Source organism: Nuphar pumila, chromosome 13, assembly GCF_984573655.1.
Source record: "Nuphar pumila chromosome 13, dmNupPumi1.hap1.1, whole genome shotgun sequence".
Classification (NCBI taxonomy): Eukaryota; Viridiplantae; Streptophyta; class Magnoliopsida; order Nymphaeales; family Nymphaeaceae; genus Nuphar; species Nuphar pumila.
The window spans coordinates 52,529,701-52,601,789 of record NC_143261.1 but is presented as its reverse complement, the minus strand read 5'-3'; the positions used below and the strand labels follow the sequence as shown (position 1 = coordinate 52,601,789).

General features: G+C 37.7%; 3 protein-coding genes across 6 annotated transcripts; 2 read left to right on the top strand and 1 right to left on the bottom strand.

Moving 5' to 3' along the window:
* Nucleotides 1-551: 551 nt before the first annotated feature.
* LOC149818382 (CBL-interacting serine/threonine-protein kinase 9-like) lies at nt 552-7,736 on the top strand. Of its 4 annotated transcripts, none has more exons than XM_089984388.1 (14): nt 552-1,077; nt 1,394-1,456; nt 1,548-1,619; nt 2,352-2,459; nt 2,816-2,896; nt 3,347-3,400; nt 3,670-3,795; nt 4,429-4,518; nt 4,874-4,996; nt 5,074-5,193; nt 6,072-6,185; nt 6,581-6,637; nt 7,247-7,321; nt 7,497-7,736. In XM_089984388.1, the coding sequence occupies exons 1-14, from the start codon at nt 901-903 to the stop codon at nt 7,569-7,571; spliced, it is 1,335 nt and encodes a 444-aa protein (XP_089840514.1). In that variant the 5' UTR covers nt 552-900; the 3' UTR covers nt 7,572-7,736. The 4 variants fall into 4 exon arrangements, with proteins under 4 accessions (XP_089840514.1, XP_089840513.1, XP_089840515.1 ...); XM_089984387.1 differs by having other exon boundaries at nt 7,247-7,348; XM_089984390.1 differs by having other exon boundaries at nt 998-1,077; nt 1,532-1,619; nt 7,247-7,348.
* A 16,665-nt stretch (nt 7,737-24,401) lies between these two features.
* Nucleotides 24,402-39,295, top strand: LOC149818381 (oligopeptide transporter 5-like). The gene is made up of 7 exons (XM_089985635.1): nt 24,402-24,721; nt 26,773-27,212; nt 31,495-31,592; nt 32,242-32,814; nt 34,075-34,333; nt 36,991-37,173; nt 38,534-39,295. The coding sequence occupies exons 1-7, from the start codon at nt 24,640-24,642 to the stop codon at nt 39,152-39,154; spliced, it is 2,256 nt and encodes a 751-aa protein (XP_089841761.1). The 5' UTR covers nt 24,402-24,639; the 3' UTR covers nt 39,155-39,295.
* A 3,580-nt stretch (nt 39,296-42,875) lies between these two features.
* LOC149818380 (uridine kinase-like protein 4) lies at nt 42,876-55,049 on the bottom strand. Its single transcript, XM_089984386.1, has 15 exons — nt 54,918-55,049; nt 53,529-53,698; nt 52,556-52,647; nt 51,374-51,443; nt 50,814-50,926; nt 50,065-50,161; nt 49,518-49,597; nt 48,424-48,618; nt 48,185-48,268; nt 48,037-48,097; nt 46,073-46,133; nt 45,291-45,384; nt 45,137-45,209; nt 43,420-43,502; nt 42,876-43,256 (listed from the first exon to the last, which is right to left on the bottom strand). Exons 2-15 carry the CDS (start codon nt 53,680-53,682, stop codon nt 43,080-43,082), a joined length of 1,434 nt encoding a protein of 477 aa, XP_089840512.1. The 5' UTR covers nt 53,683-53,698; nt 54,918-55,049; the 3' UTR covers nt 42,876-43,079.
* Nucleotides 55,050-72,089: the final 17,040 nt, after the last annotated feature.

Sequence of the window (72,089 nt, the reverse complement as noted above, 5' to 3'; positions counted from 1 at the left end):
TCAGTATCTTACCAAAAAACTAAATTTTTTAATATGTATTTCAATATTTTACCCAAAAACTATAATTTTTAAAATATCACAATTTCCGAAGAACTGTGAGAATGATCAAAACCATGGTCAGTATCATTGCGAATTGGCCTGAATGAGCGATACCCGATTCATATCGTATCGGCCAGGAACCAATACAAAACCAAATTGAGTCAGCTTATTTTAAAAAAATGGTTTAAAAATTTTACAAATAGTTTTTAATATTTTTCATGACACTTGTCATCTGCTGCTTAAAAATTGGCCGATTCGATTCGATTTAGTCCAGATTCCCTAAATCGATTCAGGGCATCCACCGATTCTGACAACATTGCTCGGATCGACCCGAAACCGATCCATTGACAGCCTAGCTCTGCGCCTCTGCCTCTGGCCCTCTTGGGAGAATTATCAACAGAGAGGTGGTACAAAACAAAGATAAGGGTAATATTGCCATTTTTGGTTCAACCCCCTCACCTCACCTTCTCTCTAGCCACCGCTACCTCTGCCCAATCACATCCCACAATACCGCTTCCCATATGCTGATATGCTTATTTGACAGACATAGCAGAGATGAAAGAGATCCCAACTTTGAACAGCAATTCGAAAATCAAAGCATGATCTGAGGGGAAGATACTCAAAAAGTATCTGTTCCCACTCGCCACCACCATCCATCCCCTGGCAAAACCGCCATCTGGTGGTGGTTTTGCAGTCATTGCTGGTTTTGGTGATGGTGGTTTTCACCGCCATTGTTGCTTGCTTCTGCATGTCTCTCTGGAAGAAATGGAGGGTCTTCTACGCTTTTGATTCAAGAGATTGAATTTGAGAAGAAATACAGGATTTGGTGTGCGAGAAATTCTTGGGGTTCTTTCTCAGACAATGAGTAAGAAGAAGGAGGTGAGTGGAAACATGGTTGAGAAATATGAGTTGGGAAGAGTTCTTGGAGAAGGCTCCTTTGGAAAGGTGTTCTTGGCAAGGAATTTGGAGACAGGGGAGACGAGGGCAATCAAGACACTTAACAAAGACAAGATTTTTCAAAACAGAATGGTTGATCAGGTGAAACAGAGAGAGAAAGTATTTGTTGGTGTTCTTTGTTTTGATCTCTCTCTCTCTCTCTCTCTCTCTCTATATATATATATATATATATATATACACACACATATATGATTTTCTGATTCAGTTGGTTGTTTGCTTGTGATGACAAGTTGGTTCTCAAATATGTGTATTATGATATTTTATAGTTATGTTAGTGCCTACTTTCCTTGTTCTGGTACATGGGCTTTGGAAGCCTTGTTGGTAGAATTTTTGGTTTTTAAACTTGTTTTTTGCAATGTATGTAGATATATTTGTTTTCTTTGTTCTTATGTTTTAGATTAAGAGGGAGATTTCTACTATGAAATTGGTTAAACACCCAAATGTTGTTCAGCTGTTTGAGGTATGTTCTTTTTTTTTTCTCTGATTAGTTTTATGTGTTTTAGTGATTATGTATTATCTTATGGACATTTTTAAGATGCTTTTGCTGCCAGGTGATGGCCAGTAAGAACAAGATTTACTTTGTCTTGGAGTATGTCACAGGAGGAGAGTTGTTCAACAAAATCGTAAGTTTCTAAGTGAGACACTGCAAGAAAAACAAGGAATGAATTTTCAAGAGTTTTCCACTCAAAACTAGAAGAAGCTGTTATAAACTGGTTCATTTATTTATTTTTTATTGTCCTTTTGGAAGATCAACTTGCAAGAGTAAATATTAGGTTGGTTTTAATAATCCTAAATTTTCAGGCTATGAAAAAGTTTGACAATACGCTACTCTTGCATAGATGACCTAATTACATTTTTCTTTCTTTTTTTTCAATTGAAATCGAAGTACCTTTTTATCCCAATAGGTCACCTAGATAAAGCATTTAAAGCATAGTCGCAAATCTCGTTATCGGGATTTTCTCAGTAAAGGAAAATCTAGCAATAAATTAAAAAATTGTTTTTCTTGGAAAATATCCAAAAATATCTGAATATTTAAATCTTAAAAATATACAATAAAATATAAGAAAAAACAATACTGATATAAAAATATAGAGAGAAGATAATTATTGGGTTAACAACGCAACAATATCATGTAATAATAAGATATTTTGAAAATATTGCATTTTTCTCAGGACTATCAGTTTTTTAAAATCACGAGATTTTAAAAAAAGAGTCGATATTTGTGACTATGATCTAAAGTTGCCAGGTCCCTTCCACTGAGGAATAATATTTCTTATATTTCCAACTTCTAGTTGTGGTACAGAAGAAAGTTGAATTTGGTTTTGGACACGATGGATAACATTAAATGGGTGCAGGCACAGCAAGGAAAACTGAAAGAAGAGGAGGCGAGGAAATACTTTCAGCAGCTTATAAACGCCGTAGATTATTGTCACAGCAGGGGTGTTTTTCATAGAGATTTGAAGGTAATTTCTTCTGAATGGGGAACACAAACAACTATCTATTGAAGATCGCTAAATTATTTTTCTCATAATGGATCAACTAGTTTTTGCCAATATTATCAAAATTGGACTTAATCTGCCAATTCAGATCAAATTGGCCCTTAGCTGATTCACCTATCATTTCAATTCTTTATATTTTTTAAGATTTTTAAGAGTTACACAATTTGTTTAATATTTTTATTGTTTGACACTTATCATCTGATGGTGAAAAGTTGTAGATTTGATTAGATTCTTAGTTTTTTTTAAGAAACCAATTCACCTAGTGAACCGATTTTAACAACATTAAGTTTTGTTAATGGTTTCCTTCTTCTCCTATGCAGTTAGAGAATCTTCTATTGGATGAAGATGGCAACCTCAAAGTATCTGATTTTGGTCTAAGTGCCTTGTCGCAGCAGACAAGGGTAAGATTTAACTACACACCGTGGTATTTTTTCAATCTAGTTTTATATTTTCTGGGTGAGCTTTCTCCTTTTGATCTAATGAAAAATCCAAAAGAGAATTTTCTTTTATGTGGTGCTTACTTTGACTTGCATCATTCTTCCAGAGAACCTAGGTCAGATTGGACATGATAACATTGAATGTACATTGGTTATTGAAAATTTTTTAGAACATGAATTATTTGGCCTAACTTATCCCAATTCTTTTGCCTATTTGTCCATAACATCAAAATATTCATGTCTTAACCTTCAAACTCCCAATTGAAAAATAAATTGCAGTTTCTTTGACACTAGTTGAGAGACATTTTGTTCCACTTGAAGTTGCTAAAAGAACTGCACCTTCGAAGGTTTAACTTAATGCTTCTGAATTTAATGTTCTTTTTTTTATCTGTCATGGTCATTGTTTCCCTTCAGGAGGATGGTCTACTGCATACGGCTTGCGGGACACCAAATTACGTGGCACCAGAGGTGCTGTTCCTATACTTTTGTGCTATCTTGGTGTGACTGTCAAGAAACAATCTCTGAAAACTGAATAACTTGCTTACTTATATAAGAAAATGAACTTTATTGATATTATAAATGCCTTTCTCATGATAAAAAGTATACTTTTTTTTTAATGTCACTTCTTCATAACATTAACTTCATCCATTTTGCTTAGTTGTTGAAGTGACTCTACTAGATATACCTCTAAGTCGTGTGATTTTTATATGAATTACCAACACCACATTGAAAAGCAGGTTATTGTGGACAAGGGGTACGATGGAGCCAAGGCTGATGTGTGGTCTTGCGGAGTTGTGCTATATGTTCTCATGGCTGGATACCTCCCATTCGATGAGCCAAATATAATAAATCTCTATAAGAAGGTCAAGTTGTAAATCTTTTCTATTATTTTCTTACCTTCACTATGCAATTGATGGTCTCATGTGGTTGAGAAATTGTTTTTGTTCAATCTCACAATCTTGATCACTGTAAAGACAAAATGCATGTAAAACTAGTGATTTGTTTTGCAATATTTAATAAGTTCTAATCGTGTAAGTTAGGGATGACAGTGGACCGGGGGAAAGCGGGTCCCCACCCCGCCTCGCCCCGTTTGGACCGGGGATGAAGGGTATGAAACGGGGATGGAGGCGGGGATGGACGTGCACTTTTCCCCGCCCCGCCCCGTCCCCGCCTCATCCCCGCCCCAACCCCGCCCCGACCACTTTTCCCCGCAATATCCCCACCCCGCCCCACCTCATCCCCGTTTGAACCGGGGATGGAGGACATGAAACGGGGATAAAGGTGGGGGTGGAGGATAAAATCCATCCCCGCCGGGGATGGAGGCGGGGGTGGAGGATAAAATCTTGAGGCGGGGTGGGGGTGGAGACCTTGTCCCCCGCCCCGCCCCACTGTCATCCCTAGTGTAAGTTCTAAATAGCTTTATCTAGAACATTGTTCTTTGCTTTTTATCTTATTAGTAAGCTCAATACTGATTTACTTTCCTTATCTGCCTACAGATACACAAAGCTGATTTCAAGTGCCCAGATTGGTTTTCTCCTGCTGCTAGAAGATTTATTCTTAGAATACTTGATCCAAATCCCAAAAGAGTAATGTCCTTTATCTTAGTACATTGAAGAAGACATTTTGTAGTATCCGTTTGTTTATCGTTTGTTTTGAAATAGAAAGTATCCTTTTTGGAATCACCTTGATTCACAAAGATTGTTTAGAATGCACAGTATCTATTTCCAAAGTTATTGAAATATTGTAGGATGCTTTGGGTAATGTTTAAAAGGTTTATTCTGCCATTTTGGTTTTGAGTCCTTTGACAAACAAATCTCAAGCTCAACTCTATCAAAATTTGAAAATGAGGGAAATTTTGCCACTGTGTTTTAAGGTCTATTGGCAGATTACCTGCCCATGTATGCTTTTGCTGAAATATTTTCTTATTCTCTTTTTATCAAGAGGATCACAATTCCTCAAATATTTGAGAGCTCCTGGTTCAAGAAGGGCTACAAACCTGCAAAATTCAAAGAGGAGAAAAGTAATGACTTGAATGATCATGATCAACTGTTTAATGATTCAAATGTAAGCACTCTAAAAATTTTCTGTTTGATTTCATAGTGAATATCATCATAACCACATAATTTTCATTGGTCGATCAGGAGAATCTATTAATTGAACAGCAGGAGCATAAAGTTTCAAAACCGGCTGCTATGAATGCATTTGATATCATTTCTTTATCCAAAGGGCTTAACCTATCAGGCCTTTTTGAGAAAAAGCTGGTAAGTTTGTCTTGTATTTCATCAATTCCTTACAATGTCTGTAGCTTGTTCTACAAAGACTACAATTATGCAGGATGAAGATGATGGTTTTCCATATATCATCAATAACACTTGCTTACTAGGTTGAGTGATCTTAGACTAGCTGTGGATGGACATCTGATTGTGCCCACTGGAGCCCGATGGGCTGGGAACATTTGACACAGTGCTAGAGCGTCAAATTGGCTCTAGGTCAGGCTATGCCAGGTCTTGTCAGGTCAAGAGTCAATGCTGAAGCCCACGTAATTCAAGCTGCAGCTTGATCTAGTTAGACCAGATCCATAGAAAGTATTTTCTACCCAGACCACGACTTAATTAACTGCCAGGGCTAGGAAGGTTCAGGTTTAATGGGTTTTGTGTAACTGTAGCCATAGCCTTGCCCATCTTGTGTCAGGTACCCAATGGGCCACTAGGTACTTGGTCCACTGCGGAAATGGGGAGTCTCCCCACTGTTTCTGTGGAAATATTCCTCTTTCTGCTGGATGAGAACACCCCTAAGGTGCAGTGTATCACAATTCCATTCCATTTATGGAGGAAATGAGTTTTCATTTTTATGGCACAAGTTGCACTTCGCCATTGTATCTTGCACTAAAGGCATATCATAGTTTAATCCATGCAATGCAATCCATTCCTGTGTCTCAGATTATTTAGTTGGAAATTTGGTTGTCTTCTGACAGAAAGGACCTTTTCCTTGAAAAAGGGTGCAACTACTATGTATGTACCCTTGTATTATGGTCCTTGGGCCTTGTAGTTTACTGAAAGATGCAGCTATTTTATCTGGTATGTGTATGCTCTAATCATGCTTTCTGAGATGCTGATTCTAATGATGGTTTCATATGAAGGAGGTAAGCCGCGAGAGGAGGTTTACTTCAAAATGTTCTGCAGCAGAAATCATGTTGAAAATGGAAGAAGGTGCAAAACCACTCGGATTCAATGTTAAAAAGTGTGACTATAAGGTATTTGTTAAGTCCATGTGGCCATGATAATACCTATTGTATTGATATCTATTACATGTATAAAAGATCATATCACTTAATGAATATGTAAGTTTTTTATTGCACATTGTTTGACATGATATATCCCATAGGTTTAGTTGAGTATCCAGTGTGAGATGGTCTAGAAATGCTTTCTTTTTAGGTAATGTGGTGTTTGGCAACTTTTGACATTTATAGATTTGATCCTGCAAGCTCTTTGTCACACATTATTTGGCATAATCAAGTGCCATGCATTATGTCGAGTGTACAGTATGAAATAGTTCTAGGAATGTCTGTGTTGGTTTTACATAAATCCATGAGGTGTTTGTAGTTTTGGTCTGGAATTTCATAAGAACCATTTTATGCTGTTGGTGCAGATGAAACTAGAAGCACGCACCATGGGTCGCAAAGGCCCTCTGGCAATATCTACAGAGGTGAATCCTTGATCATTTGTGACTTTCTGCCTGACATTCCTTATTTTTCACTCTTTTTTTAATATTTAAAAACATTTGACATGCATCAGATTTATTCAAGTGTGCAAGCAAACCATTTTGTAAAATGTGAAACATGACATGTGATGCATGAATAATCTGCACGTAGCACATGCTCATGGAAATACAAGCAAGCAAATGGAAATTTGCTTCAGCTCTTTCATCGAGTCGTGCGGCAATAAGCATTCACATCTTTATGTGGCGTGTATAGCTAAAGCATCTATTTTTGAAATTTGATCCAGACATTTGATGATAACTGAATATTCTCAGAAAGGTCAACAGTTAATGTCAGACCTGATCTGATCTTACTGTTCACAAAGACCATTGGTTTTTGAAGACATGAGATTAATGGATAACATTAGGTGATCTAAATTAGAAATTTCCATGCATGTTCCAAGCTTCATAAAGGGTACAATATTCTTACTGTGCCAAATCTGTGGAAGATAGAATGATCAGAGTTCTATTTTAAGGCTTTTCACCCACTTATCTAGCTAATATACTTCAAAATAGGATGATCTAGATATTAATACTATGTTTCTTATTCTGGACTAGGTTTTTGAAGTCTCTCCATTCCTCTCAGTGGTTCAAATGAGAAAAGCTGGAGGAGACACACTTGAATATGACCATGTATGGTATCATCAATCAACATGCACAGTTAAATTTCTCATTTCAGTTCAAACACTATACAGAATTTTCATCAGCATAAGCATACTGTTGGCATTCATAGTTACGAATTACAATTTTGTGTATGTTCATTATTATTTTACTATGACAATGTCTTATGAGTTGTTATTCCTTCTAGTTCTACAAGAACTATTCAACAGCTTTGAAAGATATTGTGTGGACAACAGAAGACAGGCCTGCTGATTCTAGTTGATGAGAGGGGACCCTGCCTGGTTGTTTTATTTTTCTATTTAGAACTTGACTCAGATTGATATCCAATGAACAACTTCTATGAGTGGGGCCATTCCAGTGTATGTGAATATTTATTTCCAATAAAGTGATTGCTAGAATTCTTCAAAGGATTGAAATTTATCCACATTACATTGATGCTCTTAGTTGGAAACTTGGAGTGTTTTCCCAACTCATAGTTACTACATGAGGCCCCTAATAGCATCCTCATAACCATCACTCTTGGGCAATGACATGCTTAGTCTGGTGTTGCCATCCGTTGTACAATTCTTTTGTGCACTAAGATCACGTTATAAGAAAGGTGATTGTCTGTTTTAATCTATCATTGATACATTTAAAAAGTTGTACCATAAGCATATCTCATGTTTTACTTTTACGTCTGTAGACTCTGTACCAATATCCCATTCCTTATAAGCCGATTTTTGAAGATTATGTCATTAAAAAGTATATACATATATATATATATATGTGAACATGGTGTAGGTTATTTCCAACTAACGGAACATCTTTCACGGTTCCTGAGGTAACCGTGCTATGTTTTGGGGCATCTTAGTTTTGAGAGACAATAGTCAGCTAAGTATGCTACATTAATCATATGTGCGTGTGTGTGTGAACATGGTTTAAGTTAATTCCAACTAACACATCTCTCACGGTTCCTGAGGTAACCGTGCTATGTTTTGGGCCATCTTGGTTTTGAGAGACAATAGTCAGGTTAGTATGCTGCATTAATCAACCAGGTATGCAAAGATCATAATCAAAGTCTAGCAAATTGGGAAACTGTTAGTCAAGGGTCAAGCCTTAATGGTTAACGTTAATGCGATCCAAGGCTTTAAGCTTGTAACTGCTCTATTGCACTTGTAAGAATTGTTTTTTTCTGTATGGGGCCATCTTTGCAATGGGAGATAATTTTTTTACTGCTGCTTGGGGTGATAAAATTGTTGGGGAAAATTTTGTTGGGATGGTGGCGGGACAACTTCTAGAGAGACCTTACCAGTGTATTTTTTAGTGATTCTCCGACGGAGATATATATTTTCTATGATCAATTGTACTTAAAATAGAGTTGGAATCTCTAAGAACTGAATCTTGGATCATAGTTTTTTGACAAAAAAACATGCAGGAAAAATAAATACATTCATAGCCATTGATTTTTGGATTGCCAGAAAAACTTGTCTACAGGTCATAATCCGGTGATCCAAAAGCCAGTTCCCACTAAATGAAGCATGTAGACACATCCATAGTGTTAGAGGTGACGAAACAACCAAAAAGATAAAAAGCACATTGCATTTATAATAGATTGTAGCAAGCATTAATCCTTCTACGAAAGGCATTTTTTAGCCTAAGAAATGTTGAATAAGCCGAGGTCACTGAGATTTCTACGAGAAAGCTGAAGTTTTCTCTGTTGCAAAAGTGCCTTCGGTTTCACGAAAGATCATAGCACTACATCACAAAAATCAACAAAATAATTCAAAGGCTTAATAATTTTTTGGTATGGTCAATCATTTCAATAACAATGGTGGATTAACAAAGAACGTATAAGAATAATGTTTTACCAGATAAGAATTATAATAGCTCCATAAGATCCGAAACCTTGTCCGTATAATAATCAGGATGAATGTTGTTGGATGGATCATTCAGACCAGACAGAGTAAGTCACACCTGCCAGTCAAATGTTTTAGCATCAGTGGCCAACACTACAGTTCAGAGCCCTCCACAGTACTGTAGATGGATAAACCTACTAAAAACCCATCAATTTCAATTTTCTTTCCATATAGTAGAAGCCACAATTTGAAAAGTAACATAGGACTTAGGCAGGGTCTGGATTCATGTTGAATTCAAGGCTATTGGCAACAAAACTGTGTAGCAATCCCGGCAGTCTCAATCTTGGATGGTGTTCCAGGTTAGGTAGCATTTGAATGTTCTGCACTATGATCCAAGGAATTGGATTTGATGTGACATCCTTGCTAAATCTGATGTCCAAAAGACAACGTATCTTTCGACCGGTGTTTGGGTCAGTGATACACATATCTGAGACCCTTCCTTCCTTCCTTAGAAAACAGAGGTATTCAGAAAAATATTTCCCTTCAATTAAAGATAAAAAGAAACCAAATGGGAAAGAGTCCTGTTGTAAACCTAGGAATTGTTTCTCCACCTGAAAGAACAAGCAAAGTCTTGCAGCCTCCATTTTGACCAAACAAAATATCGGTATCCAATCTGTCACCAACCATGCACATCTTAGAAGCATCGGTCTGAAACCTGTACAGTAAGTCGTAGCAATGAATTAGAAACAAATCTGCCATTTTTTTGTACGGGGATCGGATCTAAAAATCAAGCAATCCCATTTGAAATGTTGAACCATCAATACATTTGCATGCATCATTACATGCGTCATGTGGCTTGATTTTCATCTCCGATGTTATTACAATAGATGGACCAATTACAAATAACTTGAAATCACGTTTAACAATGAGTTTTCATATCAGCCCAGTTTTCTTAATCAAACGCAGTGGGATACACGACGTTTTTTTATCTGACCAATATATACCCAGCCACCAAATGTTGGCTCAAATTGGACAGGTGTTTAGCATGATTTGGTTACCATCTTAGTAGATGTAATCATTTTTAAGATATCATAAGATTCAATTTTCAAGATAGTGAAAAATCAACAGCCCACAATTTAAGAAAATGGGGATGTTTTAAAAAGGCCCAAAACATCACGCTGGAGTCAACTTTAATGCATGAAAATAGTAAACAGGGCATGCTAAACACGAACCAAAGGTTAGGTTTCGCTTTTGAATATCAGATCTATGTAAATTAAGACTGTATGAGAGAGACGCACACATGCGCACATACACACAAACATACCCCTCAAAGCTTCCACTTTGTACCAGTAAAAAAAACATCACACAAACATACCCCTCAATTGACGTTCAACAACTTAGGCAAACCTGTATAAACACACTTATGTGAGTGGTAGCACCAGAATTCATCCACCAAATGTGTTTGGACACTGAAGTTAAATTAACTTCAGAACAAACCAATGTAAAGAGTGTACAGTTCTTTTCACGCCAAACATGATATTTGGTACAATCATTCTTCATATGACCCTCCCCTTTACAAAAGAAACAACTGAACTTTGGATCTTTATGTCTCTTTTGTTTCTTCTATGATTGAGGATCTAGTGCAAGTTGCTTATTCTTTTTCTTTTTCTTAAATTTGTCCTTAGAGGTTACTGTCAAGTGAGCACTTTTTGTCTTTTCTTGCTTCATTCTTTCATCTTCTTGCACACAGTGGAAAATGAGCTCGTTAAGACTCTATTTGTCATTCTGGTAGTTATAACTGACTTTAAACTGACGGTATTGTGCAAGAAGCGATATCAAAACTAAGTGAATGAGTAAGTCCTCAGACAACTCTAACTTTAGTGCATTTAGTGTCGAAGCAAGATGGAACATTTTTATAATATACTCCCTAATGTTCTCTTTACCTTTATACCTCATTGAGACAATACTCAAAAAAGAGTGCTTCTCTCAGTCTTTTTATTTTTAGCAAAATGCTTTTCAATTTCTTCAAGAAACCCTTTGCAATTAACCTTTTCAAACATAGTGCCCCTGAAGGATTAAGGAATTGCACGTTTCATGATCATAAGACTCATGCGATTGGATCGATCCCATCGCTCAGAGTTTCTTTTATCCTTAGTGGAACTCCAATCTGTAAGAGCAGGTGGTTGATCATCTTGAAGTGCAAGATCCAAATTCATACATCCGAGAACAATCATAATATTCTCTTTTCAGTTATTAAAATTAGAACCACTCAAAACAATGATCAAATTTATATTTGCAGATATCGTAGAAGCAGAAGTATTAACTGAATCAAGAACAAATAAGCTCATAATTAACATGCATTTCATATGTATTTTAATATAAAATAACATATTTAAATTATAGTGAACCCCATCACAAGATACCCAACACAACAATGACATTTAGTCTTTAGACATAAATGTCAACTTGTAAGTGGTACTCTCATTACAGTAATCAAACATGAATAATTAATCCTGTCAAATAATAAGCATTTCTTTGGACCGACTAATTATTCATATGAAAAACTGTATAATTGTCTCATATTTATTACTAAAAAATATATATTTAGGCTTAGCTAAATAATAATCTTTCTTTAGGTCGATCACTATTTACATGAATCTCAAATATATAAATATCTCAATATTCCAAACGAGTCAATCTACACAAGAGAGCTTACTTTGGTAACATATTGTTTCAATCAACTCAATTAGAATATCGAACCCTTATTCTGAAAAGAATACCATGGTTCAAATATGTCAATACATGCATATGAATAGAAAGAAAATAGAATCATAATCTGTATTGATCCGAAAAATAACTGAAGATGGCCCTCTAAAGGAACCCATAAAGCACACCAAATAGCTCTGAATGTAATAATAAAGTTCTTATATTTTTTTTTATTACAAGGCAAATGTAACGGTCCAACCCATGGGATTGGGCCAGACTCATCAACGGGTCAAATCAAGCCTGACTCATCATAGGTGAGACCCCCAACACCACAGCCGGTATAAGGCCTGAGCTGATGGGTTAGGTCTGACCAGACCCGATCCGTAGGTCAAGCCAAGCCTGGCCCGCCCACCTGATCCTGTTTGGTCCCCTTAGCCTAATGGGGACTGAACCAGGTCAGCCCATAAGGCCTAACCTAGGTCGGCCCGACTTGAGTCAGCAGAAAAGAAAGTCAAACCGGTCGAGCGTTTAATGGTCGAACCAGCCCTGGCTCGCTCGGGTGGAGGCTGAATTGGCCCTGGTTTAGTCGACTGAAAGCTGAACTGAAACCAGACCAAATGGTTGATTCGACCTGGGTCGCCGGTATAACAGAAGACTGAATTGTCCCTGCACATCAGATGGTTGAACCAAGCATTGGCTGTCGTCGACCCTGAACCACCTAGCGACGGTGGCTAGGGCTAACCAAATGCCTCACTACCGTCGATGGACGTAGCTGGCCCTGGACACCGGATGGTGCCTAGGGCAAACATAATGCTACATCCACCAACAACCTATATCTAATCACCCACCGGTGGGTGGGGCAAACTGAAAGCCCAACCACCATTATTGAGCGCCATCTGGTGTTTGTTGTAGGTAGGGGTGGCAATCGGGTCGGGTTGGCGTGTCAGCATACCTCAACCCGAACCCGACCCGTTTATTAAACGGGTCGGCTATGGCAAACACGAACCCGACCCGTTTAATAAACGGGTAACCCGACACAATTGGCAGGTAGGCAGGTTGGCGGGTCGGGTTGACGGGTCGGGTTGGCGGGTTGACGGGTCGGGCAGATGGGTTGGCGGGTTGACCCACCCGCCTAACCCGTTTATTAAACGGGTCAGCCGGGTTGGCATACCCCCAACCCGAACCCGACCTGTTTAATAAACGGGTTACGCGGGTCAACCCGTTTATTAAACGGGTTGGCTTAAGCCTAACACGAACCCGCCTAAGAGGCGGGTTGGCGGGTCGGGTCAGAAATTGCCACCCCTAGTCGTAGGTGATCAGTCGGGGGGCCAGATGGCACCCCGCTCCAGTCGCTCGAGAAGTGGAAGGGCCTTTCGGCCCCTCCCCTAACCAAAAACTGAAACAAGGAGAGGCCGATCGGCCCTCCCTTTGTCTGGGCATAGTTGAACAATGCGAGGAGGGCTGATCGTCCCTCCTCCGTATGCACCTTGACGAAAAACCAAAAAATGGTGGTGGGGGGGGGGGGGGGGGGGAGTCCGTTCGACCCTCATTGGACTATCAAGAGGCCGAGGAGGGCCGTCTGGTCCTCCCTCCTCCGCAAAGACTGTGCAGGCAGCCGACGATGCCTATGCAAAAAACTGGACGCCTTCTGGTGGCCTACGACCACCGAAGAGGGCGAGCCACCCTTCATGATAAGCCATTGGTCCCGTTAGTCTTCCAAAATTGTTGCCCACCATGATATATATATATATATATATATATATATATATATATATATATATAGAGAGAGAGAGAGAGAGAGAGAGAGAGAGTTATTAAAAATGTGTCTCAAGGCAAAAAAAGCGCACCTCGCCTCAAGGTGAGGGTTTTTATGCCTTGAGGCACATATATAAAGCACAATACCCTCGAGGTGTGTGCCTCATATGCCTTGAGGCACATGCCTCGAGGTGAGGCATGCCTCAAACTTAGGCGTTTATGCTTGGGGATTTTGGTCAAATGAGGGTCAAAGCCCTCATTTGACCAAAAATTAGGGTTTGAAATTTAAACAAACCCTAATCTTTTATGTTTTCATGCCAAAAAATTATTGTACTAGATGCAGCTGAAGCCAGACCGGATGGTTTAGAAAATGAGGAAGTCTTTGCCTCTTTCACAATTTCTTTTTGGGCTTATTTGTGTTTAATCTGGAGCCACAATCTCCATATCTAAAAATCTCTGGCTTTGTAACTTTGTACTGATTGTCATTCTCCAACAAAGATGATCTCGAGCATCTTTTACCAGGAAATTGTTCTTTGGGACTGCAGTTGCTACACCATTTTAGAAATTGATCTTGTAATGACTGTTGGTAAAGCAAGATCTTTGTTAGTGACATGAATCTTGTCCCACAAAAGTATTGGTTATTTATCAGGCCTTATAAGAATGCTAACCCAATGAGGTATTTATGGTTTATTACTGAAGATATTGTTACTTTTTATCTTCAAAATTTGTGTTTGATATGTGAAGGTATTTATTTCAGTCTAATCCAGATCTGCTTCCACTTGATTGTTTTTAAATTTCAACTGTTGTTTTGTCAGAATTTAACTTTAAGTAGTTATATGGTACATGCAGTTGTTTTAGTATGTATTGTATGCTTAGTATGCTTGAATGTCAATCCATTTTGCTATCAGCACTTTTCACTTATTAGTTTTTGACTGCTTGATTCGATGATACTCCAACTTGTTATGTCCATTTTGTCCATAGCTAAATCCTTTTCAATCATGTCTTCTTGAAATACCTATACTGAATTCTAATTTTGAATAAACTTGCTTGGGTAATTAAACTAGTCAAATTTGTAAGAGCAATAACTGGAATGGGAAAGGATCAACAAACCTAAAAATATTGGATGCAAATAAAATTCAAAGTGTAAATTATGACTGCAAGCCAAGATCATTAGGTGTTGTTTGACTGCCATGACAACTGTATACTAGAAGAAACAAATCCTAGTGACATTTATGTAGTAGAAGTTTGTCCAAGAAAAAATTTACTGTAATTGATTTAGATTCAAAATATCACACTTTTTGCAGAAAGAAGTCTGATGTCCTGAGCTCAGAGTTATGCCTCCCAAAGAAAGAGTATCCAGAGAAATTTTCTCCATGTTGGGGATTGAAGAAGCTAGTGTGCCACACCTTTCTTGGACAACCTTTTGTAGGGTTATATGGCCATAAGACAATTGTTGATGCCTTCTCCAAGTATGTTTGGATTTATTGAATGAATGCTCATATTTTATTTCTTAGATACTTACATAGATCAAGTTGTCGCATTAATGTTATTTTTACATGTTAATCTCATATTTTTTCAGTATTTATTTAAGATTTTTTTGTTTTTGTTGGTTGTTGCTTCATCAATAAAGCATTTTTTATTTATTTATAATTTTAGATATTTTTTTATAGTTTTTTTTAAGTTTTAAATTTTTTTTAGGCTTACGCTTTATGACTCACCACAAATTTTGGTGGAGCGCCTCGCTACGCCTCAACGCTTTGTACAACACTGATATATATATATATATATTAGCCCCTAATACTGTCAATCGAAAAAGGAAAAGACCAAATCTGATGGGATTTCGATGACCAAATAAAAAACAAAATAATGGCAAAATCATAATTCAACGATTCAACAGGAACAAGTCGCTCTAATTCTAATTGTTGAATTTTGAATCCACCAGAAAACTAAATAGATCGTTAATCTTGTTCGCGCAAAATCATTGAAAAGAACAAATAGAAACCAAATCTTGATGCGGAAGCATACCTGAATCCATTGGTGCTCTGATAGATCGTTGACGGGTATGATCTTCCAGAACCTGTATAGATAGCCATTTTCCTTTCTCTAAACCTTATGAGAGGTACTGATTTCTCTTGTTGTTGATAGAGAGTCTGAAGAAAAGGCCACTAAATAAGGTTTGGGGACCATAACCTAATTGTAACTACTTGGGAGTCTATTTTCAATTCAACCCATCGTATAATTGAAAATTGACAGAAAAGGGCATACTAGGTCTCTTCACATAACAATACCACACCATATGAGATACCATATGGCCCAATCAAATTAGATCACATAAAGAGAGCTTAAACCTATGACAACCTATAACATGTGACATATCATATGTAGACCCACACGATTTTCTAACACTTTTATCTCAGAGTAAATATGTTTTGGACATCCGACATCGAATATCGATTCTTAGGGCCAAACCCATCCACATGCTTATGGCTCCTTTTGCATGGTTAACATTGAACGAACCGTCTTTCTATGATCCTACGTTGTATCGTAGTGTGGTGGGTGCACTGTAGTATGTGACTCTTACTTGCCCTGATCTTGCTTTTCCTGTCAACCACATGTGTTAGTATATGCATCAACCATCAATTGACCACTAGAATGTAGTGAAGCAAATTTTGCTGTACCTTAAAGAAATTATTCATTATGGATTCTTGATAAGGTCATTCACCTCTGTTTCACTCACTTTCTTTTCCGAGGTTGACTGGGCAGGTTCACCTAATGATCACAAATCTACTTAGACATATACTATCTATCTTGGTCCCAATATTATTTAATAGAGTTTAAAGATACAACATGCCATTGCTCGTTCCATCACCGAGGCTGAATACAAAGCAATAGCAAAAACCAAAATTTCTTAAGTTCATCCTCTTTTTTGAGAATTGGACATTCCTATCCATTCACTGGCTACCCTTTGGTGCTACAATGTGTCCGCAACTTATCTTGCTGTGAATCATGTTCTTGGTAATCGAAGCAAACACATTAAAATTGATGTTCATTGCATTCGAAACCACATTGCCAAAGGCAAACTCAAGGTGTCTCATATTCTTTTGTCATACCAAATTGCAGATGTTCTCACCAAGGATCTTCCAATTTCATGCTTTTAATTTTTGGGATAAAAACTCATATTTGCTTCGAGCCGTTGTATTTGAAGGAGGATGTTATAATATCATATCCAGATTCAATCACGAGGTGAATCTAAGAAGGCTCAAAAAGATCAACATAAACAATAAGTCCAATCCATCAAGGAGTCCAAGAAAGGCAAACCAATTCAAGATTGTATCAAAGAAGACATTATGGGACTCCATTGGTCCAAGAGGTTAGGTCCCAATGCGACCCCTCCAAAACGTGAAGTCTTGTAGGCCTTGAGTTCTGGCCATCTTGTGCTTTTACTTGATATAAGCAAGTATCAATGGAGCTAACTCTCACCAAGAAAAAAATGTTGAGGTCAAGGGATCGTGGATGTAGAATCATTCAGATCTCAACTACGTTAAATCATATGCAGCGTGTGTGTTTGATCGTATTCTTTACTCAAATAGTGCTCATTTTCCACCATCACCCACCTCCCAAAAAAATCGCACCGGAGAAGCTCTACCCTCCTCTCTCTCATTTTTTTAAGATGTTTCATTTTATTTTTCTCATGCAACCCAAACAAGTGAAAATTTTTCATTTTAAAAAACATGTCCTCTCAAAACTTCTCATAGGCAAAATTTAATTTTTCCTATGAGAGTTTTTCTTGCTTCCAAACTGCCCTAAAAGTACCTCACTAGTTGCTGATGTGATCAGTTGTGGACCAAAGATAGTCAACTCATAGCTGAATTAAGGTCTGGTCCTACTGATATCTAAAGATTTCAAGTGTCAGGAGAGATGAATCCGGGGAGAGACTCGGTTTGAGTCTAGGCATTACTGAATCCAGTTTAATCATATCCATTCCAATCAGATTCAAAAGAAGACTATGCTCAAGGGTCCATTCTAATCAGATTCACATCACGGGGCATTTGTGCTCTGAGAAAGAAGACTATGCTCAAAGGGTTTCTGCAGACACACACACACACAACAACAACAACGGGAAAACTTTCCTTGAAAAGGTGGAGATTAGGTAGAAATCGAGATGGAAAAAAATGCTAATGAAACTGAATCTAATATTAGTCAATGGGAAATAAATGCATAATGGTAACGACGTTTTGGTGATAGTTATGGAGATTTTCTGCTAGAAGGACAAGATGATAGTTATGGAGACATTCAAGTCGATTTTCTGCTTGCTTCCAAAGACTTGACTGGAAGTCAGTCCAGTCGCTCCAGTGCTACTTGTGGTGGGGCCATACACACGCCAGGACCACTTTCGTTCCGCGCTTCACCCCCCTTTTCATCTCTTAATTTCTTTCTCTTTTAGAATTTTTTTTTTTTTACAAAAACACGCCTATCGGCCTGTTCACAAACAAAGCTCAACTTTTGAGATATTATTACAAACACACACCTAATTTTAAGAATTGGTTTGTTAACTAGGCATGTATTTGTAATAACTCAAAAGTTAGGTGTGCATGTGTTTCTCAATAAACCAAAAGCTAGGCATGTTTTTATAGATTTTTAATTTTTTATTTTTCTGACAAGGATATAGATTTACCAAAAAAAAAAAGATGACGAACATGGTCCATTCATGACTCAAAATATGACAAATCTAGTCAATTGAGTTTCTTCTAGATAGTTTTTTTCTTTCTTTTTTTTTTGAAAATTAGGCACCTTGATTAAACCACGTGTCTAACTTGTATTAAAAAATCATGCGCCATGGAAGTTGAGTAGAAAAATCATGAGTCATGTAAATTGTTGCCTGAAAAAAATCAGGCAATATGATTTCGACCAAACAAAAGAGCACAAGAAAACAATAAATTGATCATGTTTGTTATATTTTTTAGTTGAGGGTCAGTTACTAACACCCTCTCGCTCTAGTTTTCTTGAAAAAAATATCAATGTGTGAAATATATAACAAATAATGCAAACATATATTGATTAGTATATACTGTTGTGGGTTCAAAACCCTTTACTTAAAACTCGGGCAAAACCCTTTTTTAACCAATTCTAACTCCATGGATGAATTCTATATGATTGCAATGGTTGGAATCAACCCTTGGGTTGTACCTTTTTTTTTTTGGATTAATAAGCTGAGGTTAGGCAGACCCCTACCAGATTCATATTCAATGAAAATAACAGATTACAACTGGGATAGTTCTAACTAGGGGTGTCAACCGGTCGGGTTTGGTTGGAACCTAGGTGAAACCTGACCTTTTCCCGATTTTCAGGTATGGTATCAGGTCCGGACCCAGGTCTAATCGAATCCAGCATAAGAAAAAACATACCTGTACACAATAAAAAACTACATGAACTACACCGGTGCCATACTCGGTAAAATAATAATTTTTTTTTATCATTTTTACATTGAAAAAATGTGGGTCTTAATCAGAACTCTGGTCAGGCCCGGGCCTGGTATAAAATTTCAGAAACTATATTTGGGTCCATGTATTAATCGGACCTTTGGGTCTAGACCCAGGTCTTAATCGAGTCTTCTTAGTTATCATCATACCTGAACCCTATAGGATTTGGTACAGGTCGGATCCAGGTAAACCCGACCCATCGACATCCCTAGTTTTACTTACTCGGGTGGTTTATCTTTCCATAATCCATTAGGTCTGGAGTGACCCAATCTAGCCAAAACAGTAGCAATGGAGTCACAAGATTTGGGGACTCTTTTCACAGTGATCCGGTTGAAAGCAAACAAAAGTTCATGATTTTTTTTGGAACCCACAAGCGTGTCCAACATTTTCCTATATATAACATATATAAAAATAAAATTAATAAAAAACTAAAAAGTCCCTAGATCAATTTAATCAGATCGGACTCTGTTCGGATCTAGGCTTTACTAAATTCAATTTAATCAGATCCATTCTAATCAGATTCACGTTACAAATCCGGACGAAAGATTAGTATACTGGATCTGAATTCAATTAGTCAATCGGATATAAATACATATGAGTCACCTCTCAAAGTCTGAAGAGAAGGACAAGATGATTGTCTTAGAAAAGTTTTAAGGAAAATTGGAGGCCATTTTCTATTTGTTTCCAAAGAGTTGACTGGAAGTCTGTCCAAGGCAACTAGTGGTAGGGCTCACAAACGTCACGCTTTTGTTTCACACACCTTGATTAAGATATGTTTGGTTCGCTACACCACATGTGATTCCGAATCAAATTTAAATGAGAAAGCAACTCTCATTTGTAAAGGCAAATGCGACTCCATTTTTCACCCCTCATTTTCTCGTGTTTGTTTAGCTGATCTTAATGCAATTCATTGTCTCGTTTGCATGAGAGTCCAAATCTCATGGGACTCAACCAAACATGACCTAAATGTGTTGATGTCATATGATTCCTTTCGCATACCATTCTCTCTTCTTTTTTCTTTTTCTTTTTTATGATGAGGAACCCTCACCGAGGCGAGGAAAACCCCGGGTTTTAGAGAATCAGGTCACTTAATGAGAGGTAAAACTCCGAGTTGAATACACCATCCTTACATGCCTCAACCGTGATAAAAGCCATGGCAGCCCCCATGCACCCGGGGGGGATTTGATCATGAGCCTTATTCTTGAAACAGAACCCCGCTGACCACATGGGTAGCCACAGGCCGTGGTGTTTTTGATTAATACTTAAACATAAACTTTTTAACCATAACCAGTCTGCATAAAACTGGCCACAAAAACACTGCAAAATGTGCAAGAGTGTGGAAGAAGAAATACTGTGATTTGACTCTAATAGACATTGTTTAAGCCTGGCCAACTTGCTAATTTGTTATCGTTTTTTTTTTAACCCAACCTCCTTGTTATCCTCAAGTGAAAAATTAAAAACTTCATTCACGTAGGAGTTCTGAGCACAATAACATTGTAAAAAAAGAGGCCTATATATCATTTAAGACGTACTGCAGGAATATGATCACTCTTTCTTATTTTATATAAACTTTTATCACTCTCGAGTTACTCTATTATAACCTTGTGAATAGATGGTCCAATCCTAACCAACTATTAAAAGTGTTTTGTTTTTCTTTTCTGCTTGCAACCCTACTGCACCCGGCACAAAGACGTGGTCGCAGTAGCTTAGCCTGCCATGCTTACGGTCATCGGGTGTTGGCTTGAACTATCCTAGGACCGCTTTGGGAGTGGGTCATTCAGCAGAGCAGAGCATCAACCTCTTCTTCATCCTAGACCTGAACTGAAGTCCCCCCCCTAGATAATTAACTTAAAAGAAAAAGAAAAAGAAAGAAAAGGCCAAAAAAGTCTTGCCTAACCCTAATCAAGTGAATTTTTCCTATTGGTCCAAGGTTCAACTCGTTTTTTTTATGACAAGAAACTCTCATCCAGAACCAGGGTTACTTAATAAGCTTTGGGGGTCACCGACACCTAAGCCCTTATGGAGCTCACCAGTTAAAGGCACCTGCACACCCATAGGGATTGGACCTCGGAAAAAGGGGTCAGCACCTTCTTCTCAGGCCTGCGGCCACTTGGGCTGAGGGTTTGAACACAAATCACAAACCTCATTCTTTGGTCCCCACTTATGTTCATATTGAAGCAATGGCCAAGGATGTGGTCCCATGGATGTGGGTCTGGATTGTAATATGGACCACAGTGGAACCCAAGTTGGACCAGCATTTGGAACCAAGTAAGTAGTGGATTATCTGTTACCACATTGTGCATTTGCATTTTGGATGATGCAGGTCTGACGTAGGGGTGAAAACGGGTCAGATTCAGTATGGATCTTTGTCAGATCCAAATCTAAAACAGAAATAGTAAATAAGAATCCAAATTCAGATCCAGATCCAAAGAGGTAAGATTGAATCCAAATCCGAAACACATATGGTAATACTGGATCCTGAAAAATAGAACAAAAACAAGCTATTTACAATCGGATCCAGAAAAAACCAACCAGGTCAGAATTTTATTCAGACCAACTCTAGATGCGACTTAAAATGCTGATCCGAATCCAAAAATAATCTGATTGAACAGGTCCGAATCTGATACAAATGCACATTTAGATTTTACTTAGAGGATCCGTATCCGAAAATAACATGTCAAACACAGACCAGATATCCGACCATATCCGATCCGTTTGCAACCCTAGTCTCATGCAGAGATCCATGGAAACATGGATCGAGGTGTAGGGCCCATACTAAAACTTAGTCGGATGAGAGATCCAGGGATAGGAGATCATTGGATCTCAAATCTCTAGGGAGCTGAGATCCTTGGATCTCGAACGTGACCACACGATGCCTTTGAATGCATCCAAAGATCCTGGACATCGCGAATCAATGTTAGATCAGAGATCCTCGAAACAACGTAGACCCATGGATTTCGGGTCTGATTGGGGAGGTGTAGTGTTTGGGACTAGAAAGCTATCAACACAAGATCCAAGAATCTCAGATCCGAGTGAAATCCAACAGACTCACATAAAAATGGACGTCAATTCTAATTTGGGCATTTCATTGGACCCTACTTTGGACCAGAAAAATGTTCGATATGGATTGTATGGGGGAACATGCCCAACAGGGGTACCCCACTACAGCCTGTCAATGGGAACCCTAGTTTTGTAAATGGAGCAGCTAAATTTGGCAGATAAAGTCGGCCATAACCAGAAGCGTAGGTAAGAATCGACGTCTGGAGAAGTCAGATCAGATAAGATCAACGGCCCCAGTGAGTGCAATGCTCAGCTTATCCCAGTACAGCAAAAAGGAAAGGGAAATTTTCAAAAAACGAACCTAAAGTTTAGGCATTAATAAAAAAACAACTTCAGTTTTTAAAATTTTATAAAAACTCAACTACAAAATATAAAAAAGCCCAAAAGTTTACTGTGAGTTGAAATTACCATTTTACCCTTTTCAAAAAATACACTAAAAAGGAGGGAAGGGTCTTGGAAGGGTTATAGTAAATTAAACTCTTAACTCATCTTTTGGGTTAAAGGGATGGAAGTTTGTTTTTTATTGTTAATGCAAAAAATTTAAACGCCTTTTTAAAAAATTTCAAAACTGAAGTAATTTTTGATTAATGCCCAAACTTTAGTTGCCTTCTGAAAATTTGTCAAGAAAGAGAAGGAAGTAAATTACGGTAGAGCTCCTACAAGGGTCAGCTATTTACATCCAACCGCCTAACTTTTTAATTTTGTCTAACTCCCGTATTTTTTTTTCTTGATCAAAAGTTGCCAGCTGACAACAGTTTAAAGCAGGAATTCAGTGGCAGCCGTTTTCTCGTGAGAAATTTAATTTTTTATTTTTTTCTTTCTTTTTTGTGCAACATATTGAAAAATTTGATGGAATAAAAAATTTAAGAAGAGAAAAGTAAAAGGAATGAAAATAGCATTTATATATAGTAAAATATTAAAAATAGTTTTTTTGATTAAAAAATTAAAAAAATCCGGATCCTCGTGTCTTATTTGAACACAAATATTACAATATTTTCAGGATATTGCGACCTTTCAACTGTTGCAGACAAAACACCATGAATATTTATTTTTGGTGATATTGTCAAGAAATACCATGTATGGTTGAAAGGGACGCTTAGTCCTAAACTCACTAAGCCAAACATCATTTTGTTAAACAAAGCAACTGACATGCTTTCAATATTTTAATGGTTCCCCGTTTAGCAAAAAGGTTATTTATTCCTAAGGGACTAAATAAAAATTTTAATATATCTATTTGAATAAAGTAATTTCAATATTTTAAACAGCACATATCAGGTGCAATTACATTGCACACTTTGTGTGTGCCGCTGCACCCATGCTGTTACATCTCCCAAGTACAGCTTGTCATATGTGGAGCCCGACAGAAGATGAAGGGCTGCGGCACTCTAAAGCTTGCAACACACTTATTCGACGGTCTACTTTAAGGACACTTTTGGCAGAGAAAAAAATCTCATAAAAAAAATATAATTTAGATTACGATAGTTTTTTATATGAGAAGTTTTCTAAATGAAAGTTTTTCACTTATTTGTGAAGCACGAGAAAAATAGAGTGAAAAAATGTGAAGAAAATGAGACCGAGAAGGAGGAAGGTGGTGGTGAGATGGATGGTGGTAGTGATGGTGAAATGGTGAGATGACGTAAAGAGTATACAAATAAATTTTCTTTTAGTAGGAAATATTCTTTCACCTGTTCCATGGAAGAATGTTTCTTATCAAAAAGTGTATTTTTTTAGAAAAACTCTTCAAAGTGTAAAAGTCTTTTGTTTAGAAGAGTTGAAATAATTTTTTCATTTTGCATCACTTTTCTTACATCTTTCTTGAGAAAAAAACTCTTACAGAAAAAGAAAGTTTGGCCTACTAGAGTTTTTTATATGAGAAACTTTCTAAAAGAAAGTTTTTGGCTTGTTTGTGTAGCATGAGAAAAATAAAATGAGAAAATGTGAAAAAAATGACATTGGAAGAGCGTGGCGGTGATGGTGAGATGGGTGATGGAGAGTTTAAAAATAAATTTTCTTGGTAAGAAACATTCTTTCACCTCTTTTATGAAGAAATGTTTTCTATAAAAAAATGTACTTTTTAGAAAAAACTCTCTCACCCAAAAAGTCTTTCGTTTGGAAAGATCCATTTTGCATCACTTTTTATAGTTTTCTATAAAAACAGCCGATAAGTAGGCCGATTTTTTATAATTTTTGCTCAAAAGAGGAAAAAAAGAAGGCTGAAAAAAAAAAGAGAGCAAAAAATGACACGTTGAATCATAGAGTGCGGACCGTCAAGCAAAGTGTGGAAGCGTATAAAGAAAGGCGGTGAGAGGATGGTGGCGCCGCAGAGGATCAATTAAGAGTTAGAAGGAAACGCGCAGAAGTCAGAGACGGACTATGGTATCTTACTTATAATAGTGCTTGCCTTGCCTCTTGCTAGAGAGAGAAAGCAAGAAAGAGAGCGAGAGAGAGTTGATTAGCAGGCTGAGCGTTTTGTTGGGATCTTGTATCTGATCAGATGAATGGTTCAGGGGTCACTGATCCATCAGCAATGGATGGGGATCACCTGCCGGAGAAGCTCAAGGAAGCCAAGGAAATGGGTGAGTTGTTAATTAGTTTCTTTCTTCTCTTTGTGTTGGTTTTTCCTTCTGAATGTTCTGTTGGTGGTGTTCTATGGATACAGAGGAATTATGAGGTAGTGACTGGTTTAGATGAGCCATTTTTCAGGCAACTATACCATTAAGGCACTCTAGATCTGTGTCTGCAACTTCTTTTTGAGATGTGTCTGCAATTTCTTGTTCTACTGTTTCTTTGGACATTGGATTACTGAAACAGTGAATACCCTTTTTGGTTTGTGTGTTGAGGTTTGTTCTGCAAATTCACTTGCTGGAGATTCACTGCCAAAACACATCCAACAAGAACTCATTTTTGGACCATCTGTCACGTGAACTCTCTCTCTCTCTCTTTCTTTGGTTGTCTGTTGGGGATGGCCATGGTAAAAAATGCACCCTATATTTTGAAAATAACGTGAATGTAAGGCTATATTTTCAAGTGCTATTAAAAATGAAATATTTAAAAGAAAACGTTTACTTACACTTTAATTTTGCTTTAAAGCTTTTTTTTTCTTATTTTAATATTAATTGTATGTTTATTACATATATATATATATATTATATCTTTATGTACTTTGTTTTTTCAGATTTTGTGAATAAATTAAAACTTTGAAAATATCACGATATTTTTCCTAGATCGAGATTTGTGATTATGCTTGAGATCCCCTCCCATGGCACTTGTCCATATAATATTTCCTGTTCAGTGGGTGAGATTTCCGGTGGATATGCAGTTTGGCTTCATTATCCTTTTGGTGTTTTGGCCTTTTCATAATGACGAGTAGATGTGGGGTGATTCCTTTTTCAAACATTTTTTTAAGGGTTCTCTTTACGGCAAAGGGGGAAGAGAAACATGCACTTGTATTTGTTTATTTTCCCTTCTTGAATATTGTTAAGTGTCAACACAAAAGGGAGGGGAAAAAACTGTTTTAAGATTTTAAAGGTTATAACTTTTATTAAATACTATGGTTGGTGCATACTTTTGAGTCTTCCTCTCTACCATTTGTTTATTATATAATACCATAAAAAAGGAATTTTTTTAATTAAGTACCGTTCTTTTCTTTTTGTTTCCAGCTATTATTTTATGGGCACCAAATAATTTACTCTCTCTCTCTCTCTCTCTAAGTTTTATTGGGCCTTGCCCTCGATACAGCTGGTTGCTACGTTTATGACTTTGTGGTCTAATTTAAGTGATCCCCCATGTTCTTGATGCGGCATACTTGCCTTTACTCCTATATGGTGAAAGATTTCTTTTTGAGAATATAAGACAGCTTTCATGTTAGCTCATATTGTGGGTAATCTTCTCTCTTTCACTAGAAAGAGGATTGTATGCCTTTCAAAAAAAAGAAAGAGGATTGTATGTATATTCTATGACATCCTAGCCGTCTAATCGGAATGTATCCTGGCCGTTCACATTCTCACCCGTTTGTCCATATGATCCTAGCTGTTCAGATCCATTGCTTGTATGGCTAAGATCATTTATGTATTATTAAAAAAATAAAAAACCTCACCTCTTTTATTAGATAGGTGGGAAGCTCACTTCTCAAAAATTTGTTTCACAAGCACAATACTTCTGGCTTCTGAAACTTGACTAGAATCTTGATTCTCCCACATTTCTCTTATGCTCTCCAAAAGCTATGTTCTCTCACTCTACTTTTTATGTTTTTTTATATGTTTTCTTTCTACTTTCTCACTCAATTTCACGTGCTTTCTCTAAATTGGCAATCATCATTTTTAGATTTTATTAAAAATTTAATTCTTATAAATAATGAAATTTAAGAATAGTCATTTTTATTTTAGTTTTTTATTTGTGTTTCATTTGAATTACCATTCAAAATTTATATTGTTTTTTTATCCTTCACTTCTCGCTTTCACTTCTCGTGTCGTTTTCTTTTTGGTTTCCTAGTCTGCAACATTGATCTCATCTCATTGAGCTTTAAGGATCCATGTTGGTCCCCAGTTGGCTTTGTGTCCATACAAAACTAGGAGCTATATTAACGCAAAATTCTTAGTATAAATGTGTTGTGGTTAATTTTATGCAGATGATTTGGAAAATTCACCAATTGAGCAAGTCCGGCTAACGGTTCCAACCACTGACGATCCGTCGCTGCCTGTGCTGACATTCCGGACATGGGTCCTAGGCTTGATCTCATGCGCACTGCTAGCCTTCTTGAACCAGTTTTTTGGCTACAGGCAGAATGCACTCTACATATCATCCATCTCGGCGCAGATCGTAGTCTTGCCGCTAGGAAATCTCATGGCAGCTACACTTCCGGCAAAGCCGATCAGAATCCAGGGGACCAACTGGAAGTTCTCACTGAATCCAGGTCCGTTCAACATCAAAGAGCATGTCTTGATCACCATATTTGCCAACTCAGGCTCCAACTCCGTATACGCTGTGAATATCATCACCATAGTAAAAGCCTTTTACCACAGAGAACTGCATCCACTCGCTGCATACTTGTTATCACTGACAACACAGGTGAGTTTTTTTACTTTTTACCTTTCCCTAGCCTTTTATTAGCTGCACCTTCATTTTTTTATTTTCCATATATTATTTGCTCTTATTGATTGCTATATATATATGTATATATAAATAATGTGTTCACATGAAAACTTTGAATCTTGTTGGCATTCAAACGTTCACACTTGACCATGTTCAGTAAATTACAAAAAGAGTAGCCCAACTTGCAGCCTGTTTAAAGACTACTACCTAACCTTTTTTAATTGCATTTAAATAACTTGATTTTTGTTGTCTTTATATTCATTGAAAAGTTAATTTAAACCCCTAGGGGTGCTGGAATTTTCTGCACTTTTTTTTGATATTCTTATCAGCAGGATATTTAGAAGAAGAAAAAAACTGGAATTTCAAGATTTTATTTTTTGGGTATCATGTCATGTGGTAAGTTGTTTGTAACTAATATTTCCATATTTTGAAAGACAGCAGCACTGTAGCAGACCCATTTACATTAGATCCCAGCTTTAGAGTAACTCAGTTAGGCTCATCCCCTATGTCATCCATCATCATACCCCATCTAGGATTCAAGTTGTTTTGATCAAATCTAACCAGTTTGCTGGATTCAGCATGGTCAATTTGATAAGGAATAAACCCTTGGACTTTAATTTTTGTGAAAAATATGATTTTTTAAATCAAGAATTTTTGGTGTTTTTAGTCATTGATTTTTGAATCGCCAGAAATTCCTACACACAGGTCGGATTCTGGTGACTCGAATGTCGATATTAACCAAATGGATCATGAAGGTCAAACTAGATCAAAACAACTTGCATCAATAAGATCTAGGGCTGGGCGTGGGCATCAGTTCGTTCCGGCCCCGGCTCGGGCCCGTTTAGAGCTCGGCCTGCCAGACTTTAAGTGCAGCCCAGTCCAGAGATGGCCTGATTCTTAACGGGCTCAGGCTTGAAGAGCAGCCCATGACCCGGCCCATTGGGCCCAATGGACCAATGTGAAGCGGTTTGGGCCCGACCCTGCCCGGCCCAAACCCAACTAATTAGTGCAACTAATTAGGTAAATAATTAACAAATTCTCATGTACTCAACTAATTATCTTTCTAGTTTTCATAAAACTAATGCAGCTAATTAGGTAAATAATAATAGTTACCAAGTTACTATGTAATTAATTAATTTGTATTAAAATTTTACATTATTGATAATTAATAAATAGTTCAGGCTGACTCAGATCAGACCCACGTATGCAATGGTGTGGGTTTTGTCCTAGTAGCTAACGGGCTCGAGCCTAAAACCTTGACCCAAACCCGTTCCATGGCGGTCTGGGTCGGCTTGACCCATTCCCACCCCTAATGAGATCCCAAGATGTGGTACGACGATAGGGACAACATAAGGGATGAGTGGAACCGATTTTCGGGATTGGTTTATGTAGTTCTTATCGGCCGGGTTCAGGCATGGTTTTTCTTATAGTGAATCCGATTAGACCCAGGTCCAAACCTGATACCATACCCGAAAATCATCCACCTGGGTCCGAACCAAACCCGACCTCTTGACACCCCTACCTTCAACTACCACTCTACAGCTTGTGTATGGATTCAGATGCTCCACTTGTGAGATCCATTTTCCCATTGCATCATCAAGAATTTTTTTTTTTTGATATTTATATAGAGAAACCATCCCTCGGATCCTAACATACTGAAATTTACTAATATCGGAAAACTTTTGTGAATACATTTTTCAAGAATTAGTTATAAATAGATTGCCAAACACTCCATAAAGGGACCTAAACGGGGTCATGTTTATCAATATCCAAACAGTAAAAGGGCTCATCAAAGTCAAAGATGTCTTTTGTAGGGTTAGGGATGATCCACCACATGTGGGAGAAAAGTGACCTACGTCACAACCATTGTGGGGTATGCCCTATTGTTGTTTAGCAATTATTGTTTCTTGGGTTTTGGGGAGGAGGGAGACGGTGAATCATGAGATGTCTGTGTTGCTCTGATTGCTTTTCCTAAAGTTAGTGGGTATCAACTGGTCAGGTTTGGTTTGGACTTAGATGAAATCAGACCCAGACCTGATTTAAGATACTAGTACTGAGTTTGATCCTGGTTCAATCCGACCCACAATGAGAGAAACCATACTTGGATCCTATAAAGATTACATGAACCAAATCCAAATTATACCCGACAACTTTAGTTAATTTTAATCTTTTTTACATTGAAAAATTGCAGATCTTAGTTGGAACTTGGGTCGGGCCCAGGTCTGGTATGAAAGTTCACAAACTATACCCAGCTCCATATATTAATCAGACCCAAAGGGTCTGACCCAGATTCTATTTGAACCTTCTTATTTATCACCAAACCCTAAACCTTATAGGATTTGGTATGGGTCGAATCTGGGTCAAACCTGACTAGTTAACTGGTTATATAAAAGCGACTTTTGCACAAAAAATAAAAGAATATCACAGGCATATGATGAGAAAGATAGCTGAGTAAAATAAATGGGCTGGAATATTTTTTGCCCAAAAGATGCAGCCATACAGCCTTACCACGTTAAGCACATGACCTTGGTGAGTTGGTGTTAATGTAGCAATGTTCGATGTCAGACACACGACAATCATAAATAGGGTGTTAATGGGTCGGGTTTGGTTCCGATCCAGGTAAAACCAAACTTAAACCAGATTTTCAGGTATGGTATTGAGTCTGGACCTGGGTCTAATCGGTTCTGCTATAAGAGAAAGCATACTCGGACCCGATAAGAACTACCGGATAAAGTTATATTTTTTATTATTTTTACATTGAAAAATTGCAGGTCTTAATCGAAAGAAACACGGGTTGAGCCCAGGTCTGGTATAAAATTTCACAAACTATACCTGGGTCCATGTATTAATCAAACCTTCGGGTCTGAACCAGGGTTTTAATCGAGTTCTTATTTGTCACATCATAGTGACAAACATTTTTTTGACAAAATCTTGTTTTTCAAAAACTCGCAGGAAATTGAAATTTTTTCATAAATCTTGCATTTTTTGGCAAAATCTTGGCAATAAAAAAATAAATTTAAAGTATAAAATTTATTTTTATAAGAAAGTAATAATACAAATTATTTAAAATTAAAAATACATGATTTTTCATGATAAATAGCGGTTTAGAACATAAATATTGCATTTAAATCACGGTATTCATGTTTATTTATAAATCTTGCAATATTTTGAAAAACTCGCAAGAAATTGCCGTTTTAAACTTAATTCTCATGATATTATGGTGAGATTTTCATAAATCTCACGGTATTTGTCACTATGGTCACCATACCTGGATCCTATAGGGTTTGGTCCGGGTAAACCTGACACCCCGGATTTTTTACTTCTTGTTTTTTGTATAGTTCTTTGAAATTAAAAATATACTAATTCATCATTATAAGAAAGAAAACAGCACACATTTTTAAATTTGATTGTGAAAGATGTTATTATTATTTGATTTATAATATAATCTGAATTAATAAATAGTAAGGTACCATTGTTTGACAGTTTCCAAGAAAATAGAGGCCTATATCAGGAAATTAAAAAATATGAAGCCCAGTTTTGGAATAATGATCACAAGGTTGGCCCTAAACAATTTTACGTCCATAGTCCATAGTCCATAATAAGAAGTTCAGAAAAGTGAAAGCCCATTTTGGGATTAGGGGCAAGAGGCTGACCCCTAAATGGAATTTTTGTTTTAGTTTATTTTTGCTTTGTTATAATTTTTTTGGTGTATATAATTACGTCTGTGTATGTGCGCTTATGTATATATTATAAAAAAAAAAAGTTTATTGTGTCAGAAATTTTAGAAAAAATATCTTTAACATTTAATATCAGGTTGAGATTAGGTCTAAATCAGAAAACAACCCTTAATAAAAAAAAAAGTGAAAAGTAATGGATGATAGCAGCATCTTGTCAGAGTTGAATTTAATTTTTCTCAACAGACAGCTGTATCAAATAACTATCTGTTGAAAAAAATTAAACTGTCTATCGAAAAAAATTGAATAAACTCTGACAAGATGTTGCTATCATTCATTACTTTTCACTTTTTTCTTATTAACTATATCAAATAAATGGTTACTTACCATTAATGGAGGCTCCACAGCTTGTATGGTAGGAGCAATTAGTGCACGTCAACTTACACTGGGAGGTCGCAAGTTCAAATCCCAATAATATGGTTGTATAACTAATGAGGGTCTGCTTAACCCGATCTTGCCTATAAAAAAAATCATTGCTCTTAATAAACTCTCTCTCTCTCTCTCTCTTAACTATGAAACTGTAGATGCTGGGATATGGGTGGGCCGGTCTCTTTCGCAAGTATCTTGTGGACTCTCCTTACATGTGGTGGCCCGCCAACCTTGTCCAAGTTTCTTTATTCAGGTACTCTCTCTCTCTCTCTCTCTCTCTCTCAGGTGGCTGTTGTTCTGGTAAGGGTCGGGCTAACCCTAGCTTATCTTTGAAAAAAAAAATGTGAACGTGACCCTACTTAATTGGGGTTTGCCTAGAGCTGGGGGGTGGGTCCCGTGCGCTTCTTGGCAATATATAGTTCTTTGTCAAAAACAGAAACGGCACCACCGAGGTGGTATCCCATGTGGTAAGCAGGATCCTGTGCCACGCTGAAGGCCCAGGTTCGAATCCCTCTGCCACATGGGGCTTAAGAGATTTCTGGTAGGGGTCTGCCTAACCCCAGCTTGTCTTTAAAAAAAAAAAACAGAAAAACAGAAACGGCATATTGAGTACAATTGCATGGTAGTATTTCAAGCTGTGCTGCATTGTTGGCTATAGCCAAGTGGCAGAGGAGTTGAAGTGACACGCATGCATCAACACATTCACAAGGCAACTCACATCTTATGCAGACGAGAATGGGATTCTATCATATGCAAAAGTAGTGACACATGTAGCCTGTGTCTTCCAAGCTGCATCACATCAAGCATACGAAAAAGTGTCAAGCTTTCTAACTGTGTATGATAGAATCCTGTCATATTGGGTATGACGGATCCTTCATGCTCTCAACTTAACTGTCTCACAGAGCCTTGCATGAGAAGGAGGTGAGGCGCAAGCGTGGCACCACCAGGCTCCAGTTCTTCCTCATGGTCTTCGTCTGCAGCTACTGCTACTACATCGTCCCCAACTACCTCTTCCCTTCCATCACTGCCCTATCTTTCGTATGCTGGATCTGGAAGGACTCCGTCACCGCGCAGCAGATCGGCTCCGGCCTCTCCGGCCTTGGCATAGGCTCGTTCGCCCTCGACTGGTCCACGGTGGCCGGATTCCTCGGCAGCCCGCTCGCCACCCCCGGCTTTGCCGTCCTCAACGTCATGGCCGGCTTTTTCCTCATCGTCTATGTCATGCTCCCCATCACGTACTGGTCCAACACTTACCATGCCAAGCGCTTCCCCATCTTCTCCTCCCATGTCTTCGACAACTGGGGCAAGCCCTATAACATCTCCCGGATACTTGACCAGAAGACCTTCCAATTCGACGATGCCGGATACAATGGCTACAGCAAGATCCATCTGAGCATCTTCTTCGCCTTCACATACGGCCTCAGCTTCGCCACTCTCGCGGCCACAATTTCCCATGTTGCTCTCTTCCATGGAAAGTAAGTCATGCTTAACTCCTTCATTACAAAAATATGAGTGGTATTCTGAAAATATCGTGATTTTATTGCTATATAATCGTAAAAGTATTTTGATACTTCAAAAGTTTTCTTATCTTGAAAATATCGTGATATTCTCCAGATATTAAGCATCATAAACACTTTTAGATTAATGACATTGTGACCTAAAACCAGGAAGGCTTGATTTAAGAGAAAACTACCCACACTACGAATTATGTAAGAAAGAATTGAAAAAATACTGAAAAATAATACGAAATTGCAAGAACTTAAAGAAAACATGAAATAACTGAAATTAACTTAAAATAATAATTTCAATATTTTCATAAACTTTGAATTGTCCATTCTAGACGAAACTCTCAAGACGAGGTCTCCCAACTCTCAATCCAAATAAACTACCTAATTTGATAAATTCTTAAAAAGATAAAAACTTTTGTTAATTAAGCATAAGGATCCAATATCCATTACAAAATGACCTAAATATGCCAAAAACATCAAAATAGATCCAAACGGATCCTCCGAGTCTCCTGCTCGTTTCATACTTACATATAACACCATGATCCCACCAACTCTGCCTACATTGGACCTTGGTTCATGAACTACGACGATGCAAATGGATCAGATTTGGTCAAGCTTTCGATACGATATATACCGAATTAATCTTGGATATGGATCTTAAAATTGAACTTTAGTGTGCATTCATATGATCATATCAAGTTTGGACCTATATATGATCAGATTTATGTTCCAACTTTTTACATGCTAAACTCTTGTTTACTGTGAACTAATCCTATCGTTTGCACTTTTTACATGCTAAACTCTTGTTTCCTGCATTTATTTTTTGCGAGATTCATTATTACCATATAATTTTGGATCCAGATCTCAACTTTTTGCTGGAATCTAAATTGATTAATCTAGACTTGTATTTAAATTTGTTTCTTAAAATTCTGATTTGAATTCAGTAGTTATAACATGATCCAGAGAGTATCCAACTTGTTTGCACCCTGCCTAGTGCTGTCAAGGGCTCAAGTCTGGTTCTAGATAAGATCCAGTTTGAAACTGCAGATCCAGACCCGTATCCAGTGATCTTCCCAACAGAACCAGGTTTCCCTGGTGACATGTTAAACAACCACCTGAATTCCTCATGGTGGGAAAATATATGACACCAATATATAGCGACCCATTCAAGTTCAAGAAGTGCTGAGAATCATCTGAAAGTAAACATGTTTAGCGTTATACATGCAGGTCGATCTGGCGCCAAACCAAACAGGCATTCACCACTCCCGCCGGCGACATTCACACAAGGTTGATGAAGAAGAACTACACCGTCGTTCCTGAGTGGTGGTTTGGCTTGGTCCTGCTTTCCATGATTGGTCTGGCTTTCCTTGCCTGCTTAGGGTTTGGGGGCCAATTGCAGCTCCCATGGTGGGGGATTCTCCTTGCTTGTGCTGTGGCCTTCTTCTTCACCCTCCCCATTGGTATCATCCAAGCGACCACTAATCAGGTAAAGTATGATATATCAAAAGATAAAGGTTGTCCGCAAGGGGTAAGCCCACGGAGTTTTGCACTGTCAGGACAGAGACAGTAAGCACCACAGGCAAAGCCAGCGCAGCTGGGTCTCTGATCTTGGGGGTGGTTTTTTCGTATAAAATATATATATAAAAAAAAGAGATAGGGTTGTCAAATGGATAAGATGTGACCCAATCCCGATCCATACTTTGGCAATAAAAAAAGAGATCTGATTAACTATGCAGGTCAGACCCATAGGATACAATTAAAATACCAAGAGAGGTATAGCTTATGAAATTTCATATGACACCTGATCTCACCCGAGTTCCAATATTTGAGACCCGTAAGTTTATAAAAACCATAAAAGAACATTATTTTATTGGCTCTTCTCCAGGTCTGTTGGTGTTGTCATATGAGATCTGAGTATGCTTTTACCTGTAGGTCCGGTCATAACCAGAACCAGTACCAACACCTCAGAGTCTGATCCAAGGTTTGGAGCCACCTGGGTCTGGTGAAGGTCCATGTATTGAGATCCAGACCTAGTTTTTTGAACAAGAGTCTAGGGCTGGTAAACAAGCCTAACAAACTGAACAGGGCATGTTCGGGCTCACTGGATTGAGCTCGTGTTCTTTTTTAACCGAGCCAATACTTAAAATATATATTTTCTATATATTACACTTAATAGTGCATATTTTATTTTGTTTACTAAAAATAGGGATCATGAATTTTGAATAGAAAATTGGTATTTGGAGCCTCAAAAATTTATGAAAATTGTACACATCGATTTTTGAAACTTATAAAAACTTATCTATGCATCAGAATCAAATGCTCCAATAATTGATTCCTATAAAAACAAGCATATAGATGGCATTTGTATGGTCAGAATTTTGAAAAAAAATCTAATAAAACGTTCATTGAGTAGGTTTGGGAGGGTTTTCCATTGGGTAGGTTTTTATTCCTCTCTCTCTCTCTCTCTCTCTCTCTCTCTCTCTATATATATATATATATATATATATATATATATATATATATATATATATATATATATATATATATATATATATAGCTTTCCCTAGCCAAACACCCTGCATTCAGGCTCAACTCGTTTAAGCTAAACGAGTAGCTCGTGGCTTGTTTCACCTGCTAAATGAACTGATCACGAATGAGTTCGTGAAGAGCTGAGTCGCGCTCGTTAACCAGCCCTACACGAGTGCAACCTTCTTTGCCAGATTTGGATCACCCTTGTACTATTGACTCTACGGCCCGGCTTGGTCAACGAATGTTTTCTGCAACAGCCAAAGGGTCACAACTTGGGCTAGCCATACTGGGGATGCAATTGAATATGGTACGATCCAGATCATGTCTTGACCTGAAACTGAATCCCCAATTCAAAGCAATAGACCCGAATTTGGATCTGGGTGAAAATAAAAACCAATGAAGTAGACTAATAGAGTCTTGGACAAACTTGAACTGCAACCGGAGACTAACAAGTTTTTTACATGCAAAAAGTACAAATGAATCGGATTTAGTGTAGTTCAGAGAATATGTAAAAATCTAAAATAAAATGTGATGTGAATCCAAATCCGAAACTGAAAGAAAAGTCTATTTGGACGTATCCTGATCTCCTAATCAGATTAATCGTTCGGTTATTACACTACAAGAAAAATGCAGATTAGCGACAGACGTTATCTATCGCTAATCCGTCGCTAACGTGTTTAGCGACGGAAAGGGTCTGTCGCATAATCTTGGTCGCTAAATAGCGACAGAACTAATCTGTCACTATTCTGTTGCTAATTAGCGACGAATCATGTTCGTCGCTAATCCGTTGCTAAATAAAGACTGATTTGATTTTGCGACAGAATGTAGTCCATCGCTAAAATTTAACGACGAATACGTATCCATCGCTAATGTTTGTCGCCAATTTAGCGATGGTTTAAATTCTGTCGCAAAACATCAGTTGATTTAATTTAACGACGAATAATATCTATCGCAAATTTAAATCAGCCGATGTTTTGTGACAGATTAGCTACAGAAGTTTTTTCGTCGTTAATTCTACAAATAATCTGAATTTTAGCGACAGATAGTTTTTTCTAGCTAATTCATCACAAATTTGCGATGAATTATTTTTGTCGCAAACTTCCGTCGCTAATTAGCGTTTTTCTTGTAGTATTATTTTGAAATCTATATTCTAGTATAAGGTAAATGATCTTGATTAGAGTTGTACCAAACCGGATCCATTTGCATCACTAGACCGAACTCACTAGTTGAAGAATTTTGGCAAAGTGATAATCCTAGCGAATGTTGTGGATTGTTCGAACCAATTTGAGCTCTCCATGATTAATCTAGATCAAACATGAGCTTAAATTTATTTTTTTTGGATAATCCAAGATAAAATCCCTTCATCACCCACTGCACATTGGGTGGCCTTCGGTTGGTAAAACCCTTAAGGTCCTCTCTGCCCACCCGAGATTACACCTAGTTTCTGCCTTGTGGTAAGAGACGCCACCCATGGGTTTTGAACTTGTGACATCCTGTCAACTTGCCCTTGTGGGCGACATGAGCCAACTTGTTTGTTGTCTCAGTAAAGATACTGTTCTTTCTTCCTTTTTCCATTTTTTTCTTATTGATCTAATTTAAGGAATGCTGGTGCAGCAACCTGGCTTGAATGTGATAACGGAGTTGATCATAGGGTACATATATCCGGGCAGGCCTCTGGCCAATGTGGCCTTCAAAACTTATGGCTACATCAGCATGACTCAAGCCCTCATGTTCCTTTCGGACTTCAAGCTAGGCCATTACATGAAGATTCCACCGAGGTCTATGTTTCTTGTTCAGGTTTTTTCTTTTCCTCTCTCTCTCTCTCTCTCTTTATATATATATATATATATATATATATATATATATATATATATATATATATATATATATATATATATATGTGTGTGTGTGTGATAACTAAATATGTTTACCTACAAAATATGTTTATTGGTATGAACCAAGATTTTCGTAGTTTTTTTTTTTTTGAAAATTTCACCAGACGGATGTGATCTAGATGCTTTGTTTTATAGAAACAAACTCTTAGATCATCCGGAATGATTTTTTAAGTGTTGAAAATCAACAACTTAGAATTTTCATAAATATTCTGATCCGATTATGATGATCCAACAGTCGATTCTTAGCACATGGACCGCATCAAATGCAAAAAACCTATGAAAGTCATATTCATACCAGTAAACATATTCCAGTTTTCCTATGTATATAATTTATTTGTAGCTTCTAAACAGTTTTATCACATAACCATCCTAACCACTTCCCCAAACACACCCACAGAGGCAAGCATTTTTTTTTGAAAGGCAAGTTAGGCAGACCCCCACCAGTTATTATTCAACACACCACTGGGCTTTGAACCTGCAACCACCCACCACAAGGAGATGTGCACTGACAGCTCCTACCAACCACACAGGGCCCCGTGGGTAGATACAAGCATTTTTTGCTTAATCTAAACTTTAGATGTAATTTTTATTGCTAATTTCACTAATAAATCATAGTTTGGATCATATCAATTTGACTAGAGAAGTTTTTTTTTTTATCAAGTTATAGTGGAATATGAGCCATTGATTTTTTGTCACTCTAAATCACATCTAAACATGAAAGGTACTTCATCTAGTGCGTGTTTTCTGCCAAATATGCTAGATAAAATATATCTGTACGTTCACATTAAGCAAACACTTACATATATGCTGTTTGAAGCCGGTTAGAAGATGAGGCCATTTGGGGCAGCCTCTCTCTCTATATATATATTGTCACTGGAATATGAGAATTGAAATATGAGAACTAAAATATGGGCATTTCTATTACTTTATTTTGCAAATCCAACCATGTGGATGTGCTTGGCATGGTGAATTTGCTAATAATCAACCATTGGATAGTGTATTTTGGATGAAAAATGTGATTTTTTAATGCTTGAATATTTATGAAGATTATGAGCCATTGATTTTAAAGCCTTTAAAATATCTCGTTTATGCATCAAAATCATTCAAGAGCTGGTTCTTATAAAACCAAGCATGTAATCACATCAGCAGGGTTAGATTCAAGAAAAAAAACAAACAAAAAATCCATGAAAATAGTAGTTCACATATTAGTTCTCATATCTGCATTGGACGCTAAGCTTGTTGACCTGGGTCCTTTTGCACAGCTTGTTGGCACAGTGGTTGCATCATCGGTTTACTTTGGCACAGCATGGTGGCTGCTTTCAACAATTCCCAACATTTGCAACACTGCCCTCCTCTCTCCATCAAGCCCATGGACATGCCCAAGTGATGATGTGTTCTACAATGCCTCCATCATATGGGGCGTGGCCGGCCCACTCCGGATGTTCGGTCGCTTAGGAGTCTACACCAAGCAGAACTGGTGGTTTCTGGTCGGCTTGCTCGCGCCCGTGCCAGTGTGGGTGTGCTCGCGCCTGTTTCCAAAAATCAAGTGGATCAGACTCATCAACATGCCGATCTTGATCGGTGCAACCGGTATGATGCCGCCAGCGAGGGCAGTCAACTACTTGGCCTGGGGAACAGTTGGTGTGTTGTTCAACTTTGTGGTGTATAGGAAGTACAAGGGATGGTGGGCTAGGCACAATTATGTGCTATCTGGTGGGCTGGATGCAGGGGTGGCTTTCTCTGCTGTACTCACCTACTTTGCTCTACAATACAGGTCCATCTTTGGGATACAGTGGTGGGGTACAGATTTGAGTGATCACTGCCCTCTAGCACACTGCCCTACCGAGCCTGGGATTGTGGCCAAGGGTTGCCCTGTCTTTTGAGCTTAGGAAACGGGCCTTGTATAAGTAGTACTCAGCTTTGCTAATGCTATAGGGACTGTTGATATCAATGTTTCAAAGAATGACTTCTATTATGATGGAAAATTATTAAGATTGATCATTATGAATAGGATTGATGCTTGTTATACCCTGTTTTTCTAGAGATCCGATCAATGGAAGGTGAAGATGTCAAAATGTACATAAAATACCATCTAGGATTGATCACAATGTACATAAGTACCATGAGGTCAATTTGGGATGAAGCAATGGAAGGTGAAGATGTAAGTGATTTGACAGATCACCTGATCTGCTCTCTGTTTTCTCTATATACATCACAAGGATACTCTAATTCACTCCCATGTGGTGTCCCCAATATTCTGCTCTTAGAGTGTGTTTGACCGAGGATAAAGATAACTTTATATCCTGAGGAAAAAGTCGCGGGGTACTTTTCTCCTCAAGAAACAGGAAGAAAAGCCTCCCGCCAACACAAAGGACCCGTTTGCATGTCACGAAAAGGAGAGGTTTCTGTGGAATGATGCAAAACCCCACACCTTTTTTCATGGGACCCACAGGTGCCAGCTTTTCCACTTGGAAAACGGGCCGGCCAAAATCAACGCACTCTAAGAGCGTTCTTAGTGAAAATTTGGCCCAGAACACATTATATATAATACGTTACTATATCACAGATTTTATTCCCACAAAAGATCATTATGGTAACCTCCTGATTTAGAGTCGCTGAGTTCTTCCTCGTGTATCTTTAGGGTCCACATTTGATTTGTCGAATAGTTTGACCAGGACAATTTGTCCAGTTCAAACATGTAATAAGACAAGCTGTTCTTAACCAGTTTTTTATTTTGTGTTTGAGCTGACAGGGCAATTTGTCCTGAAAAAGTAAATCTTTGTTTGAGTTAACAGGACAAGTTTGTCATAGACAAGAAAATTTTGTTAGAAAAATTAAAGCTTGGCACATGGCCTGCATACTTTTGAAGCTTTGGTTTTCCAAAGACACCATGGTAATCAAGGCATTTCTATTTTGGTCGCCTAGTGCAAGACACTAGAGGGTATTTTGCCTCTCCAACTTCTAAATTTGGGAAAGATTCCAATTCAGTTGGAAAATATTGCATTCAAGAACAATGAAAGCATGGAAAGTATGATCATATAGCATTCTTGAAACATTTCTGAATTAAGTAGAAACCATCTGCCATTTGACTTGAAATAATTCACGACACAATTCCAACAAAACAAACCAAAAATTTGTTTTGTTAAAAAATCCAATAATAGGAACCAGCTTTTGGATTTTTTTTTTGATGAAAAACATGATTTTATGAGCTGAGAAAATATTGCACATTGTAGGCTATTGATTTTTCACAGCTTATAAAATCATGCCTACTAATCAGATGATCTAAGAACCGATTTTCGCTAACCTAAACATGTAGGTCATATATGTAATATTAGTTTCATGAAAAAATATATATAAATAAAATAAAATAAAACTCATTTGTAGGTAATGGCGATATGACCAAATGTTAACCATATATATATATATATATATATATATATATATATATATATATATATAGAGAGAGAGAGAGAGAGAGAGAGAGAGAGATGATCGCACACGAATTATAAGTGAAAAACCCCTTTACCGGCGCTCGCGACTACTTCTAAGGTACCATTTGTATGACACCAAAACCCAGTTTTAGTGAAAAAACTCATCCCCCCAAGTTTTCAACTTTGTTTATCGGGGAGGGGGTTTTTCACCCTCTTCCACCCCCACCCAACTCCGTTCCAGCCTAACATTGCTTTCTTTTTTTAAAGTTTTTATTTTTCAGTAGCCGGCCATTTTTCGGCCAACCACCCGCCGTGAAATGGCCCAGCTGATGTCACCTAGCACCAGCGACACTGGTCTGACCCTTTCTCGGCCGGTGGCTGGCCGAAAAATGAGGCTTTTGGTCACCTTAACAGGTGGAATTGGCCAGGTTTTGGGGGGCAAAACCAGGTTTTTCCTGCTGTCATCCAAACGGCCCTTAAAGGGTTTCTTTTTTTTCTCATGTCGGCGGTCAAAAACCTCCACTAAATAGGCTTTTTTTTATGTGCAGCGTACAACCACGCATCCTGCCCTTCTTTTATATATATATATATATATATATATATATATATATATATATATATATATATATATATATATATATATATATATATATATATATGTGAAAATGTAGGTGCATGTATAGGCTGAGCTGGGGAGGGGGCAGGACCTGCCTCCCAAAACAGTTAATTTTTTTTTTTTTAAAAGCCCAGTCCTAGCCCAGCCCTGACTGCAGCAAATAGTTTGATTTGTCCATATGAAATAGATTTTTATTAATAATTGCCCCCCCCCCCCCCCTCACATGAATCCTAGCTACGCCACTGGGTGCATGATCACTTTAGAACATGACCGGAACCAACTCGGGCTGACGCTCAGCCCAACTTTGTGTCAAATAATACCTTCGACAAAAGTTGCTGATATATATATATATATATATATAGAGAGAGAGAGAGAGAGAGCTGAACATCTACTTTTCTCATTTTGCCCGGTGAAGTGATTTATGATAGATCTGAACCGTTAGATGTGTTTAGCATGCTCAATTTAGTTGGAAACAACTCTTGAATCATGTTTTTCAATGAAAAAACATATTTTATGAGCCAAAAAAAATGATACCTTCATAGCCATTGATTTTAAATAACCAAAAAAACCTGTATACAGGTTAGATTCCGGTGATCCAAAAGTCGGTTCCCACTAAACAAAACCTATAGATCACATCAATGGTGTTAGATGTGAAAAAACACAAAAAAAAACTACGAAAAAATCACATCGAAGGGGCCTAACGGGCCTAACGAGGCAGAACGAGACAGTGGGGCAGAACCAGCACATTACTCATATATAGAGTGATGCTAACTGCTCACTCGTTAGGTGCTCAAACGGATATTAGTGTTTTTGTGCAAAAATGACGTTGAGCGTCCATCACACCCTGAGTGACATTCGTTTAAGCAGCTGTGTATATATATATATATATATATATATATATATATATATATATATATATATATATATATATATATAGTTAGAGAGAGAGAGAGAGTAATAAGTTTATGCTAAATGAAATATGCTAAATGGTTTTTTTTTTCTCTTCCAGTGTTTTTTTTGCAGTTCAGAGCCCATAAATGTGTTGGGCATTGTCAATTTGCCAGGAATTCACACTTGAGTCATGTATTTTCAATGAAAAAAATGATATTTGGAACCTAACAAAATTTACAAAGATTTTGGACCGTTGGTTTTTTGAACGTTATAAAAACCTACCCATATGTCAAAATCTAACACTTCAGGAGCTGATCCTTATAAAATCTACATAGATGACATCTGTACTGTCAGAATTTAAAAATAAAACAAAAAAACCCTGAAAAACTCATTTAGCACGTTCCCATTAGTCTAACTGTAGGTTTCAAACTTGTGGCATCCCATCAACTTGGTGACATTTACAAGCATCTCTCAGTAGACCGGAGCCCTTGTGCGCTTCCCGAATGATACCAACATCTGATCCAGGCAAGTACTAAAACTTACACCAGACCTGACTGCTAAAATATAATGTTGCGTATAGATATCTACATCCCACAATCAGAGTCCTTTATCAAGATTTCACAGAAAGGGGAGAAAGCAGTCTCCAATGAAAATAAGCCATTATTAGAAAATTGCTACATTAAAGGGCAGAAGCAATAACATCAGACGCGGGACACAGACACTGACTCGTAGTTTATAAAAATTAAGAGAAAAGAACAAAACGAAATATGATGCAATTGATAAACACCAATCCAGAAGTGCAGGTTGGTACTTCCAGAATTTATGCCTATACCAAAAACGGCAACCAAACGAAGATATACACATTGTACTCTATTCCTGCATCTTGGCCTGAGTATCATCATCATCATCTGTGCCAAAATATCGATCACCAAATTCACCCATACCGGGAACAACACGGAATTCTTCGTTGAGACCTGTTTCTATCTCTGATGTCACAATCTTGATTCTGGGAAATTTCTTGCATACCACATGTATTCCTTGGGGGGCCTTAAGGAGTTTCCAGGACACAAACCAATGTAATGTGATCAGAATTCAGAAATTGAAACAAAATGCGAGTATGAGTGCATGCATTCCATTCAAATTTAAATGATTCTCTGTGATAGACTATGAGAGAGACAAGCACTGACTGGGAGAAAACAGAGCAACTTACTGAAATTAGATTGAGAAATATGATGTTAGACTCAGGTACTCCTTTCCGTGTAAGAAGGGAAATGGCTTGAACTGCTGAATTCCCTGTAGCAAAATAGAAGTTTGATGCCTCAGGAGAAAAATAACTTCAGAATACGTTTCTGCTAGAACAAGATAGACCAGATAACAAGATGTATTCCAAGTGGGCCACAATCGTTTCCTTCAGTTGTGCATCCAGTAGATGTGTGCTACAATTCAGTATCGATGATTAAACAGCATCTTTTTTAAAATGCACATTAAATTGAAAAGCTATCTCACATGGACACTTCATTAGGGTATTGTCATATGTATCAACACAACAACATCATCAGATGTCAATCTTGTGTTGGACATGTTCTGTACTTCATATAATTTTTTATGGTCTTCAATCTTCACTCAATTTGAACACATTATTTAGGGCCTGTTTGTTTCACTTCCATAAGGTGGGAACGGAAAGGACACTTTTCCCATGCTTGGGGCCCACACAGTTGTCAGCATGGATGGTGAGATGAGAATGTTTTCATAGGGGAGGATGTGTGACTGAAAAATGCCATGAAAATTGGGTCGGGAAAGGAAAAGTCACCAACTCAGCCTGTCAGCTCATCCCATTCCTCTCTCTCCATGCTGCTGTTTGTTTCATTCCAAGGTGAAAGGACTGAGCTTTCCTGCCAGCTCAGCCTTTTCTCATTTCATGAGAATGAAACAAACAGGCCCTTAGGGTGCATTTAATTACCTTGGATCTCTGAGGAGAACCGAGGTTTAGTGGATCGAGGCATGGGGCCCACACCATGATCAAACCTATTTACAAACAGAGGATCTCAAAACCAAGGTTTTGAGATCCCTGTTTTGGGCCAAAATCCCCCCAAAACCGAGGTTTCCAAGTCTGAACGGGGTGGGGTTTTGGACTAGAGAACCTCGGATTAGAGATCTGAGGATCTCTACTTCAAAAACCTCGGTGTCTACTCCAAGGTAATCGAATGGACCCTTAATGTTCCAAATGTTCCAATCATAATGGTTTGGAACAGCCGATCACTGATTTGCACTTTTAAGATCAACAAGTCCTACATACCAATCATATCCATGTCATGTTCCATACTTGGTGTCAGGGTTAATGACATAGAACTCCTCTTACTCTGTGTGTGTGCATGCGTGTGTTCCCACCAAAAGGAGTAATTCATGCTTTGCAACAATCTAAAAACTCAAACATATACCATGAATCGGATTCAGCAATAGAACATGTAGTTATGAGTAGGACTGGTAAACATGCTGAATGAGCCAAGCTCGATGTGTTTAGGCTTGGCTCATTCTTGTGGCAAGCCAAGCAGAGTTTGAGCTCATAATGAGCCCGAGTTAAACGAGCCTAGTTCGAGCTGGCTTGTTTATAGAAAAATATATTGTTTAGAGATGGATGAAATAGAATTACAAAAAAAATACATGTAAAATATATCTAAAAGCTTATTTGAGTCGAGCTGAGCCAAGCACTTATTGTTCATATTCAGCTTGCCGAGCCTATTTTACAAGTTTGAACAAGCTCTTTACAAGCCGAACATGAGCTGATCCACAAGCAGCTAAGCTTGTTTCCCAGCTCTAGTTGTGAGATGTCTTCTGCCAGTTTCTTACATATTTTATAAATCTTAGCAATAGTTAACACATCACAACCATATAAAACTAAAAAAAAATGAAACAAAAAAAACTGAAACCTGTGCCAAGGATTGGATCTAACAGCAGAACATGTCGATTTGAGATGTCTTGTGGTAATTTCTCATAAATTAACTGCATGAACAAACCAAGTATCAGAAAAAAGATTGAATAATAGATCAACAGTCAAGATAAACCATAATGCCTAACACAAACCTGCTGGCCATTATCTCCTTCCCTGTGGATTAGTATCTTTCCAATTTTAATTCCCTTGCAGCATGCCCGCAGTGCATTCTCCATGCTCTCTCCGCTGACAAAAATTTCATGAGCATAAGCCATTGAGGTTGGTTAAAGAGATCTCACCCAAAGGAATATCCCAACATTATATGTGCAAGAATGTCGTGTAATGTGTCCCTTTTGTCATGCCAATGTGGCATAGGTTCAGCTAATTAACCTTTGGCAAAAATGAAAATAAAATATATAGATTATAATATATAAAAATGATGAAAGAAAGAAGAAAAACCATGTTTAAAATACGAAAACTGAATAAAAAACTAAAAAGAAATAAAAATATTATGATATTAGTGATTTTTCATTATTTTGAAAGCATCATGGTATTTTACCTATTTAATCGCTTTTCATCATATTGCAATAATATCATGATATTTCAAAGTATCACCAATATACGTGATAATGCTATGAACTGGTCATGAGATAATGATGATATTATAGTTGACACCTTGGTGATACAGAATGATATGAACTGATTTTGTACTGACAATGCCTAAGAAAAAGTCACTGATAGATCACATAGGTCCTATTCGATTGCTTCTGAGGTCAAATACGGAGCACTACAAGAACTATATCAAACCTAAAACTGTTTTTGAACGGATGCTTAAAAGAGGGGTATGAATTCACGACTACAAATAGAACTGCCAGCATAAATGCTTACTTCAATGAAAAATAACAGCTAAATCTACAAAAATATTGAAAAGTACCTTCTAATAACTGAGACCCCACAAAGCCTTTTACAGAAATCCACACCGGTGTACACTGAACCTGCATGAGTGAAATGATACATACTTTTATAAATCCACTCCTGAAACTTATAGTCATAGGAGTAAAATGACCAGAATCTTGATGTTACAGCAATCCAGTAAAATAATACTGTAGCAAATCAAGAAAAAAAAATGTCTCTTGGATGCCGACGCTGAATCTGATTGCATTTGGAATCTACAGCACATATTGCTTCAATATTAAGACTCTAAAACCAAGCAATTCCATGGATACCATCTTTTTGAAATATACAAGTTATCCATCTTCCTCATGTCATCTTCTCTTTATAAATTACTATAGATTTACCTTTCTTTCTTTACATATAACTATCCTTTCTTCCCTCAGCTATCTTCTCCCTAGCTATGTCAGACAGTTAAGGCATGGGTTCAGGCGCAAACTCAAGTGTAGGGAAAAATATATGGCGGTTCTGTACCATGATACCATATGGTGGTATACACTCTTGTCTGCATAGATCAAGCCACCAAATGGTAAATCTAACCATACAGATGGTTTATTTACTATGTTAGAAGGTTTTATCATGTTTAATACACCATAAGATTCTATTTTTGAGAAGGTGAAAATAAATGGCTCACAATTCATGAAAATAAGGGTGGTTTAAAAATGGTATAAAACGTCATATTTGAGTCACCTTTAACACATGAAAATAATAAACAGAACATGTTAAACATGACCCAACAGTTAGATTTTGCTTTTGGAGGTTAGATCTATGTATAGCAAGTGTGTACCACCATAGAAGTGCCCAAATATATATATATATATATATATATATATATATATATATATATATATATATATATATATAAAACCTAGCTTTATTCTATTTTCCTCTTTATTGTACTTTACATGGAACAGTGAAGCTTCACTCTTTAAACCTCCTTATAAAAGTAAAAATGGAGCACCTTGGCGGAACTCAAACAATGACCTCAATTCAAATAAAAGTGGTGACAATGAACAAAGAGATAATTCTGTTTCCAAAGGCAGAACATAATGATGGGTTGCTGCAGTTAGCTGCTACTTGGATGGATGATGGCCATGGCCTTTCTTATGCAAATTATCTTGCCTAGGATCCAGATTCATCTACAAATTCTATTTAGTCAAGTTTCAATACCCTGCTAAATGCAACTCTAAGGAGAATGTTTGCAATGAAAGAGAGGAAAATGTCATTGTTGCGGAGTATTTTGACAAACTCAATGACTGCAACGAAAGAGAGGGAAATGCTACAGTTGCTTGGTACTTATGCTTATCTGATCAACTAGGACTAGGAGGCACTAGAGAATAACTCCTGATGATATTTGGACTTGCCCATGGGTATTCAAGGAAGCACAATGTATTTGTCAATCTGCCAGTATTTCCCATTCCATCCCAAGCTTCTTGTCAGTATGTAAAATTTGAGATGCTTAGTGAAATTAATGATGTGGTTATACAAGGTTCTTTTATTTGTTCATTCTCTGACCTAACCCATATAAACCCTCGAAAGATTTCTAAAAAAAAGTAGTCTGAAGTTGAGAATCTTCATAAGCCAATACTTTCACTAAACCTGACATAACAGGAAAACTTTTAGAACCTGGAAAATAGCATGTATTACTAATGCTAGTTAAATGAGTACTTTCTTATGGAATTAAGTCATGTTAACAGCAGCAAATATCTTAAACAGTTGCCATGATGATCTTGTTATGGCAATCTCATGAATTGTGAAATACAAGAAACCGAAAAGAAAATAAGTGCTACCCTTTCTAAAATTATTTGGTTGAACTGCCCCTTGACATCGAACATATGGAAAAGATAAGAACGTCAAGCAGACAAGCACACATCAATGAGTCTCTACAAACTCATCATGAACAAGAAAAAAGCCAATTTTAAGCATGTTGATCACATTGCACCTTACCTGTTGGAGTGACCACCTGTTTTTCAGTAAATGGAAGGTGGCCCAGTCCATGCTCAACAACCTGTGCATGACATGCAGAGGTAGAATCTTGAACCATTATTTGCAAAAAGGAAGTAACTTTCACTGCTTAGGGCAAAATGATACTAACCAAACGAATTAAACGGTCAGAATAAAATACAAAGTCATGCTTTGTTGTCTGTGCATCACGTATTAGGGTATGCATACCACGAATCTGGAAGAAATATGAAGTTACAACCAGAAATAAAAGTTGAAGTAGAGCTTGAAAGAAAAAGATCAACAAATAAATCGGGCTTCTTTTCAAATTTTCTACTTAAGATAGGGTTTAAGCAGATCAAAAACTAAATATCCAGCACATATAAGACATACCTGGAAAGTTGAATGGATAACATAGATATTTGGATATATTTTGCATAGATCATGCTGTCCAAGTTTTGTATGGATATGTTGCACAATCAGATCAACTGCAACATGGTTATCACCTCCACGAGGTATGATAATATCTGCATACTTCTTTGATGGCAGTATGAAGTCATCAAAAGCAGGCTTCACGAATTTTGAGTACTGCGATGGTTAGAAGAAGGTCGTGAATAAAATAATGGTGACAAATAACAAGATAACTCATGAAAAATCAGCATGTTCAAGGATATCTGATACTGGTTTTGATCCTGAGAACCCTTGTCTAAGATAGTTCAACTCTACTGGTCCAGTTATAACATTCAACCACTATACTAGGAACCTTTTTGAACTCAAACTCAAACTATTTACACTTAAAAGGATGAAAATGAGCAGACAATAGAATTTAAACACAAGGAATAAGCCACTTTATGGGTTTATGCTAGATATGATAGACAAACTAGGGAGATCCATGGATGTTGGAAAAACACATCCATCAATTCATATAAAAATCTTACAGCCAGAAAACAAAAGTGGAAACAGCAGCATGAAAAGAAAATCTGTTTAAGAGAAACAGAGAACTCCACGAGGAAACTAAAGACTGGCTTAGCAAGGAAGTGTCCAAAATATTAGTTAGAATCAGGTAATTTGTTGAAAAGCACATCGGAACATCATTATCATTCAACTTACAAGTGGAATTTATGAAATATACAAATTAACTAACAGAAATCCTCTATCACGAAGAATTATTTGAGAATTGTTAATAGATATCAAGGTCTTAAATAGTATAATATAGAGGATCCATGTTCTAGTAGCAATACATAGAATGAAAGTCAAGCATCATTTTTCAGATTAACGGCAGACAATTGTTTGAACTTAATGAAAAATGAATTCAGGAAATATACAAGCAAGTTGCTCCATTTCTTCTTGTATAGTATAAGTTACATCCAAGCACCTGGACATTTTTATGTGCAAGCATCTGGCTTGTCTATAATAAAAAGGGATATAGAAAATACTGGAGAAGTGCCATTAAAATTTTCAAAGAGGTTTTTGAAAAATCTGCTAACCTGATCAAGCACCATTCTAACATCTCTCCCTGTCTCAACAGTGTCACGTCTTATTCTTCTTGCCAGTCGTATATCAGCATCTGCACTGGAAATTATTGTTAACTTCCCCACATGTTCTATAACAAGAAGCAAAAGAGCTTGAAAGTTTCATACTATTTTTACAGTTCTCTCACTAAAAAGAGGAGAAAAATAAAGAATTCTAGTGAATCACATTCAGACATCTAAGCCTTCTTCTAGTGGCTCAGATTTGAGGAAGAGCATGATAAATGAAAGGACGCCGAGAAAATACAGGAGAAAGTATGCCTTTCAGCAGTCACTGGTCGGTATTTGTTATATTATTTGAAAGACATGCAAATAATCACCTAAGGAATTATTTATGTGTCACAATACTCGCAATGAGATAGCTGATTACAATAAAACAATCTAAACATCACAATACATAATGACTTGGAAGAAAAATATAAACAAGATATCCTCAAGCAGGAATTAAGAAATCCAAAATAGACAAAAATTGCATGTAGCGAGAGTAGAATAGATGAAGGAAAACCTGTATCAACAAAGATCTTCAGGTTCATCAAGTCTCGGACTTGAGGATCATGCAAGAGTAGTATGCCTTCTAAAATTATGACATCTGCAGGATTGATCTGTAGCAAAATTCATCAAGTTCACAAATAATCATGGGTGAGAATTTTAGATGAAGTTCATCAGTTCATAGTTATCATAATTTGACAACAGTCTGTTTAGATACTCATGTCAATAATCTTCTAAGACCCAATAAACAACATTTACCAATGAAACAGACTAATTTAAATTATAAGAAATAATGATAAGCCATATAAAAGGAAAAAAAAAGGAAGTGATGCATGCATTAGAAACTGCATACTATCTATCTAGCATACAAAGTAGCTGACATTTGGAGTCTACTAGGCTACAAGTTATAAGAATAAAGTATACAAAACAAAGCAATCATAGCACAAGCAGCTTATGGAATTTGTTGATCGTCATGATCACCAATATAATTGAGAACAGAAGCAGGCAATAGCAAGCTCCATATATGGAGGAATAAAAGAAACAAACAAGAAGCACATTTTTTAAGTTGAGTCACAAAGATATCCTAGAGATTTAAGAACATGAAAGCCAGACAGTCATTAGAGTATATCTCAAAAGGGATAGTACATCCTAATTTGGACACGAACCTTAACACATCCTGATTGCAATATACAATGCCACTTGTTAATGGTTAGAAAAAAATAACATTTTGCCAATCTGACCACTCCATAAGCAGTTCAATGGTACCTTGCGAGTCGGTCCTGCAGAGTTTTTCCTAAAATCATAGTTCGGAATATCAACTGACTGTCCGCATTTCAATTTCTCCATGCAAGAAAGTAGCTTTTCAGTGTCAAAGGCATCTGACAAAAATCAAAAAACAAAACAAAAAAGATTAAGATGAATTGAATGGAAGAAAAAACTGACACAAGCCAAAGAAGCTTTGCTTCCGCTCATAAGTCAACTTTATCACACAATAAGCAACTGCCGCCTTTCTAACTGAATTTCTCAATGTCCCAATGAATGCAACGCAAAAAGCCTCATGAACTGAACATTGCTTGATGGTTCATTGTTCCTTTTAGATATATGGATTTAATTCCAACTCCTTAAATTTTGTATCCAGTTGAGCATATTCCTCAACTAGTGCTATCAAAACCGTAATTTGTCATTTTGGTGATGGAACACATTTTTCACAGGATCCGATGGGAAACAATAAACCTATGAATGCCAAAAGTAAAAGTGTACAGATGGTATTAACACAGTCCAGTAAATGAACTATAACTAGTACATGAAAAGAGAAAAATATTCACCAGGGTGATCAAAATTATACTCATGAGCCCGCTCTAGCTCCTCTTCTGTCAGAGGATGATAAAAAGAATCCTGCAATGAAAGTTCTCATAGTTAGAAGTTGGAATCAAAAAATAAAAATAACACAGCGGATTTGTAGGCATAACTTTTGAAGATTTGAAATTTGAAGTGAAGGCAACCAAAACACGTTCATAGAAGGAGCATTCTACTTTAGTACTCCGCTAGTATGTCTAGCACTTTCAAGTAAATCTTCATTATTCATATGTCATTCCCTTATGTTACCTAGACACATGTGAGTTCAGCATCAGACTCCATGTCTAGAATTCAACACTAGGTATGTGGACACATTCTTCCTTAGTGATCCAATAGTATGTCTAGCACTTTCATGTAAGTCTTCACTATTCATATATCATTCACCATTGCAGAAGTAATGAATCAATTTCAACTGTGCTTGCACTATTACTTATGAAAAAATATGCCTGGAATTATTCATTACGCACTTTGGAATAAATGTTTCAAATGTATGAAGCTGCTTAGGATAAGCAAGGAATTTCTTCCAAACTTATTTAATTGGTTCAAATTTTCACTATTTTATCAAAAAAGAGCAAACCTGCACTGGTTAATACCAGATTAATTCTAACATGAAATTAATTGCCCAAACTGAAGGCGGAGCACATGATCGGAGATGCACACATGCACATATAAAAACAAACAAACAAATAAATAAATATACACAATTACACATGCATAAATAAATAAATAAATAAATAAATATACATATGCATGTCTCTTATTCACATAACAGCAACAACACAAGGACGTGACACTTGAAACAAACAACATTGCCCTGCACTTCTGACTGACATGTAATTTTTGTTCTTCCTAAGATGCTAGAAGAGCCAGGCCCTGTCTCTGGACAATTTAAAAGGTAGCCAAGAGGCCCAACCTTGTAATTCTCTTCACTTTCCTCTTGTTTTAACAATAAATGTATGAGAAGGTCAAAATCCATCAGCAAGCTAAGGTAAAGATATCTAAGAGTGCTACTAAGGATGGTTATGGTCGAGGCACAACGAACAAAAAAGACAATCCTGGTAATAATATTTCTTTTTTCTGCAGCAGATTTCCACTTTGGAAGGTTAATTAAAATGTGTTACAGTATATAACCACTGAGAAAGAAAAATTACTTGGCTGATGAGAACAACACGATGATCTCGAAGCTGTTCAAAAATCATTTCACACACTGTGGACTTCCCAGATGCTGTACCACCAGCTACTCCTGCATTCAGTGAACAAGCCCTTACATATAATTTGTTTAGGAAACTCATATGCAAAATACTCATGTTATAGCATGCTATGCAATGTAAAAAGTAAAAAATGGCTGGCATATCAAAGGCCTTAAACTAGATGTTTAACTTGATGATAGGGACTACAGCTAGCTACGAGGCATGCATGTTTCATATTTTATGGGAAAGCATAAAAGAAAAGCAGCATACTGGCAATGATAATATCAAAATATAATCAAACCGATTCTAGAGAAAAGTTTCTGCTTCACTCTACAAATCTTAATTCTTCCACCAAAGAGAATTATGAGGTCCCAGGAAGCCCCAGGAATCAATCTAGTGTATATTTTCATGCATTTTCTTGCTATTGTCATGATGAAATAGCCTGAATTCAAACTGCATGTTTGTTAGCATAAGTGATACTTCCAATATTTCTACATTATCCAATGTGCAAAAATATGAGAATGTATAGGTGCATTCAAATGTTTCAAAAATTTATATTTTCTTTTTAAATATAATTTTAACTAACATCCAGCACTTTATTTACTATTCTGTTGGCAGTTTCATCCATTGAGTTTTCGTTCATATGCCAAAGACATCCTATACCAACTCAACTAGTTTGCATCTGATAGTGGAAGTTAAGAGAAAAAATTACCACAATTGAGATATCTCAGAGATTCACACAATCAGATTGCAGCTTACCTCTTTTCGGTTGCGTAAATGTTAACTAAATTTTACAGCATAGTGTAATATTTGAGTTCTCCCCAAGTCTGGATATCAATATATTTTGTTAATTCTACCTGATGCCATCTTCTAATTTTTATGCTCACAGTGTTCCACATCTTTAATGCCAAAAGCATATCCACCAACTGCTTACCAATTATAAATGGTTGATTATGCACTCTCTCAGTTTTGGAAGTTGTTGGTGACTCTGCCTCTGAATTCGATCCGTTCATGCCATCTAAATGGAACCTTGAGTAATGAGCTCCCGCTGATTTCTCAAGAAGGTGCACAGCATCCTTAGGCCCCATGAGAACCAACAGAAAACTACAACAAAAATATTATAGAATCAACAAAGTGAGATGACAATCGGCTTTTCAGAAAACATATAAAATTCTCTTTGCCAGCCTAAGGTCCATGATTACAGAATAGCAAATTTGCCAATACCAGCATCAATAAGCTCATCAAATTGAAGAAGACTAAGCTTCTCAATGATAACACACAAACATCCAGTAAACTTCAAGTTCAACTATTGCCAAAAACGTTTCTATTGTGTAGTTGGGTGTTGCAATTAAACTGAATTTGGAGAATCAGTACTCTGCCCAGATGAATAGACCAAGGAATCAAATGAAGAAGCTGAGACCGTTCTCAGAACCGCTTTCACAACAAGGCCATGATCAAACTAATAAAAATGCTTCAAAATGGTAGAGAAAAACCAAATCTTTTAGAGCACGTTTGGATGTACCAACCTTCAAAAATATCAGAGAAATGTAGCAATGATTCGTGCTAAGGAGCACAATGTAACATTCCAACTTAACCCAGATTTCTGAACAAGTGGGCGCACTCAGATACACATTCAATGCCAAATAAACCGGAAAGGATCTAAAAAGTGCTGCATGATTCATTCAACAAGCGCAGAGAGAGAGAGAGAGGTTTTGCTCCGAGGAACAAAACCGCTCTCTAGAACATAAAATTTCAATCAATGTGTTCAATCTGAATCTGTTCCACACACAACCCGGAAAATATCAACTTCTCCCAGATTTCTGAATAAGTGGGTGCATTCATGTTTCGGGGAGAGAGAGAGAGATTCTGTTTCGAAGAAAGGAAAAAAGAAACGTTTCTCTATTACGGAAAAAAAATTCATCAATGCAAATGAATCTGAATCTGGCACATACAACTTATAACGAGATCTTCAATGGAAAAACAGAAAATAACGCACCAAAGAGCAAAAACTAAAATATCCCCACTTCTCCCAGATTTCTGGATAAGTGATCGCATTCAAATACCCACAGCCCCAAATGAATTCATAAAAGATCAAACTGATACTTCATCGCTGACACAATAGAGAGAGAGAAAGAAAGATTTTGCTCCGAGGAACAAAACCGCTCTTCAGAACACAAAAGTTCGATCAATGCGTTCAATCTGAATCTGCCGTAAACGCAAACCAGAACGAGATTTTCAAACCGACGAAACGAAGAGCGAAAAAAAAAAACTGAAAAAACTAGAAAACAGAGGAACAAGAATGCGGGTGATCGAGAACTCTCACCTCGAAACGAGACTAACTTCCCGTTCTCGCTCGATCTATTTCCTTCTTTTCGCGAATATTCGAGATCTCATTCAGTAGTTCCCGATCGTCGAAGAAGGATGAAGAGAAGAAGAAGGGCGCTCTGGTCCAACCGTTGTTCTCGCTTGTCGGGGGGCTCTATAGCGACTCTGCATCAACCATGGCATCCAGAAACGCCCACGTTCTTCGGAAAATTATCGGGAATGCCACTCCTCTTGGCGTGGAAAACGCACGACAATGGCAGCCTTAGCGCTGTAGTAGACACTGCGCAACAGCCAATATGGACCTGGATCCAACTTAATAGTGTTTTGATCCTAGTGTGCACCGGAAATCGGATCCTTGCGGTGCGTTCCAACTTCCAAGTAGGGATGTAAATGGGTTCAACTCGGGTCGGATCTGGGAATTACCGAGTCTGACCCCATCGGATCTGGAGTCGGATGGTCAACAGCTAAAACCAAATATGAACCCGACCATTTTAAAATCCTACGTTTATATGTATTTGGATTCAAATCTTGGTCGGATTCAGATTTTATTGAGGCTCAAACTCAGATTCAGGTGCAAAATTCAATACCAAGTAAGGGTTCAATTATTAATCAGATATGATATTGGCTGGGTCTATAAAGAGTCTGGATCGGGTGCAATCATATGGCACAAAATTTGTGCATTAAGCACTTGACGGACCTCCATCAGGCGCTTAGGGTATGTTCGATGGCTTGTTCAGGGTTGGACCAAATGAACAAAAAAGACTGAACAAAATATTCGTTCTGTAACAATTGTACCAAGTCTAACGTTTTTGTTTGGACCGTACTCAAATACTATGTTCCAAATGTTCGTTGTTTGATGAGGATGTGCGGACAACTTAGACAATAATGGATATAGATCATTTTACATGTTTTAATACGAATTTTTAGCCCGGATATAGATCCAATTATGAAACTATGTCTAAAATCATGTTTTTTTGCCTTGAATATGGATTTTTTATCCAATTATGGATCTCAAATTGGATTTAAATATCGAAACAGATGAAAATGTATGTCTAAAATCATGGATGCTGGGTCGGATTACTTCGTTTGGATCATATGACCTGATCTATCTACCTATTTACATATTTTAACAAGTTTTATTGTGAATTTTAGCCGGGATATGAATCTAATTACGAAACTATGTCTAAAATCATGGATTTTTTACCCGAATATGGATCTTGAATTGGATTTAAATACTAAAACATACAAAAACTTATGGGTGGGATTTGGTATGCAATGGATTGGACTTTCACCCAGGGGATGTCAATGGATTGAGTTTGGGTTAAATATTTGATTGAATCTGAATCTGATTACTCGAGATTCACTAAAGCATGATCCGCTTAACAATCAAATTGAGATTTGATAAGCAAAATAGGTGATCCATGGGTTGGGCAAATTGAGCCACTTCATGCCTTGAGCTAAACACGCTAGACTTGGTATTGACAGTCGGTATTAGACACAAAGAAAAAGTTAAGGCTCAATCAATATTAAAAAAAATGTGACCCATTTGCATCTCTATTATGGGCAATGCACGATTATTTAAGTCAATATTCAAGGGGGCAACAAATTTTTGTTTTCAAAAACTCCAAGAAAATGACATCAGACTCAAAGATAATGGCATAGTCACTTGCTTTATTTTATTGTTGGGGGCAGCCAACCCTATCAGAATATGCAAAAAAGACGAGAACAAAAGGTTGGACCAAGCAGTAGCAGTTCATGTTAATGCCCATTGATGGTTGGCGATCCAAACTCAGAGTCTCATCATCTATCTCAAAGCCTTAAACTTCATAAACTACTTTGCCATATATCATAGTAGCATAGAAGAATCAGATCCATTTTGCTATAAACCAATGTTGTTTAAATTGGTTTCTGAACAGAATCAATAGACAAAAAAGTATAGAAAAAATAAAAAAGGTCGATTCAGCTTGAATCAGGCCGATTGAAGATTAATTAAGGCTAATAAGGCCATTAGACAAAAAAAAACTTACAACCTTTTCAAATTTGATCTTTCTACTGTTTAAAAAGAATTGTGATTTTCCCAAGAAAATCAAAAGTTTCAAATTCTCAGGAAATCTTTTTGCTAATATTATTGTGATATAACAGTGGCCAAATCAAAATTTCCTCACACTAGTAGATGAACTGTGATCCTGTAATAGCAGTCTTTCCAAGATTACCTCTTCCCAACACCAATATTTCCTCAAGCTAGTTTGGCCTTAAAAATGGTCAAAGCACTTCATGAATAGCAGGATAAGGATGATCCTGATGAACAGTATAATAGTGATTGTGATTCAAGCACCATGTTTGTCATCAAATTTGGGCTTATTTAATTTATTCTTAACTGCTTAAGTTTTCACAATTAACAAAAAAGCACCATGAATCTCAAACTGAATTCTTGCATACTCTTCATGTACATATCAACTATCTGCTGCTGCACAATTGATTGTTCTGGCTGAAGGTTTATATTGATCACAGATTGAACCAAGGTGTTCTTGGGCAACGAAACTGCAGAATTGTTCCTCATGTCTCTAACTTCACTGCTTTTTCTGCATCTCATGGCTGCCGATATCAGAGTCAACATGATCCTCATTGCTCAAATTGGCAAAGCTCTCAAAGTTCTGAGCTCTCTGAATCCAAATTATTGCGCGCCATAATAAAATACTCAGAAACCATGCGGTCATTCTTGTTAGAAACTTGCAGATCTGGAAATTTCATCTTACTGTAATCACTTGAAACATAATTGTTGGTTTCTGAATCAAGCAACCTCTCATCTGTTATAACAGAAACTAGAGTCATGCTAGATGTGGTAGTCACCATGACATCAGATGAATGCCCATTGTAAGCAAGCGATAACTGGACAAAACCTGTTGGAGAATGGAAGAGGTCTATTGAAGAGAGTGAGAACCGACTTAGTCCACCATTTGCAGCAACCACTGCAGAAATTGGAACCAATACAAACCCAAGCAACTGATCTTCTAAGAAAATTTTCTCTTTACTTGACATCCAAATTTCACATTTCAGTGACACATCGATATTCTAGACATTAAGTTGAAGATCAAATTTCTTCCACCTCCATTGATAACTAGATTGGAGACCATCGAAAGAGCTCAAGACCAAAAATAGACCCTAGATCAAACCAGACCAAAATGAAATATTTAGAACAAGAACTACCTCAATACAGGAAATACTCAAATCATATGAGAAGTCGAACAACAAATGTCACAAAATGACAAAACACACTAGCAACCACGAACCCTTAAATCCCCAATTCACCAAATTTTTTTTTAAAAACTAGTCACCCAACTCAAAACCCCAAAATCCAAGAAACCCTAGTTTCACTTGCAATCAGAGGAAGGAATCTTGCTCCAAAAATAGTAGTCAAAATCCTAGTTCCGCTTGTGATCAAAAGAAGAAATCTCACCCCAAAAGCAGTAGCCAAAACCCTAGTTTCGTTTCGACCGGATCGATTTTTAGGCAAGGGTCGCCAATTGTAATAACCTCGATTTTTGGCATTAATTGTTTAAATTTATCTGAAAATAATAGGCATTTTTCTAAATTTGGGCCTAAGATCTGCATTTTTGGATCCAGGATCCATGTGTAAATACACGTAAGATAGCCCATATATTAATATATATTTATATATATAATATATAGGGGTAGCTAACGAAGGGATCCACATGGATCCAACTTGCGGGTCCATACCCACACCACATTGGGTGTCGTTGATCCAGATTGCGTCTGGATCCTGGGTCTCGGACTCGGACCCAGTGCCGTGCCTCGTGTAAAGAGGTAAGTGAAAAAAAATTGATAAATCGTGTGTTAGGGTTCATTTTGAACCCTAACACGTTGAGAGAAGGCTGGGGGATGCATAGCCGCCGAGGTGAGGGTAACGACCTCCTCCCTTTTCGAGAGGCCACCCTCCTACAAATGGGGCCCCGAACCCCTCTTCCTCCCACTATACCTCTCTCTTCCATCTTCTTCTCATCTCTCTCTCGTTCTCTCCTACCCTCTGTCTCTCGTCTCCCTCTTGATTTCTCGCGCGGCAGTAGGACCACCGGCACCGGCGACCTCCCCAACCACGTCAGCCACCTCCTCCTCGCCGGAACAGGTAGGATCTCTAAAAAATTTCTTTCAGGTACTACATGGGGTCGAGTATGGGTTGCAGATTGTTGGAAACCCTAAAAAAAAAAGATAATGAATGAAAGGGGGGGGGGAGGTTCGAGTTTTACTATGGAGTGAGAGTGGTCGGAAACCCCAAATCATCGATTTGGGGGTTTTGACTGTTAAAGGCACATGCAGGTCTGATTTCTGTTTGAGGGTCGGAAACCCCAAATCACCGATTTGGGGGTTTCGACTGTCAAAGGTATAATGGGACCTTGGGTTTCGGTTTTTGCAGGGGGGTACCCTTCGATCTCTGCAAACCGAGTCGAACTTGGCTGCTATGAAACCAGACCGGATGAGGGTATGTCACTGTTACCCTGTGTATTTACCCAAACCTCATTCTGAGTTGGGATTGGGTCTGGGTTCCATTGGTTTTAACCCTGTATGTTTCGTTAGTAGGATGATTTTTTTTTTGTTATCCATGATGTTAAGTGATGGATGATACGTGCATATTCATTCCAATACAACCTGATCCAGTCCATGTACTGAAATTAGTTTCTGAACCCTGTGCAGTAGGTATAATAATTAACTGATCACTCATTCAGAGCATTTCTATTTGGGAATATATGTTAAACCCTCGTAACGAGTCATGACTCGTTGATTAAGCTGCAACACACAGTCTGTGTCTCTACCTTATACAGTGTTGTGAAGATCAGTAGCATATACTGCTACTGTTGTCATGCTTTAGCCTTTATGGTTGCACTTAGTTCAGTCTTGAGTATGTTTATCCACCCACACGTGTTCTTTTCAATTATTCTGTATTTCCTATACTTGCTTGATGAACATGCGAAAACTTATTTCATGCACATGGGTTCAAAATTAGCAGGCTCTAGTTAGAATGTAATGTTCTTTTTTTATAATATTGCACCATCAACTTGTGTGTATAGGAAAAATGCTCAATCATGTAACTAGAACCTGCATATGCATATTGAAATAGAACCAAGAATGGATTGAATGAAATACAAATAGTGTCGTGAGGGAAATTTCCAGAATCTGAGATGTATAAAATCTGATCAATATTAATATGTTTGGTTTTGTGTTGTTCCCTATGAAATGAGTTTTAAAGAGATGTCATTAAAACATGTCAGTGTGGCATGCCTTCATGCAAGTGTAAATTCAATAGTTAACTTGTGAGTTCTGTTTTAAGTGTACGGCATAGAAATCATATTTTTTGCTGCATATGGTCAAAGAGATCGTGAACTTTCTGTTAAGTTCATGTCAAAAATAAAAAATTGGGTCATAGGTTTAATAACGAAAAATATAATTCTGTAAGGAGACCCTTGATGCAAAAAGGTTGCTCCCACATAATCAAATTTCAAAGGAAGGTCTGTATGTGTGACATTCATATATAGCGAGGTCCAAGATGGAACAAACATAACTATATACTTGATGAAATAGAATTCAGAATAAAGCTTAATTTTAAATGTTGTGTGCCCGACTGGTTTAAAGGTATCGAAGCACTATGAGTGAGATTATGCAATCAATATAATATGGAAAAAAATAGGATGTATATACCTTGGTAAAATGACTAAGGTTGGGGACCTACCACTATGGTAGTAGGAGGTAGTTGGGGAAATGCCCCTGTACTTCGAGAAAATAATAATAAAAAAAAAAATCAACTACTCAGCGTTTGGGCTTACCTTGGAGAGGGTAGGTGGTACAAAACTCTGGGGATATGTGTTTAACTGTTTTGAGCTAAAGTGACTCCTTGGTCCCCAGTCCTCGGAGTTGGGGGGGGAGGGGGACCCGGACTACCAATGTGTCCTAGGTTGTAGCTATTTGTTCTTCTGCAAAAGTTAGGGATGCATTCTGTTTTGGTTTTGGCCTTTGGGAGGTTCTCTCGGTCACTGACCGCTCCCTTAGGATTTACAGTTTCGGTTAAAACATCTGGGTTAATAAAACATCTATGAATAATAAACCCCTGAATGTTCTCTTCCGTTACGGGTGATTCGGTCCGTGTGTACCCATGGGATAATTAAAGATAAACATTTAAATTAGATCATCTTAGGTATCACATCTTAGTAGGTAGTGATAGATTTACAATTTTATACATATACAGTTACTTGTGACATGTGAATATTTAATTTAAGCATGCAATAAAATTTGTGTCTATGTGATATTTAAATTTTGCTAATGATGTTACTTGATAGTTAGCTTCTGATAAATTATTGACTGTCGTAGCATAGAGCTTTATTGATTCTTGTATATACTGAAAATCACACAACGACACCTACATCACATACTTGACACATGATATACCTGCAAGAAAAAATTACAGTAATTCCTATTTAGACAGTTGTAGTCTAATTCCTATAAATTTATCATTTTTCAGGTGAAGAATAAAGTTTATGAGTGACTGCGGGATGAGGCTTGGATCGTGATTTTGGATTTACTGTTCTCGGGATATTTTAGTTTCTTTTTTAATTATTAGAGCATGTCATTAAACTCTGATGTTATTATTCATTTGATAATGAAATAAAATAAATGATTTGGCTTGCTCTCCACTATAATGTTCCGAAATACTTAACCTCATAGTATTTATTGTTTTCGCTGTATAAAAAAAAACCTCAAAATTTGAGTTAAAATTTCGGGGCATTACAGATATGGTATCAAAGCTTGAGAACAATAAATCAAAGATCACGGTCGTGCCATACCCTGCAAGCGCTCTATGAGTATAATTCTTTCTTAATCATGATAATTGCATTGTTCTCCTATATAAGTGTAGTTATGTATAATGATAATGGTAGGTATATTAAGATACTTGATATGTTTGTAATAATGTATGTCGTCAAAATCTGTATTAGATGTATCGTCGATCCTATGCTAGTTCAAGCACAGCCAATGAATGGTAGGAGTAGAGGGGTTTCGTGATGGAAACTCTCGGTAATCTGGCTCAGACAATGGATACCCAAATGCATAACCAGACGGAGCTAGCCGCTGTCATAAGCAGAAGTCATAATACTGGCGCAATCACCTATGAGAAATTCTTGAAGTTGAATCCACCAACTTTTTTATAAAAGGCTAACCCAGAGTTAGCCGAGAGCTGGATCGCAGAGACGGAGCAAGTTTTTTGAGTTCTGTATATTCTTGATGATAAGCAAATAGACTTCGGTACCTACCGCTTGACGAAAGATGCACAAAAGTGGTGGGACACAGCCTGAACGATCCACTTTGTCGGGATGGATCCTATTCCATGGAAAGTTTTCAAGGAGGCATTTTTAGAGACATATTTTCTCCAGCATGCTCATGATCAGAAGCAACAGGAGTTTCTGGAGCTTACTCAAGGGAATATTAATATGGTAGAATACACTACCAAATTTTGGACCTTGGAGCGTTATTGCCCAAATTTGTTCGCGAATGATAAAGCCAGGGCAACCAAGTATGTTTGTGGACTCAATGACGGATTACGACCCCGAGTGATGATTAATCTGTCGTTCACCCTCGCACAAGCCATTGAAGTGATGCTGAACGAAGAGTAGAAGCGATCAAGGAAGGGTCAGAATGACACACCGTGGAAGCGGGGAGCCGGTCCACAGCAGCACCAGGGTGGCAAGAAGTACCAGCCACCTCATAAGAAGCAGAGATACAATGGTGGTGCTCATCCTCCGCAAAATCAGGGACCAAATCGGGTTTGCCCAAAGTGCAATCGGTTTCATAACGGGCAACCTTGCCCCAGGGACACTGGTGCATGTCTCTACTGTGGCAAGATGGGTCATTATGCTCGTCAGTGCCGTAAGAAGATGGCAGACATGCAGGGAAAGAATGCCAAATGAGGACATCAGCAACAACAACCACCTCAGACACATCAAACACCCCAGCAAAACGCCCAGAAGAGGGTGTCAGGACGCGCATATGCTACCACTACAGAAGAGCTAAAAAAGAAAAATTTGGTACAAGGTACAATACTTGTTAATGCCCATGTTGCACTTGTTCTTTTTTATTGTGGTGCTACACATTCATTTATATCCATAGAATTTGCTAAACTTTTAGGAGCACATACTGAATCCCTAAAACATGTATTAGATGTGTACAATTTTATAGGATATAATTCAATATGTGTAAACTACATCCCTGATGTAACAATTGTGTTGGAGGGGCAGAACTTACCTACTGACCTAATCTTGCTCGATATGACTGAATATGATGTCATATTGGGGATGAATTGGTTATATGAACATTATGTCAATGTTCTTTGTCGCTAAGGGAAAGTGGTCTTGTCCCGACCAGGATCACCAAAGGTTGAGTTTAGGCTCTCCAGACCTACGGTAAAGGCCCAAATTGTATTGGTACTAAAGGTTCAAAAGTATATGCGACAAGGGTGCCAAGCATTCCTAGTGAATGTATTTTCCTGCGAGCCGAAGGTCACACCATTAGAAGAACTTGAAGTGGTTCATGAATTCCCGAAAGTATTTCCGGATGAGTTGCCCAGACTACCTCCACAGCGTGAGGTAGATTTTCATATTGAGTTAGTGCATGGGACGACACCGATCTTGAAAGTGCCCTATCGTATGGCCCCAGTGGAGTTGGAAGAACTGAAGAGACAACTCCAAGAATTAATGGAGCAAGGCTTCATTAGACCTAGTGTGTCACCATGGGGAGCACCAGTTCTTTTTGTGAAGAAGAAAGATGGGTCTATGAGGCTGTGCATAGACTATCAGATGTTGAATCAAGCGATCGTCAGAAATAAATATCCTTTACCTCGCATTAAGAACTTGTTCGATCAGTTGCAAAAGGCTAAGGTATTCTCAAAGATCGACCTCAGATCTGGATATCACCAACTTCGGATCAAGGATAATGATATCCCAAAGACAACCTTCAGAATAAGGTACGGTCACTATGAGTTTGTAGTTATGCCATTCGGATTGATAAATGCTCCCACCGCATTCATGGATTCGATGAATCGGGTATTCAGAGCGTACTTGGATACTTTCATGATCGTCTTTATCAATGATATACTTATATACTCTGAAATCATAGAGCAACATCGAGACCATTTGAGGATTGTATTAGAGACTCTCAAGGAACACCAGTTGTTCGCAAAATTCTCCAAGTGTGAATTCTGGCTCAAGAAGGTTATATTCTTAGGCCATGTCATATCGCAAGACAGAGTATCGGTGGACCCAGCTAAGGTTAAAGCCATATTAAATTGGGGTCAGTGATATTAGGAGTTTTCTCGGGTCAGCAGGCTATTATAAAAGATTCATTTAAAACTTTTCACGGATTGCCATGCCCATGACCAAGCTCCTGAGAAAAGGAATTAAGTTCGAATGGACGGATAAATGCGAAGAGAGTTTTCAAATCTTAAAGAAGAAGCTTACCACCGCCTCAGTATTGGCCTTACCATCAGGTTATGTGGTTTTGTGGTATATTCAGACGCATTAGGTACATGATTGGGATGTGTCTTAATGCAGAATGGCAAGGTGATAGTGTATGTCTTTCACCAACTAAAGATTCATGAGCAAAACTATCCAACTCATGATCTCGAATTGGCAGCCGTAGTGTTCGCTTTGAAGATATGGTGACATTACATGTATGAGAAACAATTTGAGGTGTTTACTGATGATAAAAGTCTCAAGTACCTGTTCTCCCAGAAGGAGTTGAATATGCGACAACGACGATGGTTGGAGTTTATAAAGGATTACGACTTTACCATTTCCTACCACCCAGGAAAGGCAAATGTCATAGCCGACTCTCTCAGTCGCAAATCTGGCAGCATATTGTCCAGTCTAGTGACAAAAGGATGGAATTTGATGGAAGAATTCATTAATTGGAAGTCGTTCGCAGATGACAAAGGAAGTATCAGGCTATTCAATTTATTAGCACATCCTGAGATCCTTACAAAGATTATAGAAGGTCAGAAGGAGGATCCCCAGTATGAGAAGTTCACGTCTTTGGCTCAGTAAGAAAACTCGTCTTTCTCACTCAAGAAAGATGGTAGTATCTGGATGCAAAAATGACTTTGGGTCCCTAGGAAAGAAGAATTATTGGGAGAAGCACATAAGTGTAAGTATACCATACACCCAGAAAGTACAAAAATGTTTAAAGATTTACAACGAGGGTATTGGTAGAATGGAATGAAGCGTGAGGTCGCAAGTTATGTCTCAAAGTGTTTGACTTGTCAACAAGTCAAGATTGAACATCAGAAGCCTAGCAGAATGATGCAGAAAATGGAGATTCCACAGTGGAAATGGGAAGAAATCACCATGGACTTTGTGGTAGGTTTGTCCAAAACACAGAAACAACATTACGCTATATGGGTAATAGTGGACCGACTGACTAAATCGGCTCACTTCCTACCCATACGAATAAATCAATCTCTCAAGAGTCTAGCAGATTTATACATCAGAGAGATTGTTCGACTGCATGGAGTACCAGTCTCTATCATATCAGATCGAGACCCTCGATTTACTTCTCGATTTTGGGACCAGTTGCAACAGGCCTTGGGTACAAAGCTGAAGCTGAGTACCACTTTTCATCCCCAGACCGACAGACAATCAGAGAGGACTATCTAGACACTTGAAGATATGCTATGAGTATGTATGCTGGATTGGAAAGGTGAATGGGACAATCATATGCTCTTAGCAGAGTATACTTACAATAATAGTTACTATGCGAGCATCAGCATAGCTCCTTTTGAAGCTTTGTACAAAAGACCTTGCAGATCACCTGTGTATTGAAACGAAGTTGGTGAACGCTCGATGGAATCACCAGTCGTGTTGCAGCATTATACCCAGCAGATTAAAATGATAAGGGATAGACTGCTATCAGTCCAGAGTTGACAAAAGAGTTATGCAGATGAGAGACGCAGAGAGCTTACTTTTGGTGTGGGAGATCGAGTTTTTGTGAAAATATCACCCACCAAAAGTGTATTTCGGTTTGGTAAAAAGGGAAAGTTAAGCCTCAGATATGTCGAACCTTTTGAGATTTTAGAACGTATTGGAGAAACGGCCTATCGTATAGCTCTACCTCTCCAGTATGTGCAGATTCATAATGTATTCCATGTATCCATGCTGAAGAAGTATCTTCAAGATCTGTCACATGTCATCCAGTATGAGGATATAGATATACGAGAAGATCTAACAATAGAAGAAAAGCCAGTAGAAATATTAAAGTATGGCGAACGCGTCTTGAGATCAAAGACCATTCCTCTCATCAAGGTGAGATGGTAGCACCATGGCATTGATGAAAGCACGAGGGAATCTGAGGCTAATATGCGGAAGAAGTACCCCAATCTTTTCGAGTAGGCACCTACAGGTAAATTTTGAGGACGAAATTCTTTTTAGGGGGAAATGATGTAATAACCTCGATTTTTGGCAATAATTATTTAAATTTATCTGAAAATAATAGGCATTTTTCTAAATTTGGGCCTGAGATCCGCATTTTTGGATCCAGGATCCATGTGTAAATACACGTAAGATAGCCCATATATTAATATATCTATAATATATATATATATATATATATATATGTAATAATAATTACATATATATATATAATATATATAGGGGTAGCTAACAAAGGGATCCACATGGATCCAACTTGCGGGTCCATATCCACACCACATTGGGTGTCGTTGATCCAGACTGCGTCTGGATCCCGGGTCTCGGACTCGGACCCGGGGTCGTGCCCCATGTAAAGAGGTAAGTGAAAAAAATGATAAATCGTGTGTTAGGGTTCATTTTCAACCCTAACACGTTGAGAGAAGGCTGGGGGATGCATAGTCGTCGAGGTCAGGGTAACGACCTCCTCCCTTTTCGGGAGGCCACCCTCCTACAAATGGGGTCTCGAACCCCTCTTCCTCCCACTGTACCTCTCTCTTCACTATGCTTCTCATCTCTCTCCCGTTCTCTCCTACCGTTTGTCTCTCGTCTCCCTCCTGATTTCTTGCACGACGACAAGACCACCGGTGCTGACGACCTCCCCAACCACGTCAGCCACCTCCTCCTCATCGGAACAGGCAGGATCTCTGAAAATTTTCTTTCGGGTACTACATGGGGTCGAGTATGGGTTGTAGATTGTTAGAAACCCTAAAAAAAAATGAATGAAAAGGGGGGGGGGGAGGTTCAAGTTTTACTATAGAGTGAGAGTGGCTGGAAACACCAAATCATCGATTTGGGGGTTCCGACTGTAAAAGGCACATGCAGGTCTGATTCTTGTTTGAGGGTCGGAAACCCCAAATCACTGATTTGGGGGTTTCGAATGTCAAAGATATAATCAGACCTTGGTTTTTGGTTTTTGCAGGGGGGGGGGTACCCTTTGATCTCTGCAAACCGAGTCGAACTTGGCTGCTATGAAACCAGACCAGAGGAGGGTATGTCACTGTTACCCTGTGTATTTACCCAAACCTCATTCTGAGTTGGGATCAGATCTAGGTTACATTGGTTTTAACCCTGTTTGTTTCATTAGTAGAATGATTTTTTTTTGTTATCCAAGATGTTAAGTGATGGATGATACGTATATATTCATTCCAATACAACCTAATCTCGTCCATGTACTGAAATTAGTTTCAAAACCCTGTACGGTGGGTATAATAATTAACCGATCACTCATTCAGAGTATTTCTATTTGGGAATATACGTTAAAGCCTCTTAACGAGTCATGACTCGTGTAACTCGTTGATTAAGCTGCAACACACAGTCTGTGTCTCTACCTTATACAGTGTTGTGAAGATCAGTAGCATATACTGTCAGTGTTGTCATGCTTTGGCCTTTATGGTTGCACGTAGTTCAGTCTTGAGTATGTTTATCCACCCACACATGTTCTTTTTAATTATTTTGTATTTCCTATACTTGCTTGCTGAACATGTGAAAACTTATTTCATACACATGCTGGGTTCGAAATTAGTAGGCTCTAGTTAGACTGTAATGTTCTTTTTTTGTAATATTGCACCATTTGTTTGTGTGTATAGGAAAAATGCTCAATCATGTAACTAGAACCAAATAGAACCAAGAATGGATTGAATGAACTACAATAGTGCCGTGAGGGAAATTTCCAGAATCTGAGATGTATAAAATCTGATCAATGTTAATATGTTTGGTTTTGTGTTGTTCACTGTGAAATGAGTTTTAAAGAGATGTCATTAAAACATGTCAGTGTGGCATGCCTTCATGCAAGTGTAAATTCAATAGTTAACTTGTGAGTTCTGTTCTAAGTGTACGACATAGAAATCAGATTTTTTGTTGCATATGGTCAAAGAGATCGTGAACTTTTTGTTAAGTTCATGTCAAAAATAAAAAAAATAAAAAATTGGGTCATAGGTTTAATAACATAAACTATAATTCTGTAAGGAGACCCTTGATGCAAAAAGGTTGCTCCCACATAATCAAATTTCAAAGGAAGGCCTGTATGTGTGAATTCATATATAGTGAGGTCCAAGATGGAACAAACATAACTATATGCTTGATGAAATAGAATTCAAAATAAAGCTTAATCTTAAATGTTGTGTGTCTGAATGGTTTAAAGGTATCGAAGCACTCCGAGTGGGATTATGCAATCAATATAATATGAAAAAAAATGAGATGTATATACCTTGGTAAAATGACTAAGGTTGGCGACCTACTACTATAGTAGTATGAGGTAGTAGAGGAAATGCCCTTGTACTTCAGGAAAATAATAATAATAAAAAAAAGGATCAATCACTCAACGTTTGGGCTTACCTTGAAGAGGGTAGGTGGTACAAAACTCTCGAAAGATGTGTTTAAATGTTTTAATCTAAAGTGACTCGTTGGTCCCCAGTCCTCGGAGTTGGGGGGGGGAGGGGGGGGGGACCCAGACTACCAATGTGTCCTAGGTGGTAGCTCTTTGTTCTTCTGCAGAAGTTAGGGATGCATTATGTTTTGGTTTTGGCCTTTGAGATGTTCTCTTGGTCACTGGTCGCTCCCTTAGGATTTACAGTTTTGGTTAGAACGTTCGGGTTAATAAAACATCCATGAATAATAAACCCCCAAATGTTCTCTTCCATTACGAGTGATTCAGACCGCGTGTACCCATGAGATAATTAAAGATAAACATTTGAATTAGATCATCTTAGGTATCACATCTGAGTAGGTAGTGATAGATTTACAAATTTGTACATATATAGTTACTTGTGACATGTGAATATTTAATTTCAGCATGCAATGAAATTTGTGTCTATATGATATTTAAATTTTGCTAATGATGTTACTTGCTAGTTAGCTTCTAATAAATTATTGACTGTCGTAGCATAGAGCTTTATTGATTCTTGTATATACTGAAAATCACACACGACACTCACATCACATACTTGACACATGATATACTTGTAAGAAAAAATTACAGTAATTCCTACTTAGACAGTTATAGTCTAATTCCTATAAATTTATCATTTTTCATGTGAAGAATAAAGTTTATGAGCGGCTGCGGGATGAGGCTTGGATCAAGATTTTGGATTTACTGTTCCCTGAATATTTTGGTTTTCTTTTTAATTTTTAGAATGTGTCATTAAACTCTGTTGTTATTATTCATTTGATAATGAAATAAATGATTTGGCTTGTTCTCCACTGTAATGTTCCGGAATGCTTAACCTCATAGTATTTATTGTTTTTGCTGTATGAAAAAAAATCCTCAAAATTTGGGTTAAAAATTCAAGGCATTACACTGATAGCCACTCGCAGGGGTCGAGAGTGAAGAGAAATGTGAAGTTGTTCAGCAGAACACCTTCATCTCTCATGGCTCTATACATCTGAATGGCTTCATGGGGACGACCACACCTTAGAGGTCCTCTGATCATTGTCTTGTAAATGAAGAGATTGTGCTACGAGATTCGGTTGGAGATTCTGCAAGCGTAGTTGAAGAAGCCTCTCAATGGAGCGAGAGCAAAGAATGCCACTAGCTTGACAGGCAAGCGTAGTCGAAGAAGCCTCACCAGCGAGTCATAGGTAGAGAGTGTTGGGCGAGAGAGGCACGCCCGTCGAGAAAATTTCGTTCCCCTCCTCCCTGTTACTTTTGTAATAGTGGGAGGGTGGAACGGAAAGATCATATGTGTAAGGATGGGGCAGATTCACAGAACGTCGTCTGTTACGTCCAACGTTTGTTGGAAATCGTCGTTCTCAGCGAGATTTTCATCCAAATCACGCTAGGAATGGCGCATCAAACATACCCTTAATGAACAAATATTTGAGTCTGGTCTTTTCATCAGTTGTCAATGGGTTGGGTTGGTATGGGTATAAAAAATGTTGACCCAAATAATATTTGAGTTGACCCGATCTGACCTAAGCAATGTAGGGGCTGGGTTTGGGTTATGATTTTTGCCAAGTACCGGACCCAACTTAACTTTTTTTTCCTGGTACCCGACCTACCAGAATGTTTTATATGTATTTTAAATAAAAGTAATCTTTTGAAATTACATGGACCCAGGCTTTGGGTTTTTCATTTTTGTGACCTTGTAAAACCCAGACTTGAACCGAACATTTTGTTATTTGGGCAAGTTCGGGTACACTGTGATGGGCTGGGTACCGGACCCCTTGACAGCCCTAATTTTGACCAAACATCCTTACTTTTAAGTCTCTTTTTTTTTCGCTAGGTCAAGGGAAAACCTCTTATTATCCACTGCATGTGGGCAGGCCTCCAATTAGTAAGGGATGTACATCAACATCAACCTCTTTTTTCAGCAGATCAAGTGATTTGCCTAATCATTTTAAGAGGAAAGTGATTTGGCCATGTACAAATTGTATAAAGACTATAGAGTCCTACCGTGAAGATGTCAAATCACTTTTTGACGGATCAAGATCTTCTCATATTCATCCCATATCACCTGAAAACCATGGTTGCCCCTAGCCATGAAAGAAGAGTTCCGTACAACCAGTCTCAACTCTAAAATATGACAAGATGTTGAAATATCATGATACTAGCACAAACATTCAATTATCCACAAGTAATGAAAATATTGATATCAAGTATCTGACCTGACCCTAACCAGAATTCTCAAGTATCGGTATAGAAAGTGTCAACCCAAATAATATTTGGGTCGACCCGAGCATTATGCAGGCCAGGTTTGGGTCATAATTTTTGTCAGGCACCCTACTCGACCTAAGTATTATATATATTTTTAATAAAAATAAAATTTAAAAATTATGTGAGTTCGAGTTTAAGATTCTATTTTCATGACCTCACAAAAGTCAAGCCTGGTTATTAATTGTATGGGCAAGACCAAGTTAACCCTGATCAGACCTAGTGAAAGCAAGCATAAGACTTCATATATTCAACATATATGTATTAGTATTAAGCAAAAACATATGAAGTGAGATACCGCCGAGGTGGTATCCCATGTGGTAAGGGGGTCGTGTATCAAGCTGAAGACCCAGGATCGAACCCCGCTGACACATGGGGCTGTTGTTGCTTTTACACGGTTGAATCAGATAAGGTTGGGTGGTCGTGTCTCCAACCCAAAGTTTTACCTTGCTGAGAGGTCTCGGTGAAGGTTCCTTCATCACAAAAAAAAGCATAATTCAGGAAACAACTAGGGCACTTCTTATGAAAGTGCATTTCTTTCCATTTTCCCCACTTTCGAATAAATGCCACATTTTACTTTTCGGAAGTGCACTTCTTGGATATTTTAATGTTAAAATATCAATAAAAACTATTTTTTTGATATTTTAATATTAAAATATATTTTTATTAAAATAAAATATTAAAATATTAAAATTATATTAAAATATTCTCCACATGTGTCAGTGCCCATGTCCACTCACATGTGATGCATGCTTCACACATACTTGGCCTGAACCACAACATGGGTTGAACTGATATAAGATCCAATTGTATATGAACCATGTCTAACATGGACCTGGTTACATTGGGTTGATACTCACATTATGCAAAGTGATCATACCAAGTAGGGCTGCAATGGATCAGGTATGATCTGATATTCAATGTGAGTCCAACATGTTTTTTCGGATACGAATCCTTTAAGTAAAATCTGAATGTGGATTCAAATCGGATTCAGATATTCCAT

Coding starts and splice junctions, on each gene's coding strand:
- LOC149818382 (XM_089984387.1), top strand. CDS start 901: ATGAGTAAGAAGAAGGAGGTGAGTGGAAACATGGTTGAGAAATATGAG. Junction 3,401..3,669: donor CAAATTACGTGGCACCAGAG/GTGCTGTTCCTA, acceptor ATTGAAAAGCAG/GTTATTGTGGACAAGGGGTA. Junction 5,194..6,071: donor GCCTTTTTGAGAAAAAGCTG/GTAAGTTTGTCT, acceptor TTTCATATGAAG/GAGGTAAGCCGCGAGAGGAG.
- LOC149818381 (XM_089985635.1), top strand. CDS start 24,640: ATGAATGGTTCAGGGGTCACTGATCCATCAGCAATGGATGGGGATCAC. Junction 27,213..31,494: donor TGTTATCACTGACAACACAG/GTGAGTTTTTTT, acceptor ATGAAACTGTAG/ATGCTGGGATATGGGTGGGC. Junction 31,593..32,241: donor GTCCAAGTTTCTTTATTCAG/GTACTCTCTCTC, acceptor ACTGTCTCACAG/AGCCTTGCATGAGAAGGAGG.
- LOC149818380 (XM_089984386.1), bottom strand. CDS start 53,682: ATGGGGCCTAAGGATGCTGTGCACCTTCTTGAGAAATCAGCGGGAGCT. Junction 50,162..50,813: donor CTGCAGGACCGACTCGCAAG/GTACCATTGAAC, acceptor ATTTTGCTACAG/ATCAATCCTGCAGATGTCAT. Junction 43,257..43,419: donor TATTTCTCAATCTAATTTCA/GTAAGTTGCTCT, acceptor AAACTCCTTAAG/GCCCCCCAAGGAATACATGT.